At 41.0% G+C, this 72,089-nt stretch overlaps 1 protein-coding gene and 1 long non-coding RNA gene across 5 annotated transcripts; one reads left to right on the forward strand and one right to left on the reverse strand.

Annotated features, from left to right (window-relative positions):
- Positions 1-16,679: 16,679 nt before the first annotated feature.
- ARL14EP (ADP ribosylation factor like GTPase 14 effector protein) lies at positions 16,680-24,479 on the reverse strand. Of its 4 annotated transcripts, XM_030483529.1 has the most exons (5): positions 24,308-24,479; positions 21,829-22,027; positions 20,855-21,352; positions 19,728-19,858; positions 16,680-18,269 (listed from the first exon to the last, which is right to left on the reverse strand). In XM_030483529.1, the coding sequence occupies exons 3-5, from the start codon at positions 21,275-21,277 to the stop codon at positions 18,041-18,043; spliced, it is 783 nt and encodes a 260-aa protein (XP_030339389.1). In that variant the 5' UTR covers positions 21,278-21,352; positions 21,829-22,027; positions 24,308-24,479; the 3' UTR covers positions 16,680-18,040. The 4 variants fall into 4 exon arrangements, with proteins under 4 accessions (XP_030339389.1, XP_030339390.1, XP_030339391.1 ...); XM_030483530.1 differs by lacking the exon at positions 21,829-22,027 and having other exon boundaries at positions 24,392-24,472; XM_030483531.1 differs by lacking the exon at positions 21,829-22,027 and having other exon boundaries at positions 24,308-24,464.
- A 256-nt stretch (positions 24,480-24,735) lies between these two features.
- LOC115606905 lies at positions 24,736-28,933 on the forward strand. The gene is made up of 2 exons (XR_003991046.1): positions 24,736-24,961; positions 28,446-28,933. It is a non-coding gene; the product is annotated as an uncharacterized LOC115606905 (long non-coding RNA).
- The last annotated feature ends 43,156 nt before the right edge of the window (positions 28,934-72,089 follow it).

Here is a 72,089-nt window from a genome sequence, read left to right on the forward strand (position 1 = left end):
GCCCCCTGCTCTTTGCAGCAAGCTGGTATTTCTCAAGCATGTTTAAATGATAGGGATGAGTCTAGAGAGGTTTGCAGTATCACCTATTGTGATAGCTCAGCTGAGCCAATGCAGTCTGCTGAAAGAGGGCGAGACAAATTTCATTGGTCAGTATAGGAATGTACCTACTGCGTATGGCTTTTGGATTTACCCCTGGAGATTTTATTCCCTATTTTATTACATTGTTGTTGAGTCCACAGCTACGAATACTCATCTGCTGGCAGACCTGACTTAACAGATCTGTTCTGGCTTGAACATGCCACCAAAGTAGGTCTGGTTGTAGGTACAAAGACCTTATCCCTATGCTATGCTGATAAAGAAGAAAGCATTTTTGGGGTTTGGTTTTTTTTTTTTGGTGTTTTTAATAAAATGAGTGACTAATATAAAACCCACCCTCTAAGGCCAGAAGACCTCAAACCATTTACTAAACCAAAATCTATATTGGCAGTGGGTAAGTTAGCACAGCAGCCAGGGAACTCCAATAGCGATTTTTTGGTGGTTGTTTTAGAAGTTCTTAACAAACATTTCTAAACCAGACAAAGGATTATGCTAATGACCCTGCTGAGTTGTCACTGCTTTCCCACAGCAGAAGCTTTGGCGACAGTGGCCACATTTTCTTCTAAAAACAGCTCCTTCATTAAAATAAAGGCTTCCAGAACACACCGATTCTCACAGAGAAACAATTCGTCTAATTATGTTTTCTATTCTACTTAAAAGAGTATTTGGATAACACTGTCATTCCACAATATTATGCCATTGTTTCATATTCTTTCTTTTCACATCCTTTTCTACCCTTATAACGTATGAAACCTCTACTTACTATTGCACAGAACTGTTGGTTTGGGGTTTTTTTATGCACCCCTCATAACAGTGCTGATTGCCCAGGTTAGGTTACAGGATCTCTTAGGAGGTGAAATGGTCTTAGTAATGCTTTTGACTTTCATTACTCAGCCAGATTGTGGAGTCTATCAATTACACCTACATTGACAAGCTGGTGAATTAATTGGTGTGTTTGACAAGGACAGCTATTACCCCATGTTGTTCTGACAGCTGGGTTTGATATCAGAAATTTGTCAACTTTCCCCTTCATGTGAGCTGCTGGAGGAACAGTTCAGTAGATTACGTGAGGGCATTGGAAAGGGTTTTTTTCCATGTATAATCTCAACATCTGGCGTTAACCTAGCTAAACTCCAAATAAAATCACGGACATTCATAACATCAATAAGCAAAGAGCATGCCAGACCTTCACTATAAAACAATCTTCTGTTTGGGCTGACAAAGCAGTCAAAGAGCCAGAAAACTAATATGTTATCAGAAAAGTTAGCACCTTTCAGTGGTGACTTTCTATGTGTCCTTCAAGTGCCAGTTGTACTTATTGGGTGGAAGTATTTGAAGTTTATCTGAGTTTGGGGACTGGCAGTTACAAGACAGCTGATAACTTCACCTCGCCTAAGATGGGGGACAAGATGAGTTAAAGCTGATGTAAATGGTTCTGGCCACAGAGCACCTTGCGGGGGAGCCCTGCTGCTCATTAGCTACTGCTGCCTCACTCTGAGGCAGTTTCTGATAGTTTCTCATTTTCTTTCTTTTCTGTGGCTGCTCATGAGAGCTGTTTAAGACCAGAGTAGAGAATTGCCTAGTATTTTAACAAAGAAAACAACATGGGGGCATATTTTGCCCTGGAGCTGTCAGATACTCGCTGGTGTCACGGCCTTAGTCTTAGTGCTCCCTCCTCCAGAGGGAAAAGCCAAAGCAAAAAGCCAGATCTTGGCTTTATCCCCTCCACACCCCACTGACGGGCTTTGAAAGGGGCTAAATACATGGGGAGACTGGTCTTTCTAGTTGGTAGCACCTTGAAAGTAGAGTCCAAGCCTGAGAGCTGGCCTCTCCAGACTTCACTGATCCCATGTTTTGGAAGACAGCACACTCAATGGAGAGCTGCTTGGAGCTGCCTGAGCTCCTGAACTGGCCAGCAAAGGATGGCTGAGGCCCCACCTCCACACTTCCTTCCAAAGCAAGCCAAGTGTTTGTCTCCATGAATGATCCCTCTAAATCCTTTCTCCTACAACTGTGGTTCCCTTCCTTGAGAAAACACAGCGAAGAGGAGCTGCTCCCATCCCCCCATTAGCCAGTAATCCCTGGGTTAACTGTGGGCCTTGGTAGGGTTTCAACACAAGCTACTAGGTACTGAAGCGCACAGCACTCGGAAGATTTCAACAAACTCTGTCTATGCTAAGAGCATTTAGAAAGATTTATTGGGAGGCACTTAAACACCTAAGGAACTAAAGCACAGTGGCTGGGTGGCAACCGAGCAGGAGGATGGAGGTCTTGTTACTTGCTAAGCAGTTAAATGGTTAGGTAGGTGTTGCACTTTCTCACCCTCCCCACACTAACAGGCCTTTAAATCTCTGTTTCTTGATATGACACTTGCTGCTCAGAGGACCAAAAAGGATGTGATTTTTAAATATTGTCAACACTATTGCGTGGTGAAGCATTCCCATCTTGGATAGTGTTTGGCTAAAAGATTCAAAATGTTGAATGACCGTATTACCCTCAGATCTGGAAATAACCGGTCTTTTAAAAAGATGATAATGCAGCCAGGTTTTTATTTATACCTTACTAGTTTTGATAGTAAGTGGTATACAGTAAAGATTCAGTCATCCAAAGCTTGGTGAAAGATGCATAGGAATTGTTGTTATGGTGTTTATGACTCTGTTGAGGGGAAATAGTTGTAACCAGCTCATTTATTTTCCTTGATCAGGTCACATGTTGGTGGATGGCAAATTCATTCCATCTGATGCACAGACACGTGGTTAACACCAAACTTCTTCAGGAGCTGGTCCAAGAAAAGTAAAGTTTAATAAGTAAAGGTCTCATTGTAACACATTTGGAAACCCAGCAGAAGGCGATCTGGCAGGCTCAGTCCCACAGATTCTAGTAGGAAAAACTTGGCTCATGAAGGCCAGTTGTTCCACTTACCCGTGCAACGGTTTCCAAAGATCAACCGCAGGGCTGGTTGCTTTGCACTGCAATAAGCACTGTGATACCTGACTGCCTTGGCCTCATGCTGTAACAAATGGACTCCTGGGCTCTTGTCCTGCATTTCATCCCAGAAAAACTTGAGATGGGGGAAGAATGTAAGGGAAGCAGCTTGCTTATTCCTTATACATCTGGCTGCAAAGCTGGTAAGTGGTAAATTGTTTGCAAAGGGCTGGAAATGTGCAACGGCCAAAACCTGTTGCAATCTCTGCGAGTGTGGAGAAGCCATCTCTGAATTAAATCTGAAATAAAATTAAAATTCAATTTTTAAAGATGATTCAATCAGTGAGCAAAGTTGCAAAAATTAAATTCAGTTTAGTGGTGAAACATTTCCCTTTTTGAGGCACTATGTTAAATTATGCAGATGTACGTCAAACTAACTTTCAGAAAAGTCAAAGTGACCTTTGGTTAGGGTATATTGAAATAATCTTATTTTGTGAAATATTTGTTAGGGGAAAAAGGAACAACACATGACATACATAGATTTTGCCATTTCAGATACTTGTCTTACTAAATTAAAAGATACAGCCTTGTAAATGTTCATTAGCAGCAAAAGAAGCACAGTTACTGTGATCACACTGAGAGTTAAATTACCTGAGACAGAACTGCAGCAGTAGATTTCTTTTAGAAAAAGGATAGTCAAGTAGACATAGGCAGTAAGATTACCTTTAAAATGTTTTACTGTAGATCTAAAATAGCTACCCAGCTTTAAAAAAAAAGGGAGAGAAGGGAGGGGGGAAGAGAGAGAACATAATTTCCAAACCCTTAGCTTATTTTTAATTTATAGTCCTTGGAAAAAAAATAAGTGGATAGCCCAATCATTTATATGCCTGGGCAAAAGCAATACATCTATATAAAAGTACAGTGATATATTTCTGTTGCTAGTTTAATGTGCTGCTCTGTGCCCTGCGTGTTCTGATTCATTGGAGAGCAGCAATCATGTCGACAGGAGCTGTTCTTCAGTTCCCATCAGCGACAACTAAAGGCCAATTCAAGGTTGTGGCGGGGTCATGAATCTAACATAGTCACTGATAGAACAATTTCCCTTCTGCGTGACACCGTCGGTGGAACACAGAGGGAATATACTGCAAAGGCTGCTGCAGGTATGTCTTGTTATTCTCTTCTTTCTTCTCCTCCCCCCAGTCCTTTCTTATTTTTAATTTTTGGTGATGATCTGTGCTGTTAAAAAGGAGCCTCTGGGGAATAGAGAGTCAGTCAGTGGAAAATAAGGAGAGGGGAAACTTCTAAGCCTTTAAGAAACCAGCATACTCCTGGCCTCTGTGCAGGGCAACTCAGCAACATCAGCTCAGTTTGAAAGCTGGATCCACTCCAAGACAATACAAGCTGTACATCCCTGCCAGGCTTGTAAAAGAGAAAGGTGCTGGACCAGACTCCACGGTGATTTCATCTCCAGTCCAGCACCCTTTGAATTCAATAAAGAGGCATTTTTATCTGGATGTAACCCCACTAGAGTTGCTCTCTTTCTGTGGTATGAAAATCAGACCTGGGTTTTCCCTGACACAGCTGTTATTTTTGCACATTGAAGCACATAGATGATCCTTCCAGGGGACTTTGCACAAGCTTTGAACAAGTCACCAAAAAAAGAGCCAAGTCCCGCTCTTGTTTCTGCCATACATGTCCCAGAGAGACCATATTTTGGACTAGATAACTACTCGTTCATTCTCATGCCGCTATTAGTCATCATGAGACTGTACCAGTGTGGCTTAGCCCTGCAAACTCTCACCATCATCAGGCACGGGGCTTATGCTGAGGAGCAAATGCATTGCAGCTGATGGAAATGCTTAACACAGTAAGCTTTGCACTTTGAAAAATGACCTCGGGTACCTCAAGCCTGCAGACTGTACTGTTTTATGCCTTCCCTGTTAGTAGCAGCAGACCTGTCAAGTGTGGATTTTCAGATTTTGTTAGAAAGAGACCACATTGCAATTAATGTTTAAATAATGCTAGAAGGAGCTGCAGACCACCAGTTCGAAATAAAAACCAATCAGCTACAGCAAGGTGCGTGGTTTAAAATAAGGGGGTTTTCTCCTTGTTTTACACAGCTTCAAAGCTAGATGAGCCAGTCTGCCATTTCCATTCGATCCCCAAGATGATTTCAATGATTACATGGAAATGCCAACAAAATGCCAATGATTCTTCAACAACACATAAAGCAGTTTTTCCTTTGCCTGGATTAGGATGGGTCTGTGAAGTTCTGGACAACCTTCTTAGACCAAGATGGTCCTTCTCAGGCTGAGGCACATGGGCAAAGCAAGCCTGAAAAGCAATAGTGGGTCTGTGTGTATGCTGGGGTATAAACCTGAGGCTTCAGAGCTCAGAGCTATCTCACAGTTACCAGCCGCAAATACTAAAATCACAGTGTTTCTGGGAAACACTCAAACCAAATTCACAAAAAGTTCAAATCTAAAACTACAGCTGTAACTTACAATTCCCTTTCATACGATTTTATTCCTGCACTTTTTGTAATTGAAGTTATTTATAGATAGTGTAAAAAAGGGGACTGGAAATTTGTATTTATGAATAACAAGGAAGAACTGTAAATGGAAAGAAGAGAGGTTGTGCAACATCCCTGCCGAAATGCAGGCTTCCCCAACAACGCTCCATCACGGATGTTAACTCTTACCCACTAACTCTTGACTCTGGCTCAGCTGTATGCAGCTGTGTCTAAGTATGTGATTTATTTTATTACTCTTGTTTATGCTGTTGTAGTTACTCCTAATGAAACTTGCTGCAGATAAGATCTCAGCATGCATTCGAACTCCAAGGTGAAAGCACGCGCCTTTATCCTCTTGCTGAGCAACTTCCATGTATGCATGTGTCTGTCACACCACAGGTGAAGAAAATGGAGAGCACAGAATCTTTTGCCATTTTGATTTCACTTGCATAACAAATTCTTCTCTGGCAATGAAAGACTTGGATCTATCTCATTATTTTAGATCAGGCAACCGAGTTAATATTAAAATGCCATACACACGCAAATCACATTTCCTTCATTACAAATAAGTGGAGCAAAGCGAATATACCAGCATTAATAATTTACCTTATGAGCTTAGCTCCTTTTTCTGGAACTTCCACAAGCAGGTTGCAATTTCTTCCAATTTATTCATGATTCAAATTCAGTCAACAATTTAAAAGAAAATGTTTACCTACCAGATAGCTTGCATTTTGCTTCCATTTCCACTACTCGTATTTGTAACAAAGTGTTAGTCACAAACGTGTAATTAAATCACATCATATAATTTCTTTTCCTCAGCTAAATCAAAATGTACTACTTCTGGGGAAAAGTATTGTCTTTTATATGTGTCTATAAAAATCAAATTTCTGCAAATAGCCTTGGCTGTGTCTGAATTTCATCTACATTCATTCTGACTAACAATTCAACAGCTCAGATGTTTAGCAAGTGATCATTAAAAGAGGCAAAGAAGCTTTATTTCCTTGCTGCTCTGTAAAGAAAGAAAATGCATTTTCTTTCCTTTAGCAGTCTTTAACTTCTTCCGCTACCCAGTTCTTCCCCTTTTCTCTTGTTCTGCAGGTGCCATTAATAAAAGGCTATTTAGAGCAGATCTCTTTTCTCCAGCTTTTATTCGCTTCTTAGAAGCAGCCTTTGGGTTTCTGCAGATCCATGGGTCACAAGTGAAAACCAATACTAAATCAAACCTCAAGTATCGGGAGCAGAACAGTGAATCTTCTTTCACTCTTCCTCCAATTCTTGTTCTGTTTCTTACCCAGGACAATTTTTTTCATCACTTTGTAGTTATATTTATTGTTAATTTCTAACCATATTCCTTATTTATGGGGGGGATTAACAAGACATGAAACCTGCACATAGAAGCTTACAAAGCACCAAACAGACTTTTGCCACTTCTCTCCCGATTTTCAGCTAAGCATTCACGTGCTCCTTGCACTCAGGAATCTCTGCCATGGCAGTAGGATGCGATTTCTTTCTGTTACCCCTGGAAAGACAGTGGCCCACCAGCCGCAAGTCCTTACCACATACTGCAAATCCAAGCAGAAGACCAAATTTGATCAGACATAATCCACTTGTATGAACAGTGTTATTTCGTCAAGCTGTGTGGTTTCTGTGAGGTGAGCTGCCCTCACAGTAGGTAGCTGTGAGGTACCTGCCCAGGTAGCTCTTCGTTACTGGCCTGAATATATGTACCTTCAAATGAGAATAAATATAAATACATGAAGATGACAAAAATCTGTCCTAGGAGACAGCATTGCTAAAGCACACTTAGGAAAGGTTTCTCTCTGCTGGTCCTCTATAATGATAAATTTCAGCTGCCTGCCACAGCAATCACTGAACATGATCAAATTGTGCGTGAAACCTGCAGACTGCTCTGCTAGACAGCATGAGGATGAAACACGCATGCCACATGGGCAGCATTTCCAGCACCAGCACTGCACAGCCTACAATGGGAGATGGAGTTCTACCAAAAAGTAATTATTATCTATGGAATTAACACAGTGACTGTGCAATACCAGGTGCTCTATGTGAACTGCAGCTCTTCCATTGCTAAAGCATAAATGGTTGCTTTTCATTATAAGAGTTCTACCCTGCTCTGGTGAGACCCCCCTGCAGTCCTGCATCCAGCTCTGAGGCTCACAACACACAGGGAAATGGAGCTCTCGGAGCGAGGCCAGAGGAGGCCATGAAGATGCTCCAAGGGCTAGAGCAGCTCTGCCGTGAAGACAGGCTGAGAGCTGGGTTTGTTCAGGCTGGAGAAGAGAGGTCTCCAGGGAGACCTTAGAGCAGCTCCAGTGCCTAAAGGGGCTACGAGAAACCTGGAGAGAGGCTTTGGACAAGGACTTGTAGTGACAGGACAAGGGGGAATGGCTTTAAATTGGCAGAGGGGAGATTGAGATGAGACATTAGGAAGAAGTTCTTCCCTGTGAGGGAGGTGAGGTACTGGCACTGGTTGCCCAGAGAAGCTGAGGCTGTCCCATCCCTGGCAGTGTACAATAGGGTTTGTCCAGAGCAGACACCAGCTACCAGATTTGGCTGTTAGATACCTCCAGGGTCTGTCCCAAGTTTGGCTGGGCACTTAGAGCAGCTGCTAGATCAGCACCCATATATGTGACTCAGACATGCAAGATGACTTCATTCCATGGAGGATTTCTGCCAACCCAGAAACCGTTTTCCAATAACTGTTAGAAATGAGCAGAGGCTTTTCCAAAGAGAAGCTAAGTGGCAGCAGGAGCCGCGCTGCTGTTGGGAGGGCTGTGCAAAGGCAGGGGTGGCAGCAAGCAGGTCAGCTCTTGGAGGGCAAGGATCTCGTCATCTAAACCCATTCTGCCTTCCACATCGCAGTGCTCTTTCTGCATTTTCGGAGGAGACAGAATGGATTTAGAAAGTGGCTGCTTATTGATTTATAGTCTTTATGCTGGACATGGCTTTTTATTAAAGAAAGCAGATACTCAATACTGTTAACTAGTAATGGGAATTGACTTTTCACTAATTGCACAGAACCTGGCGTTAATACACTTTAATAGAAAATAGGCCTGTGCACTCTGGATCAATCCAAAACTTTTTCCTGACTATGCTACAGACAAAGGACTCCACCACCGCCACCACAGCTAAATAAGACATTTTATTTATTTATTTACTATTCCTCCAATTATCAAGATAAGGATATATCTCAAGGGAACGAGGGCAACACTTTAACTCAGCCACTCTTACGCTGTTTGTTCCATAGGGATCATTATTTCCTGGTCTGCTATTCTGCCCCATTCACCTGGTTTGTACACAGAGGAGCATCTTTGTCTGCCTCAGATACAGTGGGATGCAGGCATGATAAATGTCCTGGAAGCAAGGTTGACATTAGAAGTAAGCTGATTTATTATTTAATAAATATTAACAAATATTTATAAATGTTATTTTTATTTATGCTTATAGGCTTGTTTTAAATATTAATGTTGTGAAACAAATTCTCTGTGTGTTCAGCTTCATCTCCTGGTTTCTCATTAGAGGAACACAAGGGGATTCACAGCTGTGCCTTGCTGAGTACCATCTCTCTTGCCAGCCCTTCACCTCCAGCCAGCCCTCTCTTGAACTGCTCCTTCACTTGACCAGCTCCAGCTTCCACAAGAGCAGTCCCTGCCTGGCCATCTTACTGAGTTTCTCTTTTTGTCCAGAGAACATGCAGCCACTGATTTAATTCTCTGTGACAGAAGGTTGGCAGCAGTCAAAACCCTGCAGGGTTCTCTCAGGTGGGTGGCTGGCCAGGGCTCAGCAGCGGGTTGCTGAGAAGCCTTGAGTGTGTGGGGTCCAGCAGTAACTGAGCTGACATGCTCAGTTACAAACTCGTCATTTTTCATCCAAGTGGTGTCACTGATTTTGGACGTTTACTAAAAAAAGTCTTGCTCCCATTATGACTCAGTCACTGTGCCACTGGAACTCGTGGGAAAAATGAGAATATGTGCTCTCACAGCAAATAGGAGTTCCAAGTGGAGCAAATTGGAGTCCTGGCCCCTTTTAGGCTCTATTACCAGTCAAATAAAGCATCTAATAATAAAGGATTGCTGTTTTATTTCATACACTTAAATAAAACAGATTGGCAAAACCTTATTAATGGTTTGTGACACTCAAGCCTTATACCAGCCGGCTCCTGCAACAAGGCAGGTTTTCCCGCCAGATTCAGACTTTGAAAGGGTGGAAGACCATGACTATTTGAATAAAGTTTGAAGCACCCTCACCTTTATAACTAACCCTCCCACGGAGTTATCAGTTGCGTTTAGATTCCCCCTTTAGCATCCTTTGAGCCCAACTAGAATAAAAAGCCCCATTCCCCACGGCACCAGCAGCGACACAGGGGCTGACAAAGAGCAATGCTAATTAATGCTTCATGCTAGTTAGTGGTGTATGCTCGTGTCATGAGAAAATCATTTTAGCTCCCTGTAGTTCTCACAGCTTGACTTCTTCTGTTGCCAGCCTCCCATCGAATGGACCCTGCGATGAGCCGGGGTACAGCCACGCTGAATTTCTACCCATAGAGGCAAAAGCAGCTCTGAAAAAGGAATCCTAAACTTTTAACAACTTCTGGCTCACTGCAACACTCCGTGTATGACAGAGCAGAACTGTGGAGGGAAAATCCCCATGACTACTATGTAAAAGCATGTTATGATACTGCTTGTAAAACACTACTAATATATTGTTAATCAATATCCCATCCCGAAGTGAATTTATACCATCATTAATCAGTGATAAAGCCACCTATACTTGTCCCCTTTTCTAATACGGTAGTTTATACACAAAAAGCCACTTGTAGTGCCAGACATTCAGTTGCTTCTGGATACCTGCAGATATGCAGAAACTTGTCCCACAGGAATGTTTTATTTAGTAAGACAGCACATGGAAGTGAAAGGGTAACCATTTCTGATCATAACCTCGGCTTTGCACTTCTAGTAATTATCCTTTAATTGCATTACCCTATTTCAAATAAAGTTGTTACTGGAAAAAAAACCAACAATTTGATGTTCTCTAACGTGTATTCTGACATGCACTACTTGCTTTTTATTCAAATATAAATCTTCTCTAGAATACTATCAAAGAAAGGGGAAAACAAAAGCAAAACTGAAATGCCAGTAGCAATTTCTGACATTTCTGAGAAGCATCATCAGCTAGTGCTGGGTGGTAGGCAAGGGGTTTCAGCTCATTTTAGAAAGCATAAAGCTGTGAAATTGGCAGAGTCAGAGGAAGGGAGAGGTGTGAAGGGAGAAAGAGCTACAGGAGCTCTCTCTCTGTTGCATGTGGTAGTACCAAAATACAGCTACCAGCTGTAACTGAGTGATGAATGGGTCTTTCAGATTACATCGAAGCAGAAGATGCAGAAGGATAATTTCCAACCTTCCAGTTAACTACTGAATAATTGTTAGGACAAATAAAAGTCAATGAAAAGCAGGTCCCCTTTATTCATCATAGCCTTCAGGACAGAATGTGCACGTGAGCAGAAAAGTGGTTCCACATCTTCCTTCTCAGGCAGATTCAATCAAGATCAACTCTAATCAGTGGCAATTTATACCACGTCATTTGCACTTGTATTTCTGAGAGGTCAGCTCCAACTCATTTGCCTGACTCAACTGCTTGTACAGTACTGCAAGCACTTACACATACACGGAGCTTTACTGAGGTTTGGAAAAAGCAAAAACTACCCAACATGATTCAGGATCTGAACCAGCCTTAGACCATTTGGAGCACTATGTAGGTTAAAGTTAAATAAGTTACAGGTACAAAGATAGTGGGTTAGGTTCTGCCATCCTGGAGGAAAAATATTACTTAAAACTGAGGAATCAGTATGTGCTAAGGCAGTACACGAGGAAAACTGTGGTTCAGCTTGTTACCCCAGTTTGGGATGGGGATACCTGGTTGGGATGCTGTGCATGTAGAGCTGGATGCTACAGTTCATTCACACCAGAGGAGGAGAAACTGCAGACATCTTCTGCAGTGATTCCTATGATAGATGTCCTTTGTCAGTAGCCCTACATTCTCACTTGCACCAAACCTGATCTAGCCCAGTGTTTTACTTCAAAGACTCAGCAGTTCACAGACAAGAAATTAACACAGGGGACTCATAAAGTGGAGGTAGTTGGCACAGACTAGGCTGAATAAATTGTGCCTTTCTGGTTTTGGTTTTTTTTTTTTTTTTTTTGATAGAAGCAAAACCAAACCCACAACACAATAGGAAGATTACCTCCGCTTGAGAAGAATAAAACTCTGGGTTTGCTTAGCGATACAACCAATTCTCATTACTGTAAATTAATTACTCTGTGCTTTCTACCCAGCTAGGTTATTATGACCACATCCAACAGAAAGCATGTGAAAATCCTCTGTGTGTTTGCCTGCCTTGTCGCCATCTCCAAGCCTGAATCTGAACTCCAACAGGAAGCCCAAATATTTAAGATCAGATCCAGGCATTTGTCACCTAATATTTCATAGGAACTTTAGGCTTCTCAGGATCTGGTCTTTAGGGAACAGTCCTGTAAAGGTTACCCAAATATTGTATTTTGGGATCCCAACATCTGGGGTTCCCTCAGTGATGACAGAAGGAGCCTGTACAGCTTGGGGAGCCTGGCTGAAGCTTTAGGCATACTACACAAGTGCCTTTAACACAGTAATAACTGATCTTATTCTTTTCTTAGAGATTAAGCTGAAACTGCCAGGAAGCAGCACCAAGATAATAACTGACAACTAAGATGAAATATAATCACTCTAATTATGAAGAAAAACTGGTTATCAAGAGAAAGGTTTCAGGAACACTGAAGTCAGCTGGCAGGATCCAGCCCATCTGATTGGAAACTGTCAATGGAGCCACCTGTGAGAGCACTACCAGGTTATAAAACAGGAGGAAAGGAGCAGCTAGGGAGGTTGATTGTGGGGATTTATTTCTGGTTGTGGCTTTTTGTGCATCAAACTTGCAATAGAAAATGGATGAAGGGAGGCAAAACCTCATTCTCTTCAATAGATCCAGATTCTCCTGCACTCTTAGGAAGGATGATCTAGAACAAGAAATTTAGGAGACATTATGCTACTGAAAGTCTGTAAAATCTGATTTTCTACCTTTAAGCAAAGTAGTCGTGCTAATGGAATCCTTAGTTCCAGTTTCTTAAATGACTTATGAGGCCCTAAGAGCTGTGAATGGAGTAGGATCTTTGAATTCCCAGTGATTTATCTCTGAGAAGACCTTAAGTGCTGATGGCTCTGGTAAGCAGCTCACCTGGGATGGGTAGTTGGTTACTGCTGGTACTTTTTCCCTTTTTTTCAATATGAAAATCAATGTTGTTTACTTCACGGTAGTAATTCAGTGGCCAAAATGAATGCTTTAAAGTAGGTAGAGTTATCAGTTAAAATGCAAGAACAAAGGGATGACTAGTAAGGAGGAAATCAGATCACAGAATAGCTTTTAGTTTTAGGTGCAGTCTGGGGCTCTGTTTGGACATTAAATGACTGTTTACTCTCAGGAGTTATAGTAGACAGTGCTGTCCCCTGTGGGCGAGATGGAGAGCTGAGTTTATTGCACTCTAGTTGTTAATATTGCCCTAACTAGAGCCTAGAAGGGTAAGTAAGTCATTTAGTGTGCTCTAGAGATGCAATTTTCTGGTGAGTACATGTGCCAAAGGAAGCTGGGAGGAAAAGGGGAGAATTAGGGCGGCTTTTTCACCACTTAGTACTCTAAATAGTAGGAGATCCAGGGAACCTTTTCCCATCCCTGGCTGCCCCTCTTGTCCTTCCCCACTATAGCCTCCCACAGCTTATGTTAGGCTTCTCCTGGTTACTGCTGTAGCTAGTCAGGTAAAATAATGTCAGAGTATTTTACCTGATTGCCTGGGAAACAGGAGGTGGTTACTCAGCTGTAGCACCAGTGTGGATGTCAGAAAGTTTCCTGTTCTGCTAATGAGCGCAGGACCCTGCTGTGAGTGGGTTTCTTGGCTACCTGATACTGAATTTCTAAGGCAGCGTGCAGGCAGAAGCTCTAAACCAAAGTTTCATGGTAAACACTGTAAGCTGTGAATGTATCTATAAAAATAGTGTTGATATCTAATTAAAGAACTAACAATCAGCAAGGTTTTTGAGGGGCTGGGTGAGAAACAAATCTATTTCTCTCATTTTAAGTGTTAATCTTGTACCTGAGTTTGCTGTATTTCAACCTCACAGATGTGGGTGATGTCTCTCTTGTCCTGAACCTGCCGAATAATGAATCCCCCTCTGCCCAGACGGTGGGGATGCAGCAACTAAGAAGTGCACCAGAAGTTCATGGTCAGGTTTGCAGTAAGCTGATGCCCTCTGCTGGGTGTTAAAATGTAAAACTCCCACTTCAGAGCAGGTTAACGAGTGACTGGGCAGTTTAATTGCAACCATTCACACTTCCCTACGATATTTTTTAAAATGTGCTTGGAGGAGAGCTGTTAATTTGAAATCTAATTGTAGTGAATGAATATAATAGTTCTGGCTATGGCTTTCTCATTGGTAAATATTGGATGAAACTAAAGACCTTTTAATACAAATATAATCCTTCCAATAAGCTGGCCCTCTACTATTAGTAGGTTTTGAAAGCATGTTTAACTTAAAGTTGGAGAGAACTGTTTACCCTCTTTAAATAAAGTTGTCACTAGTATGATATTGACTGGTTCAAAGTCAGTATAAAGGCAAATAAAACTTGATAAGAATGTTTGCTAAAGAATTAGTGGGGAAAATTATCTGGATCGTAAGGGATAAGCTACAGCATGTCTGCACATCCCATTTTCCATTGAGACACAAATATGACCCAAAAAAAGTGACTCATTTTAGAGGAAAAAACCTGAAACTGGAAATGGTGTATTTATGCTTTTTCATGAGACTAGGAGAATTTGAAGGCTTTAATGCTCATTCAAGCAAGCTGTAGCTCTGTCACATAAGAAGTGACAGATGTCCACCTGAACGCTTACCCTCTGTGTAGCTATGTCACTATGGGATTTCAGTGTAAGCTCTTGTGCAGATGTCTGTTCATCCATTCTGGCTAACGTGTAACACCTATACAAAGAGGCTAAAAAGAACATTAAAACAGGTCTAAAATCAGGAAGAAAAAAAGGCACCTTATAGGCTTTAATTCTGATTTCTAGAATATAAAATCATGCCTTTTGTGTAGGTCTGTCCACTTCCTGCTGATTTCTTGAGTGGTCAGCCAAGAGAGTCAAAACTTAGCATCTCTTTATGTTAATTCCTAAGAGTTATGAACTTGATATTGAAAAAAACCCAAATTCATGCTGTGTCTAAGGATAAGGTTATAATGTATCTCCCAACCGCCTTTTAGCAGCATAGATGCCGAAAATGTTAATCTAACACCTTTTCTGACTTAACTACCTGACTGTACTACACCGTTATTTGGGTATGCACACTAATTATTTAATAGGGCATGTGTTATCAGTTTGAAACTTTCAGGTCCACTTATGGGGGATGGGAAAAGGTCCATTCTGTCTCAGACATTACCACAAGGTGGTGTGCAGTCTCCCACAAGTCCCACAGAACAATTGACTTTAGATGCTAAATTTGACCACGTTCTAAGCTTGGTATGATTTTTTTCTCTGTGTGAGAGAGAAACCAAAACAGTACTTAATATTGTACTTAAGAGTTAAAAAATCTGAAGCTTCTGTTCAATAAAATCAAATTGATCCATGGGGTATGTATTATTCATAAACTAGATTCTTTTCTTGACATTGATTTCTGTCTTTTGAATATGTAAACTTTGTCTAGGCATTAATTTTTGCAATTAACATCAAAGGGCAAGTTTTAACATGGTAACCGTTGGTCTTTCTCTTTAATGCATACAGATTTTGAAGTGGTTATTACACCTGGTTTATGAAGTTTGGCTTTTCTGGGAAGTAGTTGTTTCCTTTGGCTATATTAGGAGAACATACTGTTTAACAGGCTTAGTTGTAGAGCAATTCTGAAAGATGGGGAACCACATGTGCTATTTGGAACAGTATGCAATCACTTTTAGATGATGATAAAATAGCTTGTTGATAAATGCTGATGGGACAAGTTTGCGTGGTGTTTATAAAAACATACAGGGGGGGAAAAAAAGAGAAAGTCATAGCTGTAAGCTTTTTAAATCTAGTAAGATTATGTCTTTTTTTTATGTAAGTAAAGTTGCTGCAGCAATGTCTCTGAACAGAAAAACAGATGAAGGGGACACGGAAGTACATAAAAAAACCACTATTGGACTTAACCCACTACAACCTAGGCATGGTAAGGAGACCAGGTAAATGTATATGCCCTAAATACCTAAGTAGGACAACTGAACCACCAACACCGAAAAGTCCTGTTTCACTGGAGAAAACCCCAAGTCTCCTCTAGCTTCTATAGTGATCATCAGCACCCAGTACTTAGCCAGGCTTTTAGTCAAACAGCAATCCTATGCATTTTGTTAGTAAACAATGAGTGATTTATTTGGGAAAGTACTCATTGCTAGTGAATCTGTAAAATGAGGGACTGAATATACTATTTAGAGACTTAATGGAGATGGAGAAATACAGTTCTAATAATGGGATGCTTGAGGCAGTTTAAGCTACTGGTAGACTTGCATTTCATTTCAATGAAATGCTTTAACATTTACATGCTTTACACAATGCTTTAAGTCTGTGGAATTAAGTAAATTATATTCATCAAACAGTTGGAAGCCTGTTAAGTTGATTAACAATAGGTACTGCTGACTGGTCTATTTAAAAAATAATAAATACATACGAATTACAAGACTGGACCAGCTTTTTCCCCCTCACTTTCATAGAGGTATCCATTTATATTTTGGTTTAATTCTAAAAGTCTCTTGAGAGGTAGAACAGCTCCAGACATGTATCAAGCACACACGATTAACTGCTGTGTCAGGATAAGTACACTCTGTAGTTAACAGAGTCAAATGTATTAAATGCCACTTGCATGTAAGGGAAGCCCTGGCTATTACTCAGTTGTGGGGTTGCTATCTGGAAAAGTGTAAAGAGTATGCTGCTCTCCCTGAATAAACTCAAGATGGTTCTTGTGATGAATATGGCTGGAATCCAAGGCCAATGAGAGAGATATCCACTGAAAGAACAGCCAATGCTCTGTATCTGCTCCCCCCAAGAAAGTCTGTTTATTTTTGTAGCAGATTTAATAAAAATGTATTATAAATTGATGCTTATCCTGCACTAGGACCAGCAGATGTCAGTGCAACTCAAAGCATTACTTTGGATTTTAGTGATAAAACCTCCATGACACTTATCAGAAAAAACGCCACTTTAAACAAACAGCAAGATTATACAGCTTTACTCACTGGGGTACCTCCTAAGACTTACTAAGTCTTCAGAAGTCCATAGTTAACAGTATTCTTGAATAAATGTGACCTAATAAGCATGCATATCTTCCAAGTCTATCCCAGAAATAGGGAATTTATCCAAAACACAACAAAAATACCAAAGAATAATACTTAATGTTACTTAGATTTCAATTAGAAAATGTTTTCCATAAATCACGTTATACTATAAAACTTTCACGTTTTGCAGATAGATAATGCATCAACCAAACATAATTTAAATGTTTTGGGTTTTTTGTAGCAGTCTGGGTATTCTTGGTTTGGGAACAGACACTCAGATGCATTTCAGCTGCATGTAAACCTTTACCTTAAAAATAAGTACAAAGTAAAAGGGAAGAGGGCTGTTGAAGTACCAGTCAGCCCAGTCTAAATACAGACTGATAACAAATACAGCAAAATTATTTCAATTGTGTTGGAAACTAACAAATCAGTACTATAGTTAAATAAACTGTCAAGGCATTGAAAATATGTTAATTTAAACACTTCAACAATGAGGCCTGAATTATAAGGATAACTTTATCTCAAATCCCTGTAATTTGGATGGGATCTGAATGCCTAAATGCTTTTTGAATCCACTTAAGTGAATGGGATTGAGTTTATCAGCTGTAGCTGGGATGGAATTGTAGATACTCTATAGAAGCATTCACTATTAATACTGGAGAGACTTTTCATAATACCGCATGTAAATTGATTGAGAACTTTTAGAGTGTTTCACATAAAACAGGTTCAAGACCATGAGATCCTGAACTACAGAATGAAAAATGAGGGATACGTGAGAGATGGTACATTCTACAAAACAGTGTATGAAACAAATAAGTGGCTCAGGATATATCACATGAAAATTTAGCCCCTTATACCTAAATATAGTGAAAGACTGTTTGATAAGAGATTACTTGGATGACTAACAAGACTGAGTACAAGGTAGAATGAAGGGTAAAAAGACAGTAGTACAATTATCTCCATAATCATATCTCCATAATCAAAATAAATGTGGAAGTGAGCATATTAATCATGTGGATTGTGATAAATTCCAATGGCTTTCATTAAACCACTGACAAATGTGCTATGTTTAATCAAAGCATGGAATATATACTCAGGATAAATAATGTGCATATACTCTAACCAGCATGCTTATTTCTAATTATTTCTCCTCCTTCTATCTCGATTTGCTCATACAGCCACTTGCGGTCACAGCGACATTCAGCTCCACACTTGTTGGAGCCACACTTGGGGCAAGCATAGAAACATCCAAGGCAGTCTTCATCCAGGCAATCGCAGAGGTCCATCCCACTGTAAAGCAGTAGTCCCTGGCTGTCATAGACTTTACTCTTGGCTGGTATAACTTGCCTGTATAATGAAAAACAATGGTTATTTCCACCTATTTTTATGCCAAGCTGCTAGCAGTTGTGGACGGAAGTTTGCTTTCTTCAGGTGTTCATTTGAACACTTAATTTAAAAGATGTATGTTACTGTATTTGACAATATTTCTCAGTCCTTACTGTATCTCCACTATAGTGCTTTGGAAATAATTTCAAGAATGGGAAGGCTTTATTTCTTTAATAGCAAACTTACTCAGGCACTTATGAATATTCTTATTTATATGATGTAAACTTCAGATTATACCTCCATGTTGTGAAATGCTCCCTTAATTTACTTCTCTTTTGTAATGTGTAGCTGTAATTCAAAGGAGGTCAAGTAGAATTATTTAGGGTGCACATATCCTAATTTAAAAGTATTTTTATGTTTTGTCATTACCCAGCTCCAGAATCTCAGAAAAACTCTGTCTGGAAGAGACCTCTGGAAGTCACCTTGTCTGACGCTCTTTTCAAAGCCAGGTCAACTCAAACTAAGCTACTTAGGGCTGCATCTAGTTGAGTTCTGAATAGCTCTATTCAGAACTAGATGCCACAACATCTAGTGGCAGAGATGCCACAACGCTTGTGATCCAGCATTTTACCACATATATAGAAAAAGCTTTCTTAGTATCTCAACAAAACTTCCCTGGTTGCAACTTCTGTCCAAACTGAGTAGAGGAAACAAATGGAGGGCTGAAAGGATGTGTAGTTTGTAAGTAGCACATCTAGTGCCTGCTCCTATCTTGTAAGGTTAAACTTAGAGAGCAGGGGAAAGGCATGAATGTGATCGTTCTTGCATGTTTTAACAAACATTGTATGACTAAAACTGGGATTTTCATCGCTCTCCTATCAGGACAAGACTGAACTGGTCCAAACTCTCTAGTGGAAAATGCCAGACAAAATTCAGCTGCATATACCTTTCCCTTGTAGAAAGCGTGATAATCAGTCACATTAAAAGGTTGCTATTCATTACCTAGTGTTGTTCAACTTCAATGCTAACCTTTTTTTTTTTTTTAAGGAAGGAATGGTCCTACCTTGCACCCTTTTGTCTACAAAGTGTAACTACTGGTTTTATTGGAAGATGACAACTCCAACATTTTACATGTAGTCTACTTGATCTTACTGTATTCAAATTCAACCTATTATTAGAACTTTAGTTTGCATATAAACTAATCACTTCATCTATGATCGTAGTACTGTCACACCTTACCAAATACTTGTTTGTATTCTAACTGCCTGAAATATGGACTGTATTGTGATACCTGATCTTCGATTTTGTTTATCTCAGTAATGAGAGTGAGCTTTAACATCCTCAAAAACAAAAAAGCAATCTGTAAAGGTGCAAACATCTACATAGAGAATGTTACAGTGTTACAGGAACACTAATCATCAAGGCTATTTTATTTTGAAGTGAAAGTTAAAGATAGTGTTAGTATAGGAAACAGCTCACCTGTCTGAATTAAATGCCGCATTTTTTGTTTGCAGCCTTCTTTTTTCCCTCTTGCTGGTCTCAGGAGTGAATTCAGTCTGTCGGCCTGGATTAGCAAACTGTAGAGACTTTAAAGCCTTAGCTGTACGCCCCTGAACAAAGACAGAAAATTTCATTTGATTACAAATACAAACCTAAATTTGTAAGAAAATGTTCAGCCAAGCCAGGATATTGTAATAACATGGGTAAATTGTTGACCTCAACTCTAAGCACTGGATTTCCCTGGAGAAACAACTTAAGTCTTAAAATTCTTCCGGTCTCAAAACACAACACCACAAGCTTTACAGTAGCAGTTTTAATCAATGCTTTCAAATTTCACCCCATCTGTCTCATCCCACTGACATGCAATTGAAAAATACAGCTGGGCAACAGCTCCTGGGCTGAAAGGGACAACAGCTCTTGGAATGCAATTCTGCTTTGCTACAGGATACATATGGATGAGCTCTTGCCGATTTCATTGCCCACACTTCTACTGATTGCCTGCATACATCTGGAACACTGCATTCAACACTGTACAAGCTGTGTTCCAAACTTGGCACTTAAAGCATTATCCTCCCACAGTCCATTACTGCCCCTGAACAAACACCATGGCCTTCACAGCTCAGACACCACAACTAGTACACTTAACTCACCTCAATGCAGGGCCACTTGGTAATGAACTGCCTGAGATAGTGGATATTTTTATTTTCAAACTGAAGTGACTAAACCCGAAGTTTATCTCAAATCCTTTAGAGGAAACCTTTGCAGTGTTCAGTTTTAAGCACATGAGCTTGTTATCTGCAAGGCTTGAGTAACAGCTTAAAATACCAGCAACAGTCTGGTATTTACATAAACTTATGAGTTGTAAGCCACCTTAGTAGACACAATCATTCACATTTAAAAGGTCGCAGTAGTTAATTAGGGAAGCGGAATTTTTAAGGTACTCCAAGTAAAGGTTGAAGTATAGCGAACTCCCACACAACGAGCAGATTACACCCTTTCAAATTTCTATTAAAAACTTTATTTCTTTAGCTAGGGCTTGTATGAAGCCAAGTTCCAACAGCTTGCAGAACTTAAGAGGGAATGGGTAAACTGATCCATATACGTACGTCTGAATCAAGTTTTCTTCTTTGGCGATCTTCAGATTCAACATCCACGCTTCCGTTTATTATCTGCATACATTTGGGACAAAGCTTCCAACCAGGTACAAACTGCCTTCCAAACTTGGCACTTAGAAAAGTTGCATCATCCAAGTCAATTGCTCGCAAGTTTTTCTTTGATAGTTTTCTGTGTATATTGAAGGGATCGCAACATGATTTCTGCAAGTCTTCAAATCTTTCAATGTAAATTTTTGCATGATGGAAGCAGATTGTATTGTTCTCTGAAAGGGTTATTCCAGTCCTAAGCTGAAGTAACAGTAGATCAGATGATGACAGCTCTTGCTTAGTCTTGAAACCAGTGTGACGAGTGTAATAGGTCTTATGGCATTCATTGGTAGTCTGAAGCTGAACTCCAACTGAACAAGGATCCATTTTACTTTTTCAGAACAGCTTACTTTGCCTAACGTGAATCCTTTGAACTCTTTAGTAGTTTCTATGAAGATCGCCCTAGAGGAAGCATTAAAATCAATGAGATTTGTGCTGCAAACATTTACCTGCAAGCTCGACAGACTAGGTCTAAGTAATTTAAAATCCATGTAAAGAAATTACAGCTTTCTACTCTAGAGAAGACTAAAAATACATTAATTCTGGAATTAAACCATGCATCTTACTCCTTTTGGAGGCTTCCCTCCCTCCCCCCCCCCCCCCACTATAAGCATCAATTCAAAATGTTTAGTAATATTACTTTCTCAAAAGCAATCTGTGAGCCAAATATGAGGTGGATGAACTCTTCACACACCAGCCTGCTCTGGTCATTAGTTTCCAGGGGGGCCCTTTCTCTGCACAATCCTTGCTCGTCAAGACCAGTTGCAAAGGTGGCCCACAGGAAGAGACTGCTGATGGCTAAAGAATTCACCCATCCTGTTTCCAAGTAATTTCTAGGAAAAAAAAGTTCTGAAGGTAGGCTGCACGGGCTGCCTTACATCAGTTAGCAATTCACGTCCAACAGTGCTTCCCTAGGTTGTTCTTCCCATGTAGACCAGGGGCAAGCCAATATGTGCAGAATCAACCTGAGCCTTTTCAATAAGCAGCCCGGGGTATACACAGAAGCTGGTGGTTCTAGATGTCTGCAGTTGTCATGGTCATGTGGCTTCTGCAGTGCCCTCCAACTGAGTGCCGTGTCTGTTTGATGTAAATACTGGGCAGTTATTTGAAGTTAAACAATAATTCCATTACCAAATACAAAGCTAGCTACTGCAGCGTGGTCTCACACCCATGCCAAAGTTTGCTTCAAATCCAGTGCTGGCCCTGACATATCAGAGCCTGAGCTCATCTTGCCCTATTTTGTACTGCAACATAAAGGACAAATTTCTACCAAAAGAACTCATTTGCTTTCAAAATATTTGAGAACCTTAACTACAATGAATATAGCCTAACTGGGATGTTAATGTTCACCTACGCACTATGCAAAACCAGAATTCAGACAAAAAGCTCTGTGCTGGTTTTGGCTGAGATAAGAGATTTCTTCATAGCAGCTCATACAGGGCGATGCCCCAGATTTGTACTGAAAATGGTGTTGATAACACCCTGATGATTTAGCTAATCTTGAGCAGTGCTTATACAGTCCCAAGGCCTCCTCTACTCCTCACACCCCCCCCTAAGATTAGGTAGAGATGCACAAGGAGCTGGGAAGGGACACAGGCAGGACAGCTGACCCAACTGACCCAAGGGATGTCCCAGATCATATGGCATCACCGTCATCAATAAAACTGGGGGAGGAGGTTGGGGGCATGGTGCTCAGGGAATGGCTGCTGTTGGTTGGTGATGCGCAACTGTTTTCACTCGTATTGCTGCTGCTTCTTGGGATTTATTTTCCTCCTTTTTTCTTCTTTTTTGCCTATTTATGTACTTATTTTCCCATTAGGTCCATAAAGTTTGACTTTCCAACCCAGGTAACTGGAACTGTGTATGATCAAATCTCACTGCAGCAGAGTTAACATTTGATCAGCAATTTAGCTAACACCAAATTATTCAAAGTTGTCTGTTAAAGGCTATGCAAAAAGCTTGATGCTCTTGGCCGATTCCTGCTGTGGAAAGTGGGGCTTCTGTCTGTGGATGAGGAAGCACACTTAGTCAGCATGAAAGTGAATTTTCAGAATTTGCATGTGTATTATAAGTCAGAGCTCTTGAGAGATGGTCTAATTAAAAACAAACAATTAAAAAGCCCCTGACAAACACTTTGTCTTCTATAAAACAGAAAATAAACATTACAGTTCTATCCTTTGCATGCCCCTGTTTTGGCAGTTGACTACCCTACGTGAAATACAACTATGGCAAACACAGGCAAAGCACATCAAGTCTATCACCACAGTTTGTCCAAATGACAGTGTACTGCTAACAGAGGTTATCCCATACACTTGTTTTGTGTATTTCCAAGAATTCTTGGAAAAAGCTTCAGATTGCCTGATTGCAGCTGGGATAGAGTTAATTTTCTTCCTAGTAGCTGGTGCAGTGCTGTGTTTTGGCGTCAGTGTCAGAACAATGCTGATAACCCACCAATGTTTTAGTTGTTGCCCAGTAGCACTTAGCCCGATCAAGGGCTCTCATGCTCTGGCAGTGAGGAGGGGCACAAGAAGCTGGGAGGGAGCAGAGACAGGACACCTGACCCAAACTAGCCAAAGGGGTATAACATACCACAGCACGTCATGCCCAGTACAGAAACTGGGGGGAGTGACTCAGAAGGCCCAAACTGCTGCTCGGGTCAGGCTGGGTATCGGTCAGCAGGTGGTGAGCAATTGTACTGTGCATCACTTGTGTTTATAGGTTTTGTTTTCCTTTCCCCTTTTAGTTTTATATTCTCTCCCCTTATTATTTCCCTTATTATTGGTGTTAATAGTAGTAGCAGCGTTATATTATACTTCAGTTTGGGGATTTTTCTTATCTCAACCCGTAGGTTTCACATTCTTTCTGTTCTCCTCCACATCCCACCCGGAAAGAGATACGCGAGGGGGAGAGCGGCTCCGTGGTGCTGAGTTACCGCCTGGCTCAAAATCACGACACAGGTGCATTTCTTCCCTCCTCCCCTTGGCAGGAGCGCTCCGCGTTTCGCCTTTGGGTGTTCTCTGGTGGAAACAGGAAAGCTTCACACCCCAAACCCTGAACCGAAGCTGGTGTCCCGCAGTGCAGCGGGAAGCCGCCCGCTAGCTGCCCGTGCCGGAGGGCGCTGGCCCCGGGACCCGCTTGGGCAGCCGCAGGACGGGGGTCGAGGGGACCCGGGCGCCCCTGAAGCGCTCTCTGCAGCCAGGGGGCAGCCTCGGCCCACGGGCGGCTCTCTCCGGACGCGGCCCAGCCGCTCCGCGGGGCCTGGCCCGGCACCCCGCCGCGGCTGGACCGGACCCCTCCCCTCCATCGGCGCGGCCCGCCGCCTCGGCCCGCCCCTCCCGCTGCCGGCCGCCCCGGTACCTGGCCGCGGGCCGGGACGCCGGCAGCCGCCTCCCGCGATCCCGGAGCGGGCAGGACCGGCCCCGCGCCCGCCCTGCGGCTCACCGCGGAGCAGCGGGACCCGAGCGGCGCTTCCGGGGAGATGGGAACCGCCACGACCGGTCGCTGCGGGGCGGTCACGCGGAAGCCACGTGAGAGTGACGTAACAGTTACGTGGGTGTGTAAGGCAGCTCAGCGCACGGGACATTTCCTTATTTACTCACTTTAATGGACTGTGACCATTAACGTTTTGTGTCCTTTTCTTTTCTGTAATCGCTGTGTTTATGGTGGTTTATATTGCTTTCTTTTCCCTTCATTTGCAGCCTATGCATATTATGTTCATACAGCCTCTTGATGGTGCTGTATTGTAATGAGTGGAAGTCTCTATGTCTCTTACTCCAAATGCTAAATATACATTTGCTTACTTTTTAATGCTTTCTGTGGATTTTGAAATATTAGAAAGTCCTCAGAAAAGTCCTTCAATTGAAAGTCCGCAGCTTTTTGTAGGAGTGTCCTATTGAAAATGTTAAGTCACGTGCAAGTGCAGTTTGAATTTTGGCAGCCAGGAGCTGCATTGGTGTGCTACGACTTCTGCGTGTCAATTGCTGCATATATAAACAAGAGCGAACTCAAGAGGTTGGTTGTTCTTCTGTTGTTGCAAGCAAATGGGTATTAAGAACCTGTCCAGAAAACGCTGAGCAAATGGGTTATGCGTGGTATAGAGTTTGGCTGAAGAAATTTCTCCCTCAAACGGCTGTTTCGTATTGCTGATATTTCAGGGTGTCTTGGTGATTCTCTGCTTGAATTGTTCTAATATTGTTATGTACTGATCTGACTGGAGAGATGTTTTTAATCTGGATTTAATCTGAATCTTCTCAAAAGGTAGAGAGGCTTCAAAGACCCTTGTGCGCAGGCTCATCCTGTCTCAGACTAGTGGCTTCTCAAATGAGGGACATGCAATGGAACCAGTTTTCTGTCTTAGTGTAGTGGATGGGAACCTAGCTGAGAATTGATTCCCTCTCATGACTGTGAGCCATAACAAAGGATGTTGTCTGCCACAGTGTATTCGGTAGAGTATATATGTTTATATTCATCGTGACTGTCGGAAAGAGACAGGAAAACATAGGTGTGCAGCTGTTCTATGACCTTCATACTTGGCTGCACTGGGGTGCCTGGCCAATGCTCTCAAAGTGGACAACGGTGATACCATAGGAAACTGCACAGTCCCACGAGTAAACAATTAGAGATCTGGCATAAAGCCGGTTGTTTTGATAAGGATATAGAAGTGGGACCCTCTTGTGGCCATGAGAGAGAAGCCTCACCTATAGGAGGATGCACTGTGTAGGAATTTTCCCAATTACCTGAGACTTCTGGCATCAGCTGCAATGGGGCTTCCCAACTGGAAGCATGGGCCCAGATGATGATTCGGTGGTAAATGGTAATATATTTCCTCTTAATCTCTGTTCTTTCTATGCAGTAATGATTTAATGCATTGCCAACTTGCTTCGGTACTTATATACCAATATCTCTGATTTGCTTTATTGTACTATATATACACTCTATATAGAGAGATATTTACCTAATTCACATTAGTGTGCTTGCTTTAGTGTGCTTGTTTAATAAACCCTCTGCATATTATACAGCTAGTGTGTGGTCACTTTGTGGCATACCCTGTCTCTTAGCAAACAGTCAGAAGAATATCTTCTCATAAATTCATGTTTTATGAATTTATCAGATGTTTCCGAATGTGAGTGCTTTCTCTTATAGTAGCCGCAAACTCTTTGGAGCGGTGTAACGCAGTGAAGTACACAGAAGCATCTGCTTTGTTCTGTGCTTGTTCCCATGTGGTAACCTGTAGTCTGTAGAGTGCCACATTCTTTTGGTGGCTCTTTGCTGAAGGAGGGGGAAGTGAAATATGGTCACTGTGTACTGTGCTTGGATCAGGGTGAGATAACTAGCTTATGGAGACTGAGCTAAGAATAACCTTATGTTGCAAAACTGAGTGTATTTATACTGAGTGTAGTCCGTATTCTGTTTTCTTTCCTTTTTGAATTCCTTCAGTTAGGTCCTGTATCTTTTTGCTGTCATCTGTCCTATGCTGATAAACACCTTCTAGACAGGAGCCTAACGTAGAAATAATTCTTTTTCCTTTCCCATCCTTTTTATGGCCTCTGGCCACTATTAGTTGGGGTTTTTTTATAGCTTCCCAATTATGCCAATTATCATGAGTCCATAAAAGAACTTGATTATTGATTAAACACTTTATTATTGAAGCTAATGTACATGCACTTACAGTTAAGTGTGTAAACTAACACAACACACCAAGATGGAGATTTATGGATATATAGATGTATATACATATATATACATAAAAGTATGTTAAAGATTTCCCTCGGGTGCAGTGAAAAGTAATATCACTAATAATAGACTCACATCAGCTTTCTCAGCACTCCTCAAGGGTTGAGTGTCAGTGAGCAACAGTAACGGCCCAGGCAGATAATCCCTCCATTTCATAAACTTTGAGGACTTCTGGGCTCTGAGAGGTGTCCCACTCAGACGGAGACAGCTGGGTTGCAGCCTGCTGTGGTCCAGGAGAGCTCAGAGGGGTTCTCTCTTTGGATCGCTGTTCATAGGGTGGTAAGATGATTGGCTTGAGTCAGTGTAAATTTTCATCCTGGTATCTTGTATTTGTCGGGAATGATTTACCATTTCAAAAGAACTCCTGATGTGATACGAGAGTATGCAGGCATTCCTGTTACCTGTGTGGTCCTTCCTGCCTTTGTTAAGGGATTAGAGTCAGGGGGTGCCCAGCCATCGAATGCCATGCATTTATGCAAAGGCTAACAGGAATTCTTGGGGAAGCAGATGGGTCCAGGAGAGAATGGGGGGATGCACCACCACAGTGACCTCCTGCCATCACTTGAGCTTCTGCAAGTCTCCTGTTCCAGTGCAAGGTGATTGAGTAGTATGTCTGATAATGACCCGGGATGCTGATTCCCAGTGATCTTCCTCAGCATAAGGAGAGAAGAGCACAGACATGGTAGGTCCCAGCTATATCAGTTACTGCACATCTGAAATGTGTCCAGATACTAGAATAATTTCTGTAAAATAGCATAAAATACATAAAATACAAAAAATACAAGTCATTCGGCACATTTGGGGAGCTCTGTCCTACTATTCTTTCTCCTTCTGCTTCTCTTGTTGCTAATGAAACAGCTACTCTTTGGTTTCAGGCTTTAACCTATTTTTAGATTCCTTTTATGCTGTTGGCCCTTTGAAGTGCATGAACTGCTGTGAAAGAAAGGCAATGTCATTGCTGGGAGGCAAGAGGAAGGCCTGTTAGGTGAAGTCATGCCTGCTAGCGAGACTGTCTCACCTATTCATCTCCCTTTATTTCTCCAAAGCTCTGTTCCCTTGGGCACATGGTTGCACCTTTCCTGCTTTAATTTAAGCATTAAAATGATACCAGCCCCAGCCCTTCATTAGCAAGCAGCAGACAGGGGTTATTTGTTGCATTCTAATTGGGGTGTCAGGCTTTGCCTTTGTGCAGTAGGGTTTCACGTAAAGGGATGGTGGGGGAAGGGGAGGGCAAGGGGAGTATCATCATCTAAATAGTCAAGTTGTCCCAGTGATTGTGGATGCCAACAGATCCCAAATCCAGACCCACTGAATCTGTGCACACTCTGATCTGTGCACACTCTGGTCTGACCACTATGACCAGAGGTGCTGGGATTGTTATGGTTTGAAATGGGATGTAAATCACTGCATTACTTCACTGGTTATTTACCACCTACAACAAATTAGTTCAGCACCAAGCTCACTTCAGCAGTGGTTCCTCACAGGATTTACAGTTTGTAGGCTGAAGGCCCAGCTGTGTCTCAGTGACACTAATGAACATGCTGTGGTTAGTGGTAGTGGGGAGAACCAGACCTGGTGTCTGGGTTGCAGTGCTGAGCTGACTCAGTATTGACAACTTACTCATTGCTTTAACACCCCAAGCCAGGCTCAGCACATTTGGGCTGATTAAAAGCAAATGAAGTATTTTTTGCTCCCCAGCTTCTGAGTTTTAGGCTCCTGACAAAAATGTTTCTGAACTGATGGAATAATTTCATCCTTCCAGACAGACCTTTATCCTTATTGCTGCAGCCATCACTGCCTTGAGGCAGTAGAAGAGGACTTCTGCTTGCTCTGCATCTCGGCACTGCCACACGTCTTTGCCACAGCGGAGTCACCTCCAGAGTGTACCTGCTGAATCCAGCTGAAGACAAGGAGATCTCGGCACAGCAGGGTTTTGTTTTCTTTTCATGGGTGAAAACGTGGCTTGGATTCTGTGCTACAGAGTAGATCCAGCACCATAGTGCGTGTCTGTGAGCTCTGATGGCAGCTGCCACTTCACACAACTTGGTGACATACGGGGAGTGTTGTATTCAGAGGAATTATCCATAGTCTGTACCATTCCTGATGTTCTGTTGGCTTTGTGTAGGTTCCTACAGTGTTGAAAGTGCATTTTAAATTTACTTTTTCAGGGCCTGCGTATGTAGTGTTACACAGACTTCAAACACCTACCATGATTTCCCCTGTTTAGAATAAAAACATCTATGACATCTGCATGAGTATTTGTGTTCTTATTTGCACAGCAGACCATGAAGTTGAGAAAGCCTGAGTTAGTTAAACAGAGCATAGCTCAGTAGTTAGATGGTTGGGGAAAAATCATCCTTTCTAAGGTTATTAGTGCTAATTCCTGTCTGCTTTTCCTGCCCTCACTCCCAACATTTGAAGAAAATATCAGGCATTTTTGCACAAAGCAGTTGGAAATACACACCTAGTGTTAAATAGTGTTGGATGAAGGGAAGGCCTAACACAAATCATGGATGGGAGCAGCTGGGGTAAGAGTGAACAAGCCTGTGATTGTTGACATAAATAACAATGGAATAAAAGAATTTTTGTGATTTTATAATCAGGTGTTTGACCCTGTCCCCGGCATTGAGTCTGCTTTATGTCTGTGCCTAACGCTCAGCAGAGACTAGTTTTATAAATGAATCCAGGGTTTGCACCTTGTGTTCCTGCAGATGACATGGATGCGTGAGGAGAAAGCTCACTGCAGCAGCAGGGTCTTCACTGTCCTTTTGCCAGTGAGACCAGTTTCTTAAACTTCTTTAATCTCCTGTTTTGGGTAAGTCAACTCCTCTTGGGCATCTTTCCAGGCCATGAGTTGCCTGTTGGTGTCCAAGCAGGGCTGTGGGATCTAACCCCAACTGCAGATGTAACCCCAACTACAGCCCCATTGCCCCTTGCATGCCTCAAACCATGACCAAGGCACAAAAGGAGGGTGCGGAGGGCCTGGCACTGGGACAACACACAGAGGAGATGGTGGAGCAGCGTGTGGCAGGGAGATGGTCCAAGTAGTGACTCTGGAGTGCCTGTGCAGGACTCACCAGCTTCAACGTGATGGCAAAGGAGCCCAAGTCAAATGGGTGACCGCAACACAGGCTGATGGTGCTCGAGCAAAGTTACCCACAAGGTTTAGTAGAGAACTTGGATAAGACTGAGGCAAAAGTGGGGAAGAGGGGGAGTAAAGTTGACCTCAAATAACCCTGAAAGCTAATTGGTGACCTCAAATGACCCTGGAGCCAAGATTTGGGGTAAAATTGACCTCTAGTAACCCCATATGCTAATAGATGACCTCAAGTAACCCAGAATGCTAATTGCTGACCTCAAGTAACCTCTGGAGCAGAGATTTTGGGTAAAATTGACCTCTAGTAACCCCAAATGCTAATTGGTGACCTCAATAACCTTGAGGTCATGGTGTTACTTGAGGTCAAATTTACCCAAAATCTCAGCTCTGAGGTCATCCGAGGTCACCAATTAGCATTCAGGGTTACTAGAGGTCAACTTTTACAGCCAGTTTTGGGTGAAGTTGTCTTCAAGCCCATATGCTGTTTTTGGGGTAGAGTTCCCCACAGTAACCCCATATGTTCAGTGAGGGCCCAGGATGCGCCCGCACTCTTAAGTGCTGACCTCATGCCCCAGCCCTCACCCTCTGTGTATGTGATTTTTTTTCTCCATATTTGCTCCTTGAGATCCTCTCCAGTCACCCGGACACAAACTCCTCTACAAGGCAGGTCAGGGTCAGCCCTTCCCACCCTTGGTGCTCAGAGGGCCCCTGACCTGTCCCAGTGAGCCCACAGGGTCCCTTGGGCACCAAAAGTGCTTCAGGGCCTTTACTTAGGTCATCTTAGTTCCCAAAATGACACCTGGGGGGGCTCATCCAAGGCTCAGGAATTAGGCGTTACAGTCCTCTGGCATCTTCACGTCTCACTGTGATCATCTGAGGTCACCAAGATCCTCATTGTGTCCCCTGGGGGAACCTGAGGTCAATTTCTGCTGAAGTGGAACCTCAGCCACTCTCCAGCTCCGGTGTCAGTTGAAAGGATTTGGCCTGGAATGAAACCACTCAATGATCTGGGTTCCACGCTCTCCCTGAGTGCAGCTTTCAGGCAAGACCTTTGGAGAGCACAGGAGGAGAAAGAAGGGAGACCCCATGGACCTTCCGCTCTCCTTCCCCCAACACAAAACACAGTTTAACACAAGGGTAGTGTCACAAATAGAGAACAGGCATCAGCCCCTCTTTATTTCAGCAGAAAGGAGAGGAGGCTTGTTAGGAAGCACAGGAAGCACCTTCCATCTGCATGACCTCATCAAGTCATAGAGTCTGTAAAGCTTTTGCAGGGTGTTGGTCCCCAAAGGACTCTGATTTCATCCAGTCCATTATCTCTCCTCTTGGCACCCTTTTTCTTGGGCCTCTTGTGCAGCATTGCTTGAGTCTGTTCGAACTTACGGAACAGCTGGAAATTCAATCCAAGACAGAAAAAATAAAGTCATCGAAGAGGTGCATGCCGTTTTTAACTTCTGTTAGTGCTGGGTGCTGTGGGACTACGAGTTCTGAGCAAGCTGTAATTAGAAAGCAACACAAGCCTCAGAAGTTCTGCCTATTTCAGCTATTTCTAAGGGCACTTTTAACTGGCATTATTCAAGTGCAAATGCCCCCAAATATGAGGAATGACAGAGTCTTCAACTCTCTCCTAAATTATTCCAAGTTTCTCAGAGAGAGATTATTTTAGTATGAGTTATTTATCTCCTGCTGGCCATTTAAAATAGTAAGAGAGCAACTTTGGTAGATTCTGAGCTAAACCTTCTGGAAAGTAGTTTGCAGTGAAAAAGAAAGAATTATCTCAGGAAGGGAATCAGCAACAGAGAGACTACTAGAAGGGAAAGCTTCAATGTGTTCAGAAGGCTCTGAGCATTGAGATGACAGAGGTATGTATGTGTATATATTCTTTTTCCATAAACACCTCTGAAGAGAATGAAGAACCAAAGAATGCAAAGACGGGTTGCAGCCATGAGCAGAGAGCTGCTGTTTTGCTGTCTGTATCCCTCTCACATTCGAAATGGCACACTGTCGTGACTGAACACAATTCATCCAGGATGTCTGACTCTAACACTACTTTCCACACTTAATCAAAATTCACCATTCTTTCATTAGCCATTTGCATCAGAAGGATAATAATTCTTAAAACAAATTCCCTGTTTTCCAGAGAGCTCACTATTAGACAATTCTTAATATGACTACTCAGGAGGCAGTGATATTGAGCAATGATTTTCTCTTATATGTTTGTGAAGCAAAATTGTTTCCTGATGTAAATCAACAGCAGTGGCTTGTAGGAAGCACAAAACCTGTGCATGTATGTTACCAGGGAACATGCTAGCAAAGCATTTACTTTATTAAGCTACAAAAGACCCTGCAAGATGCACAGAATGGCTAAGAGCAAGGTAAGGAGCGGGGGAAAGAAAACCAACCAGTCTCCTATATCCTTGAAACAGAATAATCTCCGCTCATGAAGTTTAACACCACTGAAATTTGGCAGACTCCTGGCATGTACCATCTCACAGAGAGCTGCTGCAGAGGAAACAGCAATGTGTGAGGCAGGTAAGGCTGTGTTCTGACTCACACCTCATTGGAGTCTAACAGATTGGTTGATGTTTTCTAATGACCTGAAAACAGACACATACTGGATAGCAGCAGTGTGCCTGGTACAAGCCCTAAACAGCGTGCACCATGGAAGGACATACACCTGTTTGTGTTTTCCAGAGAGATCCAAACCTCTCACAGCTTGAAATAAAGGCCCCTTTCTGGCTTTAGTGGTGGCAGAGAAAGTTCTTGCACTTTCAAAGCAGGCTAGGAAGTTTCTGACAGAGAGGAATGGACCTTGTCAGACCTGCTGGAGCCATCAAGGAAAGCTGAAGCCACACTTCTGCTGTGGGCATTTGCCAACACTACAAGGTCACAAGGACCAAAATGCAGTTCTTTTCCCTTAATTTGTTTTAACTTTCACCATGGGATAAGGCCCATTCTGACACTGTTTGTTCTAAAAAGGATCTCTCAAGCAAACCGAAACCAGGCCAGTCACCTGCAACACCTTCATGCTATCTTAGCATAGTACTTATAGTATTTGGAGTAGAGGTGATAGATCCTTCTAAAGGTTGAAAAAACAAATATAATTTATTTGAAAAAATGTACAGCCCTTGCATTAGGCTTTATCACCATTTTTTAGGAAATCTCTGAATTTCTACATAAAACCCCCTAATGGTTTAAATATTCAGTTCTTATGGACTTCCAACTCTTTGAGCCCATGGTAATTCAGAACCCATCTCTACGTACGGGCAGGTAGGAGCTGTGTCTATCATCTGTAGGAGCCACATCCTCCAGGACTGAGGTGCCTCTGCCTCTCACGGGAAGGCTTCAGCACTCCAGGAAACACAGGCTGGGTCTCTCCCATTTTCCCTTCCCCAGAGACAGTGCTTTGCTCTCCCTTGATACCTGCCAGAACTGGCTCCTGCAGAAAGAATGAGAATTTGATTACCAGGCATCACACAGGCCAAGAACATGAATCAGCATCGTTCATCCCACTGCAGCACTCACCTCACAGTGAAAACTGCAAGAGGAATCTGAAAAGGAACGGCTTTGGCTCCAGGTTAAAAGAATTCCTGAAATTTCAAGGAAATTAAGCCTGAAATTTAGGTTTAATTAATCAGTGAGGCAATTATTACGCACAAATACTGTTTTCAGCTCCAGACCTAAGTGTCTCCAAGTGTTATTTTGGTTAAGGTATACTTCTAATAGTAACTTATGCATTGTAAACATAAAGGACTACAGAATAATACGAGAAATAAGCACTGGTAAAATAGGTGTTTATTCTCAGTATTCCTCTCACTGTAATGAAGTGCAATATTCTGATATCAAGGTCAGTACTTTGACTTAGCAAAGTGCCTTAGAAATGCTGCTAACTAGGCACATCATTTATCAATAAAAATCAGCCATTTCTATCAAGCCCTTTTTACAGTACATAGCTCTGTCAGCATGCAAAGTGAGGTCAAAGTTAGCGGGGTGGCAATGATGCCTTATCCATGTCCTCCACTCATTTAAAAGATCACCACATTTCCACTTCACCACATTTAAAAGACAAATGAATTTCACAAATTAGATGATTGAAATCCACAAGCAATTAAAAGAAATGTAAGTCAAACACTGTTATCACTGTATTAGAAAACTGGACTGGAGTAACATTGCTTTGGTAACATGGCAAGAAATGGTCCATATTTGACATAGGACAAAGAACTGGAAAAGAAAATAATGAAGTAGCCCAGAGTGAATTTGAAGCAATGAAGTCTTTTAACTAAAGACAAAATAATTGGGAAGTTTTACCTAAGAAATAACGGGAAAATGAACAGAACACAACCATAGAAATGGCTTGTGTAGGCTTATATAAAAAATAGAGCAATTGAGACTTGAAGACAACCTTGGCAGTGATTAGAAAAGTAAAGACAAAAAATTAGAGACTTTCAAGTCATCATTTTCTATGCAGTTGTTCAGAAAGCAAGGCACAAGGGGGTGAAGAAATGAGATCTCGCCACTGCAGAGGCAATCTAACAAAGAGCAAATGGTCTCTTGATTAATGTTTTCCTGTGGTGCTGGGAGGCACAAAGCCTTATCTGCACTGTTCTGTTCCTTCATCCGTCAGAACCTGGACAGCAGCAGCACAGGCAACACACGGCTGTGTGCCTGAGACCTGTGCATGAACATCGCCAATGCTTCACGCATCCCCAGGCACTGCACTCTGCACCAATGCAGAGCAATTCCAGCTGGCAACAAACTGGCAAGTGAACCACATGCTGATTTTGCAGCCAAAATCTGATGACTGCATGGGTGCAGCTCAGTGGAACAGCTGATCTGAATATAGGCCATGGTATTTCTCTGCAATCCTCAGGTGAAACCATTGTCTCAAGTGAGTTACCTAACACAGAAGAAATGGGTAAATCACTAGATTTTTTTTTTTTTTTTTTTTCCTGGCATATTTGTGAGAAAGTAAGAGCCCACCTCTGGCACAGGATCGCTAAGCTTGATGGTGGGATCTGTGGGTTTCATTTGCCACTTTAACATCACCACTATTTTGCTTATCACATCTCAATGTTTCAGCCAGCTAATACTTGAAAGAAGCCGCATAAAAGAAACTGAATCCCCCCTGAACATAAGCACTCGAGAGTGAATGCGTGTGTTCCAATGCCTCATATTCTTTCCTCATATTCCTATGCTCCAGGCCACTTCATTCCTTACTCAGGAATAAATCATCTTCTACTGTGAGAGAAAACAACTTCAAAGATTCCCTGTTCTTTGCTTCCTAAGGTGCTGCTCAGCTTGGTCGGAAGATACTCCAGGTGCCCCTGTTTGTGGGTAGAGTTCAACAGTAAGACTGAAGTGGCCTGGAGCAGTAGAAATACAAGGAAGGAATACAAGGCACTGGCACACACTCACTCTTGACTGCTTATGTTCAAGGAGGATTTAGTCCTCACCAAATCATCTGTAAATAGCCAGCATGCAGAAAACTGACATCCCAATCTCTGCTCTTGAAAGTAACATGAGAAAACATATGAATGGAATGAAAATGCAGAACCGTAAAAACTACAATTTTTCTTTTAGAAAACACCAAGTACTCCCTTTATAGATGATATTTTATAGAGAAACAAACTGCATGTGAGCAATCTATGGGTTACTACAGGCTGTCACTGCAGAACCAGTTCAAGTCCATCCTGAGCACTGATGCTCACTCAGTTCCTACCAAACGCAATTCTCTAGCTGAAGCAATGTTTTTCACTCAAGCTGACTGGCTCACAAGGGCTGCAGGTGGACATTCAAGTGTTGTAAAAATCAGCAAAGCACTGTGCTGTAAACGGGGACCCAGCCTCTCTGTGCAATTAATAAAAGTATCAAGTTAGCTACAGAAAAAAACTGCAGTGTAATTTGGTGTTCTCCTGAGAGCCAAATAAATTCCTCTTCAACTACTGCCAGTGCAGACGATGCAGACTACCTCTGCAGTAAACCCACAGCACAGTGAGATCTCAGGGGCCTGTTGCAGATGAGCCAGCAGCACACCAGGATTAACACAGGAGCTTCTCAGAGGCCTTGGCACGAAAACAGTCTTGAGGGATGCAGCAACAGGCTGAAGCAGAATTCTACCCTGTGCACTCGAACAGAGGCTGAGCAAGATAATCTAGGCAGCTAGAACTATTCCAGGTCTCTAATTCTACCTGCACTCCTTCCAGATAAAATAGATTTGTATCAAAGCTGGCACTTGTTTAGTCATTGTCCTGTTCAATAGTACACAAAGTGCACTAACCTCTCAGTGCCAAGAAAGTCTCACATCCACCTCCCCCAAAACAAACAAAAAAGAACCCCAAAAACCTAAACCTCCCTAATGTAGTGTACCAGAGATGAAGCAATGGGAGAATCTATGAAAACAAATACCCATGGCAGCTTCTGCTTTATTGTTGGTTTTGTCTGAAACACTGCAGGCCAGATCTAATTCAATGCCACCTGCTGACTTCAAGGGACTCCGGATCAAGCCTTACCTGAGGAAGACTTTTCAGTTCTCACTTTCACAAGGCACTCAGTTCATTAGCAGCCCTCCCACCTGCTACTCTAATGGGGATGCTCTTATTTTCATGCTTGTCAGGGCACCAGATACGCTTTTACCATCATCAGCAAGACAACTTTAAAGAAAACCTGTGTAACTACAGCATCTGCCAGTGTATTTACACCGCTCAGGTGTTACAGAAGATCCCAGGGACTTCACTGAGGGCAAATCCTCATTTTGGGATCCAGCTACCATCGTAGCAATGGAAACGCTGGTGCTAACAGAGTTGCTGATCTTATAGAGTGGGGCTTTCTCTGAGTATCAGAAAAATACTAATGTTAAAGAAAAAACAACATCGGAGACAATAGCATGACAAAGCAATAGCTCTGAAAACTCTGAACTGAACAGAGGCAAGGGAATCTTAATAAAGAGATCAGAGGATTTCCACCAACTGCAAGGTACAAAACAAACTCACTGTTCCAAAGGTATTTGCTGATGGAAAAACACTGAGAAGGATACTGTAGGGGGCAACTGGTTAGGAAGAAGTAGAAATTTGTGAAAAGGACAAACTAAGTCTAAATACAGCAGCACTATATTCCCACCAGGAAGATAACAGTTACTCTGTAAGGGGAAAGGAATGGTCCGAGGCCATTATGAGTAATTACAGAGCAAGCAGCCCCAGTTGTTCACTCCAGTCTGGCCCTTATCTCATGCTGTGCTTCAAAGAAAACTAAGTGCACAACATCTTTCTTTCCAACTGCAGTGGGAAATGATGAAATGAACCTCGATACAAAGGCGGGACACATGCAGTGGGTCTTGCCTTCAGAGGACCAAGCTTCGATTCTGATGGCCATATTAACATCACTTTTTTCAGCTGAAATGCCATTCAGCATCATTTATGTTGCTACGAATCTAGAATAACTAAGCCTGAAAAATATCTCAAATTGCATCTGACCACTGCAATTCTTCCCTGGGCTGCAGTGGCTTTGCCAGCCCTTAATAAAATTGATGCATAAACTGAAAAGAACATTAAAAATCTACGATGACAAGATGCTCAAACTACTAAAGACAACGTATGCATAAAAAGCTTGCAAATTTTTTTCTGTTCGATAACATGGAGAGCTATAACTGTCTCTTTAGATTTCATCCAAGTTTTGTTTCACTTACGTTACAAAGAATCAATGAAAAGTGCCAACAATCCAAAAACTGAACTGTAGGTTAGCATTCAGGGCTAGCATCCACACATGTGGGAAACAGACTTTTAAATTACAGTTTTACCCTGATCCTTCTTTTTTATGCCCCCATTCAACTCCGTGATTTCCGATTCTCTTTTTCTTTATCACAGAACACTGAAATACACTTATTTCATAAAGACTGCAGTAGTGCAGACTAATTTATACCTAAAGTGCAACAATAGTCAGAATTGATGAGGCAGATCCTGTTTCTCAAATTTTAAACATACTCAGTTTAAAATCTAGCATCACCTCCTACAGAACTAAGCATCCAACTTCAGAAATCTACTACACAAGTATCTGCTCATGCTTTGGTTTTGCAATGAGACACTGCATGGCATTTTAGAGCATCACTGACAAGAACTGAATGGGAAGAGATTTGCCAAACGTGCACAGCAAAGAGGTAACAGTGGTGATTTATCAGCTCAGAGCCAAGACTAAGTGTGGTGTCTGGAAGACCACAGAGTAACACCAGACACCGATGGAACATCAACATGTGACCGCTGACACACCTCTAATTTGTTCCTTAGGACAAAGTTAGCCTACAAGCAACAGGTCAAGACAGTGCTTCCATCACTTTCATCCCTGTAATGGGTCTTGTATAACGCGTTTCAAGAGCTGCCTTCTCGTGTATCCTTGGCCCTCTCCCTTTGTGAACATCAGTGACATTTCTGAAGACCAGAAGAGAGGGCAGAAGGAAAAGTTTGGCATTCGGAACCAGAATTCAGTGCAAATAAACACACTTGCTACCAAAGATTCCTGCACGTAGAGGAATTACTCTTCTATACTAACTGCTGCCAACAATACCTTTTCACTGCTGCAAAAGGCTACTGTGTTCTACTCAAGAGCAAACAGATCCTTGTAGGGACACATATTCAAAAGCACAATTTGGACGATATTTTGAAACCATTAGAGATGTAGCTGTTAGAACAGTGAAGAGTTACAGTATGGTCAGAAAATTTCATCTGTTTGAATTACCATGTTTTAGTAGCACATGCCACCTTCTTGAGTCTTCTCAGCTTTATTTGTTCTTAGCCAAAATGTCAAATTTGGGGAGAAATTGAGCGGATTAAGAGTCTTTAAATTTAATTTCCTAGTTTATGCTTGCGTAACATATCAATATGGATACAGTATCGTGTAGTTCTATTTGCAAATTTCATACAGAACTGCAAAAAGCTCAGTAAAGGCCACAGCCTCATCCTCTGTTCTCTCCAATACAATAGTAGCGTGATTCCCCCACAGAAGTTCTGTGCATGCATTATCATTACATGCCAATTTTAACTTGTTTCCTTCAGTATGTGAGCCAGGCTAGGGTTGGTAAGCTTACTCTTAGCCCAGTCTCCATAAGCCAGTTACCTCCAAACTGGTTCCCACCTGCTGCCTTGGCTTTTCTCTTCTTCTTTCCTGCTATTTTCCCCATTTATAAAAAGCAATGTACCTTGACTGCCAGAGGGACAGAAGCCAGATTTCTCAGACATTACAACTTTATCAAACCAAATTAACTGGAGACCAAAAAAATGGCACTAGCTTCAGAGGTCTGGTCTCTTCCGTTACCACCATTTATTTTGCTTCTGCCTTTTCTGCTGTTGACATCTTTCTCCTGCCAGCCTTTCTTCCCCAATCCTTGAGTCCTACTATCTTGCATTCTCAGTTCTTATCAAGCTTTGCTTCTCAGACAGTCCTCATTTTCCCCCATTTATTCTGTCCCAGTCCAGCCTAGTCTCTCGTTTTGTGTTTTCTTCCATTACCTTTTCCCCTGCTGTTCATCTTACGAACTTCTGGCATAAATTCTTTCTGCTCTAACATCTGCTTTAGCTTCTCAGTGCTAAACCACCTGCAAAGCTCAAAGAGTTTTCCCACAGGGCTGCATCAGGCTGCTTGTGCTTCTGCTTAAACAAAATGTGGTTCAGACATCATTTGGCACTTGGGGAGAAAAGAGCTTGAAAAGGACTGGACAGGATACACAGTTTTCCTACGCAAATGGCTATACCATGGCACATTACCCTTTTTCTGTTAGTCATGGTGCTATATGGAGAGTAAAGACAAGTAAAATAATTAACAACATCCTACTTGGTGGCATAAATGATTGGTTCCACACAAACACACAATCTTTCTTCTACCTTTTTTTATATATTTACAATTACTTTCTTACCCTTTTGACTACTAGAAAAAAAAATATAAAAAAATCAGTGCTAAGACGCAAACCCACACTGAACACAAACTGTTAAATACAAGTCTGACCTAACTCCAGAATACTCACCCTGATCTAAGCACAGTACACAGTGACCATATTTCACTTGACAAAATTCACTTCCCCCTTCTTCAGCAAAGAGCCACCAAAAGAATGTGACACTCTACAGAGTGTAAGTTACCTCATGGGAACAAGCATAGGAAAAAGCAGACGCTTCTGTGTACTTCACTGCATTGCACCACTCCAAAGAGTTTGTGGTTACTAAATAAAAAAGCGCTTGCATACAGAGACATCTGATAAACACACAAAACATTAATTTATGAGACAGAAAACTGGTTCCATTGCATGTCCCTCATTTGAGAAGCCACTAGTCTGAGACAGGATGAGCCTGCGCACAAGGGTCTTTGAAGCCTCTCTACCTTTTGAGAAGATTCAGATTAAATCCAGATTAAAAACATCTCTCCAGTCAGATCAGTACATAACAATATTAGAACAATTCAAGCAGAGAATCACCAAGACACCCTGAAATATCAGCAATACGAAACAGCCGTTTGAGGGAGAAATTTCTTCAGCCAAACTCTATACCACGCATAACCCATTTGCTCAGCGTGTTCTGGACAGGTTCTTAATATCCATTTGCTTGCAACAACAGAAGAACAACCAACCTCTTGAGTTCGCTCTTGTTTATATATGCAGCAATTGACACGCAGAAGTCGTAGCACACCAATGCAGCTCCTGGCTGCCAAAATTCAAACTGCACTTGCACGTGACTTAACATTTTCAATAGGACACTCCTACAAAAAGCTGCGGACTTTCAATTGAAGGACTTTTCTGAGGACTTTCTAATATTTCAAAATCCACAGAAAGCATTAAAAAGTAAGCAAATGTATATTTAGCATTTGGAGTAAGAGACATAGAGACTTCCACTCATTACAATACAGCACCATCAAGAGGCTGTATGAACATAATAAGCATAGGCTGCAAATGAAGGGAAAAGAAAGCAATATAAACCACCATAAACACAGCGATTACAGAAAAGAAAAGGAAATTACACAAAAGGAGAACAACATTTTGGTCACAGTCCATTAAAGTGAATAAATAAGAAAATGTTCCAGTTGAATGTTTATGTACTTAAAATGACATGAATTCAGGATGACAACTGGCCCAAATATTTGCCTCCTATAGCTGGAGGACTATAGGAAGAACAGGAAATCAGAACAAAACAAAGCAATGCATGTACAGAAAGGAGAACATACATTTCAAATATCTGCAATATCAGCCTTTTAACTCCCCACTTCACAAGCCTGAGCTGTCTTCTCATTGGCATCCTTCACAGTCAGTGTCACTACACAATTACGAGTATTTTGTGACTAGGTAGGAATGTAGCTAACTCAGTCCTACCCAAAGTTCTGTAAGCAGCACTGTGGGCTCTGCAAGCTCTTACCAACTTCAAGATCCTGACTGCATACGTGGCCACCATCCCCATTCTTCTCTTCCAAACCACCTCACGTGGTAAGAGCTGTCACACATTCCAGCAGGTCACTCAGTCTGGACAACCAGAGACCACGCCAAGCACACTGGAGAACGCTCTCACTCTGCACTGGGATGAGCTGCCTGACCAAGCCATTTGACCACACTCTATGAGAAAGTGTTCAGACACTGGGAAAAAAACAAACCCTGCATCTCAAAGCAACTCACTACTAAGCCTGCACAAGGGGCATAAAGTAGACTCAGGCTGATCCCAGGAATCAGGGGTTAGATACACACAGAGAGTCTTCCCTCAGGACTCTGTGGGCACGTCATGATTCACTTCGAGTCCCTAAAGACCACGATCTTCCTCTTCCCCCTCCTACAATGTTGGAATGGCACTGGAATGACACTAAAAAACCTAGAGAAACAGGAAGTCTCAACAAAGCATATCATGCCATTCCCTCCTCCCTCCATGAAGTAACTTCAAGTGCATGTTGCATGTTACCACCATCTTTCTTGTTCTCTACCTTTCAATAAAGGCATACGATGAAAATTCCTAATTTGAAAAATAGAAGCTTAGAGCTACTGCCAAAACTAAGACACTTCTTCTAGGTTGCCCTTAGGATTAGTTACACCTTTTCAGTTTGGTAATAGCTTTCTTTTGCTAAGACAGCTGCTGGTATTAACTCATATTCATTACCTCAGGAAGCTGAGGTGTCCTCTTTTAAGTATGTTATTTTAATTCAATCAAAGCTATAAAGAAAATTGTTGCTATAACTTATAAACTACCGTGCTACACTCTCGATGAACGGTAGATTGACTGACTCACGAATTGCTTTGGTCCAGCATAGTAAGTAATAGCATTGGTTTGGCTTTGACACTTCAAAGTATATCAACAAAGTCTTCACTTGAACATGTCTGAATGTGGTTTCTTGAGGGCGGATGGGAAACACTTCAAGTTCTCCCATCATTTATCAGAGGCTTTCCTGGTTTACCTATCAAAATGACAAAAACAGGCAGAGGATAAAACAGCCAAAATCTGATTGCTTGGACCTTTTTAAATAACACAGCCTAGTACAACGGGGGTGTGTTAGTTTTTGGAAGTTAAAACCCACTACGTTTAGACTCTGACTATTTGCAGTGTTTGATGGTACCTGCTAACAGACCTATCAGTGGCACATAAATACACCACTTCTCTCCAAAAACATAGTGATGCATGAAATCCAGGGGCAAACAGTGGGGTTTTAGGTCACTGATTTGACGCATGGCTATAAAACTGCTGGACAACGGAACTGTCACCCATGCTTTATGGACAAAAAAAAACTATCATCACTCTCTAATGTAAGACCAGAAAATTTGAGTTTGGTAAAGACTTCATGGAATAACCATCTCATTTCTGTAAAGATTTCCAGGAACCATGGCATAGCTAGAGCCGATAGAAAAGTTTGATGCACAGGGAGTCACGGAGCAGAACGCTGTAGAACTGAAGAATACCGGTACAGAATTTTGAGCAGAAACCAACCCCTCTAACAGAAGAGGACTGAAAAAAATCTAAGCTCACGGATACATTTCTTTTTGGTTTATGTATATACCCAGCTGCACTGACCATTTTAATACCAAGACTCTATGTTTGTTAAGAAGTTGTGCAACACACTTGACAGTCAAACATAGGACTCAGTTACTCACATTCCTCGTCACACGCATTTCAGGGTTCACTGTTCCATGAACGCAACTGAACAAGTGTGTAGAACTCAAGTGCTGGGCACAGCCACTGAGCAAGCAAAGGTATTCTTACAGCAGGGCCTCACTAAAGCAACAGGCTATACTAAAATCTGTTTCCCACTTGAATTATACTTCTGCAACTGCACCAGTAATACCTTGCACAGGTGCCTTCAGGCATGTTAAGTCTACACTAACTACACTAACTAAAAAGAAGGTGTTCTTCTTACTTGGCTACTGAACTGGGTCAGGACTTCAGCAAGTCATTCAGCTTCTCTAAGTGATATTGTTTGTTGTATAACTATATCATATAAGATATATATATAACATATATGATATAATATAAATATATCATATACATATGAAACAAACTGAGGACTGTTACAATAGATGTGATTTGCCCTGCAAAACATCCTTTCAAATATAGTGTCTACCAGCTACCCTGGTAGATACATTTTTCCTACATTTCCGCTACATAATAGCGGAAACACTTTTATGCCAAGTAGTACCATGTCAACAGAGGAAATCTTTTCCTTGAATAAAAATGCCGCAGGGAAACCTCTCCCTTTACAGACAGTATCATACACAAGAGCTTCCAGGATACAGATGGATATAAGAATCACTACTTGCTATTTGTGCTGGATAGGTTTTCCCAAACTACAACTTAACTACAGTCCTTGTCAACAGCTCGTGGCAGTTATACAACCAACACTCCCAATTCTGAACGTTCTCACGTCCATTTCTTCTCCTCAACTTTGGTGTTCAACAAAGACAGCCTCACACCTTGTTCTCTGTGGCAGACAGCAGAAAGGAAATGCAGAATGATCGCGAAGAAAGCCCTATTACTTAATAGGAAACTATCACACCCGGCTTCCTAGAATGATGTTTGACCCTTAAACCCACGCTCACATTCCCACACAATGCCCATTCATGGGGACGTATTCAGTCTCTGCGCTCTGTGCTGTTTGCTTCCTTGGACATAAGGGTGCATTGGGAAGAGGTAATGGATAACCAGACAAATCACTGAGCACGCACCAATGTGAAAGCAGTAGTTTTCCCTATCAGATTTGCCAACTGTCAGATTAACAACCTTCATTTTCCATCAAACCAAGCAGGGAGAGGACGTTTTTCTTAGCAAAGCACAAATCCTAAATTCCTTGGACACCCTAACCCGTTACCAGTGAGTTAGCATTAACTGGTCTTAGGTCTGCGCAAAGACTCGTTGCTGTCTATGAGATGAAAGAGAGGCTAAATGATGTTGCTTTTAGTAACAGCAAGAACTAATGTCCCTGCTTTGTGAATCAGAAATAAATTGAATACCCACTTTACAGATAGGTAAAGAAAACTCCCCCAAATCAGCACTATCTGAGACACAAATGTTAGCCTAAAATGCTCGCTACTGGGGCTTTCTAATGAGATATGAACCTGGCAAAGAGACAATGCACCAATGCCAAAGGACAGCAGACATTCATGTTTCTAAGCACGCTCTCTCTAGCCCCGAGGCAAAGAACACAGTATAGCAACAGGGTGATGCTACATCAGCTGTGAAGTTGCTCTAGCAAGGCAAGCAGATTGGAAGTAGCAGCCAAAACCTATGCAAAAGCAAATTAAAAAAAAAAAAAAAAAAAAAAGTCAAAAGAAGCACTTCATCTATGATTGTGTAGTATTGTCATGCTTTACCAAATACTTGTTTGTATTCTAATGGCCTGAAATATGGATTGTATGTAATACTTTATCTTCTATTTTGTTTATCTCAATAATGAGAGTGAGCCTTGTACTGGTTGTGGCTGAGAGTTTTAATTTCTTCGTAGCAGCTGGTACAGGGCGATGTCCTGGATTTTTACTGAAAATGGTGTTTATAACACCCTGATTAGCTAATGTTGAGCAGTGCTTACACGGTTGAGGACTCCTCTGCTCCTCAGGCTGCCCTGCCAGCAAGTACTTTGGAGATGCACAAGGAGCTGGGAGGGGACAGAAGCAGGACAGCTGACCCCAACTGACCCAAGCGATGTCCCAGGCCATATGGCATCACACTCATCAATAAAACTTCATTTTATTGATAGAAGTAGGGGAAGGAGGTTGGGGGCACAGTGCTCAGGGAATGGCTGGCTGTTGGTTGGTGATGAGCAACTGTTTTCACTTGTATTGCTGCTGCTTCTTAGGGTATATTTATTTTTTTTTTCCTTCTAATTTTTTTTTTTTTCTGAATTCTTCTAATATTACACTGTTTTTAGCTCACCCCACAAGTCTCTTTCTCACTTTTACCCTTCTGACCCTCCCTCCCATCCCACTGCAGGGGAGTGAGCTGCTGTATGTGTATGGTGCTTAGTTGCCAGCTGGGGTCAAACCATGACACACAGTTCTTTGAGTAACCACTGAACAGGGTAATACTGCTTTTTAATCAATAGACTCATCAACCAGTTGTATAATGGGAAGAGTCTGGGATGCTACTTTAATAAAATAAAAGCAAATACTATCATGTGCAACCTAATGATACGAAATGTGCAAGTTTATTCAATATACAGAAACATGAACACAGCAGTGCAAAAGTTTAACAGAGAATAATGAGAAGCTAATAGGCTTCTTAATATCACTCTGAAAAGCCACTGCCTGGAGCATTTTTGCAGCAGGAATTGTCTTGATTGTAATACTTAAGATTTTCTGAAATGTGTATACCTGAAACAATTACACAACACATTTCCATATATTAAGCTGTATGTAATTTAAAGGTCTTGCATAGGATATGCTATTGTCTAGTGATGGAACTGATCCAAGCACAAATGAGGTGCTGGGCTATACTCAGGCCAGTAAACTTGTTTTAAAGTATAATTTTATATCTGATTCAAGACAGAACTGAGTACAACTGAACACTTAAGTAAGTTTTCTCAGCCTATCATTAAGAATGCTCCAGCTTTAGCATTTAAATTAAAGCAAGAATAATAGAGGCACAGAGAGTCCTGAAAGTAGAGGCATGATGTTATAAACACCTGAGTTTGCAACAAAAGTGAAAGGTGTGTATTTCATTCTGAAAATAAACCAAACTTGGTTCTGTTGGAATTTTTTTTTTTTGCATATTATTTGAAAATAGATAAGTATTCTAAGAGTTAACACTGATGTCTCAAGTCAAAAGCTAAATCCTATATTTTAAGGACTAGAACTAGTCCAGTGTGAAGTTGCTAGGCTATGTGAACTCTTGTCTCCTGGAGCTTTGACCCTGCACAGCTCTTCAGATCTGCACTGAATAATACAAGCAAGGAGTAAAGTATAGATGTCAGTGAAGCTTTGAAAACTCTTATTCTCAGTGCCAGCTCAGCACTGAGTGTTAAGTTTTACTACAGAAAAGTTCCTTTGCCTATTTATGTACTTTTACTGTACTTTGGAATGACACTTTTTTAAAGATCTCTTCTTTTAAAAGACCATGTGTCAAACTTTACCATGTTAATGAACCAGCTGTACTCAGAACTAACCTTTTTTTTCCATTAGGTCCACAAAGTTTGTCTTTCCAACCTAGGTAACTGGAACTGTGTATGATCAAATCTCACTGCAGCAGAGTTAACATCTGATCAGCAATTTAGCTAGCATCAAATTATTCAAAGTTGTCTGTTAAAGGCTATGCACCAAGTTTGATGCTCTTGGCAGATTCCCGCTGTGGAAGGTGGGGCTTGTGTGTGTGGATGAGGAATCCCACTAAGTCAGTATGGAAGTGATGATGTGAATTTTCAGAATTTCATAGAAACGGACAAGGAGTTAGAAGGAGCCTTCAAAGGCATCTAGTCCAACCCTCCTGCAATGAGCAGGGACATCTTCAACTAGGTCAGGTTGCTCAGAACCACATCCAGCCTGGCCTTGAATGTCTCCAGGGATGGTGTATCCACGACCTCTCTGGGCAACCTGCGTCAGCATTTTACCAGCCTCATTGTAAAGAATTTTTTCCTCACATCCAGCCTGAATCTCCCCTCTTTTAATTTAAAACCATCACTCACCTCTCATCCTATCACAACAGGCCTTGCTAAAAAGTTTCTCCCCATCTTTCTTATAGACCCCTTTTAAGAACTGAAAGGCCGTAGTAAGGTCTCTCCACAGTCTTCTCCAGGCTGAAAAACCCCAACTGTCTAGCCATTCCTTGGGTATATTAGAAGTCAGAGCTCCTGGAAGATGATCTAATTAAAAACAAACAAACAAAAAGCCCCCAACAAACAATCTGTCTTCTGTAAAACAGAAAATAATTAATTATTACAGTTCTATCCTTGGCATGCCTCTGTTTTGGCAGCTGACTACCCTACCTGAAATAACACTATCCTAAACACAGGGAAAGCACATCAAGTCTATCACCACAGTCTGTCCAGAAACTAGTGTGGTATGGAATACCCCTTGGCTAGTTTGGGTCAGGTGTCCTGTCTCTGCTCCTTCCTGGCTTCTTGTGCTCCTCCTCAGTGGCAGAGCACGAGACTGAAAAGTCCTTGATCAGGCTAAGTGCTACTGAGCAACAATTAAAACATCGGTGTGTTATCAGCATTGTTCTCAGGCTGAAGCCAAAGCACAGCACCGCGCCAGCTACTAGGAAGAAAACTCTTACAGCTGAAACCGGGACAAAGCTTCAGGTGCATTTCTTCCCTCCTCCCCTTGGCAGGAGCGCTCCGCGTTTCGCCTTTGGGTGTTCTCTGGTGGAAACAGGAAAGCTTCACACCCCAAACCCTGAACCGAAGCTGGTGTCCCGCAGTGCAGCGGGAAGCCGCCCGCTCGCTGCCCGTGCCGGAAGGCGCTGGCCCCAGGACCCGCTTGGGCAGCCGCAGGACGGGGGTCGAGGGGACCCGGGCGCCCCTGAAGCGCTCTCTGCAGCCAGGGGGCAGCCTCGGCCCACGGGCGGCTCTCTCCGGACGCGGCCCAGCCGCTCCGCGGGGCCTGGCCCGGTACCTCGCCGCGGGCCGGGACGCCGGCAGCCGCCTCCCGCGATCCCGGAGCGGGCAGGACCGGCGCCGCGCCCTCCCTGCGGCTCACCGCGGAGCAGCGGGACCCGAGCGGCGCTTCCGGGGAGACGGGAACGGCCACGACCGGTCGCTGCGGGGCGGTCACGCGGCAGCCACGTGGGCTTGCGCGGTTGTTTCCGTGCGCGGCGTGCGGCGCCGCCTGGTCGGGCCATGAGGTGCTCGGGCGTGGCCCCGGGTCCTGCTCTTGGGCAATCCCAGGCACAGCGACAAGTTGTGAGAGGAGAGACTCAGAGCAGCCCTGCGGAGAAGGACTTGGGGATATTGGTCGATGAGAAAGTGAACGTGAGCCGGCTTCAGTGTGCGCTCGCAGCCCTTGTAGGGGTCCTACAATAATTCTGGAGAGGGGCTGTTCATCAGGAACTGTAGTAATACGATAAAGGGTACAAATTTAAACAGATTTAGATGATATATTAGAAGAAGTTCTTCCCTGTGAGGGTGGTGAGGCACTGGCACAGGTGTCCCAGAGAAGCTGTGGCTGCCCCATCCCTAGCGGTGTCCAAGGCCAGGTTGGACGGGGCTTGGAGCAACCTGGTCTAGTGGAAGGTGTCCCTGCCCATGGCAGGGGCTTGGATCTGGATGAGCTTTAAAGTCCTTTCCAACCCAAACCGTTCTAAGATTCTATGGCCTTGCCTGGCTGGGATAGCTCGTTCTTGGGCACCAATAGGGCTGGGAAGGCAGCAGGGAGATGAGAGAAGCGCAGCTGTCGCTTGGTCTAATGGCAGTCCATTACCCCCTCTTCCCCCTTCCCTCTGGTTCCAGAAATCAGTGCTGACGAAGCTGTCATCTATTGCTTCATTTAGGAGTAAAACAAAACAAGACAACAGCTTATTGGTCACTCTGTCGCTCCGGTTTCTCAGAATTTGAAGCAGTGACTTCAAAAGTGAAGATTTCTTACTGACCTGCAAAAAAACACTGGGATGGGCTCAGAAGAAAGATGCTATTAGCACTGTGTTCAGTACAGTACAGATTGCAGGTAGCTCAGCTCAATTTCAAAGGTAATAAAGCAGAAATTTTTACAGGAGAGGAGTAGCTGAGAAAACACAAAAAAGTAAGTCTTTTGGTTATTTTTCCTCCAGGAGCACTGCCTGGGTTTTAAGTTTTTCCTAACTTTATCTATCATGTGAACAGCATTGTTTTAAGAGTTTAGAGCTTATCCATAGAAAACTTACAGAAATTCAGTTTATCTACAGAATATCCAGGTAGACTGGCCTAGAAACCAGCAAAATGCTGGTAAGGCTCAGAGATCTGATTTGATTTCTTGCTCAATCTAAGCAAGTTTGAGGATGTTGTTAAATTTTTTTTTATTAAAGTGAAACAGATTAAGATACTCCACTAATACAGAACCTTCTGTATTGCATGAAGTGTCTCTCTTAAATGTTAAATGACAATAAAATTTGCATATTGTATTTGATTAGGAAAAAACCTTCTCATTTAGGTTTTATATTTCTGTTACAACCAGAGATCCTATTTCTTCAGAGTTTTTAGGCAAACTTCTCTCTGTGTCTAGCTTCTACCAAATGTGCTGGAACACAAAGGAGGCATAGATGTTTGAGTTTTTCTGCGATTTTCTTATGAAGCATTGCCATATGCTCTTTCAAAGACATGAAGTCAGAGATAGAGTGATTGTAGTGGGGAAAGAGGAAGAAAAAAACTGTCAGTGTTGGTAGGGAGAATTTAGGCATCAATGGAAAAAAGAAAACCTTTACTATCGGGGAATATCCTAGTAAATTCAGTGTGATGGGGCAATGCTGTGTGAGGTACAGTTCAGAAACTTTGAAGCCGCATAAGAAGTAGGAAGACTTGAGGCAGAAAGAGGGCTGTATCAGTTGAAAGGGTTACTGTGAATTACTGGGCTTGTGATAATAAAAAATGAAGATTTAATGGGAGAAAACTGGTGACAAATTTGGATTAAATCCTGAAATGTGTTTGGGAGCTGCCATTCTCCTTAAAGCTTTTATGTTCCCTTATGGTATGTGGAACCCCAGCTCGGGGGACTTCTTTCTTTTGTGACCAAACATTACAACCTGGGAGTAAGTATTAGCCTGTTTAAATATTGCTTGTGTAACACAAACACTAGTTTGTGGAAGGATGAAAGAAAAGGACCTTAGAGAATTTATTTATGCCAGTAAATTTCTGTTGTCCAACTGATTATTTTTGTTTTTCTTTTGTGTTGCCATTTGTTAAGTTGTCTTTACCTATTACAAGGACCTACAGTTTCATTTGAATAACATGTAAATAAATACGTTGTATTACAAGTAGGGGTAGGTGCTGATTCCAGGCTTTTGCCCACACAAACTCAAATACAAGGGTAAAGACATTCACTAAACCATAAAGGAAGTTGTAAATAGTAGCTCACATGAGTTTTTCATTGTAAATAATGTGATGCCAAATGCTGCATTTGATCTAAGAGTCATGAACTAATGTCTTGTCACCAACACAATGGTTTCTTTCTCACCAAATCAAGTTGCCTGAAGTCTGGATATTACCATAAAGCTAATTTTAATTTTATTTCCTTTTTTAAAAACAAATTTAAAAATATTTGGGATATTTTGTAACGTAATAATAACTTATTTTGTAAGATACAGGTATAAAAGTATGCATATACTGGCTTAAATCACTTTCTGACCTGGTTGTTTTGGTTTGTTGTTTTTTGGGGTTTTTTTTTGGGGGGGTGAGTGTTTTAATTTGTCGATATTATAAAGGTTATAGATGATTTTAAAAATTTTCATTTAAATTTTTACCCACAAATGTTGAATATTTGGATTCAGATCATGCTGCTTTTTAATGAGAAATTAATATAGAAATTCTTATAGAAATAATAAAAATTGTCAGGCTGAAAAGAAAAATAAAATCCCCTCAAGGCTTTGATTCTCACTGTGTCCCAATGAGAATCATCTGCTTTACTGGCAGGTCACATTGGAATGCCTCCTTGGGAATCTTTTGCCCTTTCCAGGCTGATTTCTTGATAGTCTTTGTAAATTTATGGCCTAGAGCATTCTGTCTGTCTGCTCAGTAAGATCTTTGTCCTTTTTGTGATAAGCAGGATTTAGGCTGCTACTTCCAATCTGCTTGCCTTGCTAGAGCAACTTCACAGCTGATGTAGCATCACCCTGTTGCTATACTGTGTTCTTTGCCTCGGGGCTAGAGAGAGCGTGCTTAGAAACATGAATGTCTGCTGTCCTTTGGCATTGGTGCATTGTCTCTTTGCCAGGTTCATATCTCATTAGAAAGCCCCAGTAGCGAGCATTTTAGGCTAACATTTGTGTCTCAGATAGTGCTGATTTGGGGGAGTTTTCTTTACCTATCTGTAAAGTGGGTATTCAATTTATTTCTGATTCACAAAGCAGGGACATTAGTTCTTGCTGTTACTAAAAGCAACATCATTTAGCCTCTCTTTCATCTCATAGACAGCAACGAGTCTTTGCGCAGACCTAAGACCAGTTAATGCTAACTCACTGGTAACGGGTTAGGGTGTCCAAGGAATTTAGGATTTGTGCTTTGCTAAGAAAAACGTCCTCTCCCTGCTTGGTTTGATGGAAAATGAAGGTTGTTAATCTGACAGTTGGCAAATCTGATAGGGAAAACTACTGCTTTCACATTGGTGCGTGCTCAGTGATTTGTCTGGTTATCCATTACCTCTTCCCAATGCACCCTTATGTCCAAGGAAGCAAACAGCACAGAGCGCAGAGACTGAATACGTCCCCATGAATGGGCATTGTGTGGGAATGTGAGCGTGGGTTTAAGGGTCAAACATCATTCTAGGAAGCCGGGTGTGATAGTTTCCTATTAAGTAATAGGGCTTTCTTCGCGATCATTCTGCATTTCCTTTCTGCTGTCTGCCACAGAGAACAAGGTGTGAGGCTGTCTTTGTTGAACACCAAAGTTGAGGAGAAGAAATGGACGTGAGAACGTTCAGAATTGGGAGTGTTGGTTGTATAACTGCCACGAGCTGTTGACAAGGACTGTAGTTAAGTTGTAGTTTGGGAAAACCTATCCAGCACAAATAGCAAGTAGTGATTCTTATATCCATCTGTATCCTGGAAGCTCTTGTGTATGATACTGTCTGTAAAGGGAGAGGTTTCCCTGCGGCATTTTTATTCAAGGAAAAGATTTCCTCTGTTGACATGGTACTACTTGGCATAAAAGTGTTTCCGCTATTATGTAGCGGAAATGTAGGAAAAATGTATCTACCAGGGTAGCTGGTAGACACTATATTTGAAAGGATGTTTTGCAGGGCAAATCACATCTATTGTAACAGTCCTCAGTTTGTTTCATATGTATATGATATATTTATATTATATCATATATGTTATATATATATCTTATATGATATAGTTATACAACAAACAATATCACTTAGAGAAGCTGAATGACTTGCTGAAGTCCTGACCCAGTTCAGTAGCCAAGTAAGAAGAACACCTTCTTTTTAGTTAGTGTAGTTAGTGTAGACTTAACATGCCTGAAGGCACCTGTGCAAGGTATTACTGGTGCAGTTGCAGAAGTATAATTCAAGTGGGAAACAGATTTTAGTATAGCCTGTTGCTTTAGTGAGGCCCTGCTGTAAGAATACCTTTGCTTGCTCAGTGGCTGTGCCCAGCACTTGAGTTCTACACACTTGTTCAGTTGCGTTCATGGAACAGTGAACCCTGAAATGCGTGTGACGAGGAATGTGAGTAACTGAGTCCTATGTTTGACTGTCAAGTGTGTTGCACAACTTCTTAACAAACATAGAGTCTTGGTATTAAAATGGTCAGTGCAGCTGGGTATATACATAAACCAAAAAGAAATGTATCCGTGAGCTTAGATTTTTTTCAGTCCTCTTCTGTTAGAGGGGTTGGTTTCTGCTCAAAATTCTGTACCGGTATTCTTCAGTTCTACAGCGTTCTGCTCCGTGACTCCCTGTGCATCAAACTTTTCTATCGGCTCTAGCTATGCCATGGTTCCTGGAAATCTTTACAGAAATGAGATGGTTATTCCATGAAGTCTTTACCAAACTCAAATTTTCTGGTCTTACATTAGAGAGTGATGATAGTTTTTTTTTGTCCATAAAGCATGGGTGACAGTTCCGTTGTCCAGCAGTTTTATAGCCATGCGTCAAATCAGTGACCTAAAACCCCACTGTTTGCCCCTGGATTTCATGCATCACTATGTTTTTGGAGAGAAGTGGTGTATTTATGTGCCACTGATAGGTCTGTTAGCAGGTACCATCAAACACTGCAAATAGTCAGAGTCTAAACGTAGTGGGTTTTAACTTCCAAAAACTAACACACCCCCGTTGTACTAGGCTGTGTTATTTAAAAAGGTCCAAGCAATCAGATTTTGGCTGTTTTATCCTCTGCCTGTTTTTGTCATTTTGATAGGTAAACCAGGAAAGCCTCTGATAAATGATGGGAGAACTTGAAGTGTTTCCCATCCGCCCTCAAGAAACCACATTCAGACATGTTCAAGTGAAGACTTTGTTGATATACTTTGAAGTGTCAAAGCCAAACCAATGCTATTACTTACTATGCTGGACCAAAGCAATTCGTGAGTCAGTCAATCTACCGTTCATCGAGAGTGTAGCACGGTAGTTTATAAGTTATAGCAACAATTTTCTTTATAGCTTTGATTGAATTAAAATAACATACTTAAAAGAGGACACCTCAGCTTCCTGAGGTAATGAATATGAGTTAATACCAGCAGCTGTCTTAGCAAAAGAAAGCTATTACCAAACTGAAAAGGTGTAACTAATCCTAAGGGCAACCTAGAAGAAGTGTCTTAGTTTTGGCAGTAGCTCTAAGCTTCTATTTTTCAAATTAGGAATTTTCATCGTATGCCTTTATTGAAAGGTAGAGAACAAGAAAGATGGTGGTAACATGCAACATGCACTTGAAGTTACTTCATGGAGGGAGGAGGGAATGGCATGATATGCTTTGTTGAGACTTCCTGTTTCTCTAGGTTTTTTAGTGTCATTCCAGTGCCATTCCAACATTGTAGGAGGGGGAAGAGGAAGATCGTGGTCTTTAGGGACTCGAAGTGAATCATGACGTGCCCACAGAGTCCTGAGGGAAGACTCTCTGTGTGTATCTAACCCCTGATTCCTGGGATCAGCCTGAGTCTACTTTATGCCCCTTGTGCAGGCTTAGTAGTGAGTTGCTTTGAGATGCAGGGTTTGTTTTTTTCCCAGTGTCTGAACACTTTCTCATAGAGTGTGGTCAAATGGCTTGGTCAGGCAGCTCATCCCAGTGCAGAGTGAGAGCGTTCTCCAGTGTGCTTGGCGTGGTCTCTGGTTGTCCAGACTGAGTGACCTGCTGGAATGTGTGACAGCTCTTACCACGTGAGGTGGTTTGGAAGAGAAGAATGGGGATGGTGGCCACGTATGCAGTCAGGATCTTGAAGTTGGTAAGAGCTTGCAGAGCCCACAGTGCTGCTTACAGAACTTTGGGTAGGACTGAGTTAGCTACATTCCTACCTAGTCACAAAATACTCGTAATTGTGTAGTGACACTGACTGTGAAGGATGCCAATGAGAAGACAGCTCAGGCTTGTGAAGTGGGGAGTTAAAAGGCTGATATTGCAGATATTTGAAATGTATGTTCTCCTTTCTGTACATGCATTGCTTTGTTTTGTTCTGATTTCCTGTTCTTCCTATAGTCCTCCAGCTATAGGAGGCAAATATTTGGGCCAGTTGTCATCCTGAATTCATGTCATTTTAAGTACATAAACATTCAACTGGAACATTTTCTTATTTATTCACTTTAATGGACTGTGACCAAAATGTTGTTCTCCTTTTGTGTAATTTCCTTTTCTTTTCTGTAATCGCTGTGTTTATGGTGGTTTATATTGCTTTCTTTTCCCTTCATTTGCAGCCTATGCTTATTATGTTCATACAGCCTCTTGATGGTGCTGTATTGTAATGAGTGGAAGTCTCTATGTCTCTTACTCCAAATGCTAAATATACATTTGCTTACTTTTTAATGCTTTCTGTGGATTTTGAAATATTAGAAAGTCCTCAGAAAAGTCCTTCAATTGAAAGTCCGCAGCTTTTTGTAGGAGTGTCCTATTGAAAATGTTAAGTCACGTGCAAGTGCAGTTTGAATTTTGGCAGCCAGGAGCTGCATTGGTGTGCTACGACTTCTGCGTGTCAATTGCTGCATATATAAACAAGAGCGAACTCAAGAGGTTGGTTGTTCTTCTGTTGTTGCAAGCAAATGGATATTAAGAACCTGTCCAGAACACGCTGAGCAAATGGGTTATGCGTGGTATAGAGTTCGGCTGAAGAAATTTCTCCCTCAAACGGCTGTTTCGTATTGCTGATATTTCAGGGTGTCTTGGTGATTCTCTGCTTGAATTGTTCTAATATTGTTATGTACTGATCTGACTGGAGAGATGTTTTTAATCTGGATTTAATCTGAATCTTCTCAAAAGGTAGAGAGGCTTCAAAGACCCTTGTGCGCAGGCTCATCCTGTCTCAGACTAGTGGCTTCTCAAATGAGGGACATGCAATGGAACCAGTTTTCTGTCTCATAAATTAATGTTTTGTGTGTTTATCAGATGTCTCTGTATGCAAGCGCTTTTTTATTTAGTAACCACAAACTCTTTGGAGTGGTGCAATGCAGTGAAGTACACAGAAGCGTCTGCTTTTTCCTATGCTTGTTCCCATGAGGTAACTTACACTCTGTAGAGTGTCACATTCTTTTGGTGGCTCTTTGCTGAAGAAGGGGGAAGTGAATTTTGTCAAGTGAAATATGGTCACTGTGTACTGTGCTTAGATCAGGGTGAGTATTCTGGAGTTAGGTCAGACTTGTATTTAACAGTTTGTGTTCAGTGTGGGTTTGCGTCTTAGCACTGATTTTTTTATATTTTTTTTTCTAGTAGTCAAAAGGGTAAGAAAGTAATTGTAAATATATAAAAAAAGGTAGAAGAAAGATTGTGTGTTTGTGTGGAACCAATCATTTATGCCACCAAGTAGGATGTTGTTAATTATTTTACTTGTCTTTACTCTCCATATAGCACCATGACTAACAGAAAAAGGGTAATGTGCCATGGTATAGCCATTTGCGTAGGAAAACTGTGTATCCTGTCCAGTCCTTTTCAAGCTCTTTTCTCCCCAAGTGCCAAATGATGTCTGAACCACATTTTGTTTAAGCAGAAGCACAAGCAGCCTGATGCAGCCCTGTGGGAAAACTCTTTGAGCTTTGCAGGTGGTTTAGCACTGAGAAGCTAAAGCAGATGTTAGAGCAGAAAGAATTTATGCCAGAAGTTCGTAAGATGAACAGCAGGGGAAAAGGTAATGGAAGAAAACACAAAACGAGAGACTAGGCTGGACTGGGACAGAATAAATGGGGGAAAATGAGGACTGTCTGAGAAGCAAAGCTTGATAAGAACTGAGAATGCAAGATAGTAGGACTCAAGGATTGGGGAAGAAAGGCTGGCAGGAGAAAGATGTCAACAGCAGAAAAGGCAGAAGCAAAATAAATGGTGGTAACGGAAGAGACCAGACCTCTGAAGCTAGTGCCATTTTTTTGGTCTCCAGTTAATTTGGTTTGATAAAGTTGTAATGTCTGAGAAATCTGGCTTCTGTCCCTCTGGCAGTCAAGGTACATTGCTTTTTATAAATGGGGAAAATAGCAGGAAAGAAGAAGAGAAAAGCCAAGGCAGCAGGTGGGAACCAGTTTGGAGGTAACTGGCTTATGGAGACTGGGCTAAGAGTAAGCTTACCAACCCTAGCCTGGCTCACATACTGAAGGAAACAAGTTAAAATTGGCATGTAATGATAATGCATGCACAGAACTTCTGTGGGGGAATCACGCTACTATTGTATTGGAGAGAACAGAGGATGAGGCTGTGGCCTTTACTGAGCTTTTTGCAGTTCTGTATGAAATTTGCAAATAGAACTACACGATACTGTATCCATATTGATATGTTACGCAAGCATAAACTAGGAAATTAAATTTAAAGACTCTTAATCCGCTCAATTTCTCCCCAAATTTGACATTTTGGCTAAGAACAAATAAAGCTGAGAAGACTCAAGAAGGTGGCATGTGCTACTAAAACATGGTAATTCAAACAGATGAAATTTTCTGACCATACTGTAACTCTTCACTGTTCTAACAGCTACATCTCTAATGGTTTCAAAATATCGTCCAAATTGTGCTTTTGAATATGTGTCCCTACAAGGATCTGTTTGCTCTTGAGTAGAACACAGTAGCCTTTTGCAGCAGTGAAAAGGTATTGTTGGCAGCAGTTAGTATAGAAGAGTAATTCCTCTACGTGCAGGAATCTTTGGTAGCAAGTGTGTTTATTTGCACTGAATTCTGGTTCCGAATGCCAAACTTTTCCTTCTGCCCTCTCTTCTGGTCTTCAGAAATGTCACTGATGTTCACAAAGGGAGAGGGCCAAGGATACACGAGAAGGCAGCTCTTGAAACGCGTTATACAAGACCCATTACAGGGATGAAAGTGATGGAAGCACTGTCTTGACCTGTTGCTTGTAGGCTAACTTTGTCCTAAGGAACAAATTAGAGGTGTGTCAGCGGTCACATGTTGATGTTCCATCGGTGTCTGGTGTTACTCTGTGGTCTTCCAGACACCACACTTAGTCTTGGCTCTGAGCTGATAAATCACCACTGTTACCTCTTTGCTGTGCACGTTTGGCAAATCTCTTCCCATTCAGTTCTTGTCAGTGATGCTCTAAAATGCCATGCAGTGTCTCATTGCAAAACCAAAGCATGAGCAGATACTTGTGTAGTAGATTTCTGAAGTTGGATGCTTAGTTCTGTAGGAGGTGATGCTAGATTTTAAACTGAGTATGTTTAAAATTTGAGAAACAGGATCTGCCTCATCAATTCTGACTATTGTTGCACTTTAGGTATAAATTAGTCTGCACTACTGCAGTCTTTATGAAATAAGTGTATTTCAGTGTTCTGTGATAAAGAAAAAGAGAATCGGAAATCACGGAGTTGAATGGGGGCATAAAAAAGAAGGATCAGGGTAAAACTGTAATTTAAAAGTCTGTTTCCCACATGTGTGGATGCTAGCCCTGAATGCTAACCTACAGTTCAGTTTTTGGATTGTTGGCACTTTTCATTGATTCTTTGTAACGTAAGTGAAACAAAACTTGGATGAAATCTAAAGAGACAGTTATAGCTCTCCATGTTATCGAACAGAAAAAAATTTGCAAGCTTTTTATGCATACGTTGTCTTTAGTAGTTTGAGCATCTTGTCATCGTAGATTTTTAATGTTCTTTTCAGTTTATGCATCAATTTTATTAAGGGCTGGCAAAGCCACTGCAGCCCAGGGAAGAATTGCAGTGGTCAGATGCAATTTGAGATATTTTTCAGGCTTAGTTATTCTAGATTCGTAGCAACATAAATGATGCTGAATGGCATTTCAGCTGAAAAAAGTGATGTTAATATGGCCATCAGAATCGAAGCTTGGTCCTCTGAAGGCAAGACCCACTGCATGTGTCCCGCCTTTGTATCGAGGTTCATTTCATCATTTCCCACTGCAGTTGGAAAGAAAGATGTTGTGCACTTAGTTTTCTTTGAAGCACAGCATGAGATAAGGGCCAGACTGGAGTGAACAACTGGGGCTGCTTGCTCTGTAATTACTCATAATGGCCTCGGACCATTCCTTTCCCCTTACAGAGTAACTGTTATCTTCCTGGTGGGAATATAGTGCTGCTGTATTTAGACTTAGTTTGTCCTTTTCACAAATTTCTACTTCTTCCTAACCAGTTGCCCCCTACAGTATCCTTCTCAGTGTTTTTCCATCAGCAAATACCTTTGGAACAGTGAGTTTGTTTTGTACCTTGCAGTTGGTGGAAATCCTCTGATCTCTTTATTAAGATTCCCTTGCCTCTGTTCAGTTCAGAGTTTTCAGAGCTATTGCTTTGTCATGCTATTGTCTCCGATGTTGTTTTTTCTTTAACATTAGTATTTTTCTGATACTCAGAGAAAGCCCCACTCTATAAGATCAGCAACTCTGTTAGCACCAGCGTTTCCATTGCTACGATGGTAGCTGGATCCCAAAATGAGGATTTGCCCTCAGTGAAGTCCCTGGGATCTTCTGTAACACCTGAGCGGTGTAAATACACTGGCAGATGCTGTAGTTACACAGGTTTTCTTTAAAGTTGTCTTGCTGATGATGGTAAAAGCGTATCTGGTGCCCTGACAAGCATGAAAATAAGAGCATCCCCATTAGAGTAGCAGGTGGGAGGGCTGCTAATGAACTGAGTGCCTTGTGAAAGTGAGAACTGAAAAGTCTTCCTCAGGTAAGGCTTGATCCGGAGTCCCTTGAAGTCAGCAGGTGGCATTGAATTAGATCTGGCCTGCAGTGTTTCAGACAAAACCAACAATAAAGCAGAAGCTGCCATGGGTATTTGTTTTCATAGATTCTCCCATTGCTTCATCTCTGGTACACTACATTAGGGAGGTTTAGGTTTTTGGGGTTCTTTTTTGTTTGTTTTGGGGGAGGTGGATGTGAGACTTTCTTGGCACTGAGAGGTTAGTGCACTTTGTGTACTATTGAACAGGACAATGACTAAACAAGTGCCAGCTTTGATACAAATCTATTTTATCTGGAAGGAGTGCAGGTAGAATTAGAGACCTGGAATAGTTCTAGCTGCCTAGATTATCTTGCTCAGCCTCTGTTCGAGTGCACAGGGTAGAATTCTGCTTCAGCCTGTTGCTGCATCCCTCAAGACTGTTTTCGTGCCAAGGCCTCTGAGAAGCTCCTGTGTTAATCCTGGTGTGCTGCTGGCTCATCTGCAACAGGCCCCTGAGATCTCACTGTGCTGTGGGTTTACTGCAGAGGTAGTCTGCATCGTCTGCACTGGCAGTAGTTGAAGAGGAATTTATTTGGCTCTCAGGAGAACACCAAATTACACTGCAGTTTTTTTCTGTAGCTAACTTGATACTTTTATTAATTGCACAGAGAGGCTGGGTCCCCGTTTACAGCACAGTGCTTTGCTGATTTTTACAACACTTGAATGTCCACCTGCAGCCCTTGTGAGCCAGTCAGCTTGAGTGAAAAACATTGCTTCAGCTAGAGAATTGCGTTTGGTAGGAACTGAGTGAGCATCAGTGCTCAGGATGGACTTGAACTGGTTCTGCAGTGACAGCCTGTAGTAACCCATAGATTGCTCACATGCAGTTTGTTTCTCTATAAAATATCATCTATAAAGGGAGTACTTGGTGTTTTCTAAAAGAAAAATTGTAGTTTTTACGGTTCTGCATTTTCATTCCATTCATATGTTTTCTCATGTTACTTTCAAGAGCAGAGATTGGGATGTCAGTTTTCTGCATGCTGGCTATTTACAGATGATTTGGTGAGGACTAAATCCTCCTTGAACATAAGCAGTCAAGAGTGGGTGCGTGCCACTTATTCCTTCACCTGGTTGTGGTGTAATGCCATCTTGTGGAGTTGTTGTTATATTGTTCTAGTTTAAATTGAGTCTCAAAGTCTATGGGTTTGGCAGGTGCTTTCCCTTTATCTCAGAGGGACATGTGCACATTTATCTTGTCATAAGAGATGGAATAAACCACCAAGCTCTAAATAATTTTTAATAGGAATAAATAATTCATGGCTTTAAAATAACACAAAGGTACTTATATATAGGTGTCAAGGAAACAATTTATTACTGTTTATCAACGTGTTAAGTATCTATTTTCATATACCACAGTATTCTTACTGGCATTACAACAAAGGAGAATTTAATGGAAGATGTGAAGGAGAACCAGAAAATGCCTTTTTGCATCTGTTAGCTCTTGACAGAAAGTATAGAGATGCTTGTCCGAAAAATTAACAACTAGGTGATGGAAGCTTTCACTACAGCTTGATTGGAGGCTTCTAAATACTTGATTAGAAGTGATGGGTAGGAATGATCAATCATAAAGAGCCTTGAAAGTGGTGGCAAATAGTTTATGGTTAATGCAACACAGAAGGGGCACTCAGTAGAAGGTTGTAAAGAGCATTGATAGAGTTAGATTGGCAGGCAAGGCTGATGATTGGTGCAGCAGCATTCTCCATAATGTTAACTATAAAAACTGCAACAGATTATTTCTTTTCCAGAATTTTACTATTTGATGTAACATAATCACTGGCAAAGTATGTTACATAGTTCCTTCTGTCAAATATGTCACTGTTGACAATATGACACAGGGTGAGGCATATTCTTGGGAAGTTCCACAGCTAAAACATACACAATGAAACATCTATATGACATAGATGTTTGCAAAAGATATCTATTTATAGTGTAGATCAAACAGCAATGTTTAATTCTCCATTGACTTTCTGTTGCATTCTCAGCACACAAGAATTGTATCACTCGAGTGAAAGTAGGTAAACAGGTAAATATTGTTTCTATGGATATGAAATCCCCTCTCAACTGGGGTGGTATGGTATGCCTGGTTCTGGGAATGCTACTCTGCCATTATGTGACACAATCAAAGAGGACAGTGTTTAAGAATCAAGTTCTGTGTGTGTATTTGATTTGATTTAGTTTAGCCTCTTTTAAAATGAGTTTAAGTAATTGAATATTACTTCTGGCAGTTCAAAGAGTCTGAATTTCTAGTTTGTGGGAGTGATCATACATGGGAAACTTCGTATTTATACCTGTGCTTAATGGTACCAAAGAGAGTCTTTGTATGACTTGACATTCTTCAGCTGATAAAGAATTATGCTACTTCATTTCTGTGACCCATCACAGCTGCTAAGGCTGATAGGACTCAAAATATCAAGTCTTTACGACTTTCCTTGGAAATAGTCTCAAGTAGTCTGTGGGGTATAATCGCCAGATACCTCAGTCTAGTTTGCTTGTTAGCATTCTGTGAGCTGAGAAAGAGGTTATGAGTTTATTAATATCCGAGTTATTTGTACTGTTCTAGACACTTCTATAAGGTTATTTTCTGAATACTGTTATCTGTAAGAGTTGATTAAGAGCATAGTAAGACTCCTAGAGATGACCTATGGGAATTAAAAGGAAAAAATCCTTTCTCTCCAGAATCACATGAACTTTCAGTCATTATGAGGGTAAAAAAGATCAGTGCAAGATTCTTAGGGTAATATCCCTATCCATTGAAATAAAAGGAAACTAACTCCTTATGACCAGTGCTGGGGTACATGTTCAAGTCAGAATACTATCGTAGTATCATTTTAAAGGAGGATCTTGCCATCCCCACTTAAAGAGTATTTCCCTGGAAACTGAAGAGTAATTTGCTTTGGGTTTTTTTGGAAATCAGAGTATCTGGTACTACAGCAGTTTCAGAATGTTATGGTTATTGAAGCTTTCTATTTTGGTAGGAGTAAAAAAAGAGATTATGGCCAAATTTTTAAAAACAGCTTTGGTCTTTGCTCCAGTCCTTGTTTTACAGACTTATTAGTCAGGAAAATGGAATACTTTTGCTTCAGTACTGCTTCTGCTTTCAAAGTCTTTTATATATATTTCACTTTTAAATAATTACTAATAAATAATCAAGCTATGAAAAAATGAGCACTAGATCAAAAGGTAGACCTCAACACTATTAAATGAGATGAGATTGCTATTTGATGGCTCAGGTTAGGCCTGGGCCTGGACCTGAGGAAAAATATGTTTCCGTTTTTGAAGTTTGAGATACACTCGATTAAAAAAAAAATAAAAAAATGTTTTTTCACACATACCAGGAAAGCAAAGATAGTCCTCAAGGTGTAATTTGCATTTAATACAGTACAAGAACCATGTAGAAAAGCACTGTTTAAAAGTTTTTTCTTCTATGTTCTTTCTCTACCCTCACTTTTTGGAGTATGCCCTCTCTTGATTTTAAATAAGGGAAGAGTATGCAGTGGATTGTCAGTACTGGTGTACGCGCATTGTGTTTGGGCATTTGCTGCTGAATATATAGAATCATAGAATAGTTAGGGTTGGAAAGGACCTTAAGATCATCTAGTTCCAACCCCCCTTCCATGGGCTTTTCTTTGCTCTGTTGAATGCAAAATCAATCTTTGTTAAGTTTTTAATTATGTAGCTTTAATTTCTGAGAAACCTTATAATCGGATTCAGAGCAGCCCTGCAGAAAAGGACTTGGGGGTGTTGGTTGACGAGAAGCTTAACATGAGCCGGCAGTGTGCGCTTGCAGCCCAGAAAGCCAACCGTATCCTGGGCTGCATCAAAAGAAGTGTGACCAGCAGGTCGAAGGAGGTGATCCTGCCCCTCTACTCTGCTCTTGTGAGACCTCACTTGGAGTACTGCGTACAGTTCTGGTGTCCTCAACATAAAAAGGACATGGAGCTGTTGGAGCGAGTCCAGAGGAGGGCCACGAGGATGATAAAAGGGCTGGAGCACCTCCCGTATGAAGACAGGCTGAGAGAGTTGGGGCATTTCAGCCTGGAGAAGAGAAGGCTGCGTGGAGACCTCAGAGCAGCCTTCCAGTATCTGAAGGGGGTCTACAAGGATGCTGGGAAGGGACTCTTCCTTAGGGACTGTAGTGGTAGGACAAGGGGTAATGGGTTCAAACTTAAACAGGGGAAGTTTAGATTAGATATAAGGAAAAAGTTCTTTACTGTGAGGGTGGTGAAGCACTGGGGTGGGTTGCCCAGGGAGGTTGTGGATGCTCCATCCCTGGCAGTGTTCAAGGCCAGGTTGGACAGAGCCTTGGACCACGTGGTTTAGGGCAAGGTGTCCCTGCCCATGGCAGGGGGGTTGGAACTAGATGATCTTAAGGTCCTTTCCAACCCTTATGATTCTATGATTCTATGAATTGAGAAACCCTCAGACTGGGCATGCTCTTTAAACTGAAAACTTACCAGTGTTGATGGAATGAGAAAAAAAACCCTCTTCCTCTGTTCAATACCTTGTTTTAGCACCCTATTACATGTCTACAGTAATATATGGTTGAGTCATAATTTGTTTGTTAATCACTAGAACTCAGAGATTCTCTTTCTGCGGTACTGCTGCTTGGTGATTTTTTCTCCTTTTTAAATGTATCTGTTTTATCTTTCTTAAGAGTTACACTGAACAGTTTTGTGGTTTTGTGTATCTATGTTTTGCATTTTCAGGAAAGGACATACAATATCACTCGTGGAAAGCTACATATCCTTTTCACGTCCCAGGGCAACTGAAATATCTAAATATATGTCTGTGGTAGAAATTCAACAGCACTTACATGACCTGGAAAAATATACACAGTCCTGTTGATGAGGCTTCAGAGGTAAGTCCTGACTTGGTTGTTCTGAAGTCTTGTGCTTTATTTTCAAACATTTGAAGATATTTGGTATCAAGACATGATAAGCTTATCTTTTCTCAACTTTCTGGAAGGGACACAGCCCAAAGATGTTCTTAAATTATTCTGGAGTTGAATAGACTTCAAGGTACTTATAAAGATAACGAGGAGCCACCCACAAGTGAATTTCGAACCTAAGCACAAGACCTTTGATTTGCATGATTTTGTTGCTACAGTTAATGCTATGTAGGCAAAAGAGAAGGGTTCTTATGTTGGAAAGCCTGTTTGTGATTTAGAATTTGTGTCTTTCATGAAAGAATTATGCATTTAGGAAAGACTGTTCAAATGCAGGAAGTCTTATAAGTTAGGTGGAATTTCAGAACCTAAATTCAGGCAATTGTTACATAGGCTCGTCACTCATTCTGGTGAGCTACCTGAGGGGACACTAGTGTGCTAAAGAGTAAATTAGATTTAGGAAACCTGACTTGTGGAGATTTTAATTTAGATAACCAAAGCAGCGTTCCTGAAAGTATCGCTTATAAAGAATTACAACATCATTTGTTTTGGAAACTCAAGTGTTCACCAGGAAAATCTGCCTGGCCTCTGTTTCCCAAGGAATTTTGTTTTAGTGCAGGTGCCACACAAAGGTCATTCACATCCAGGCAAAGGAGAACATTACTTGAAATCAAAACATTGAGCCCAATAAATGCCAAAGGCCGTCTGAGCTGAAGGAGTGAAAGGGGAAATTATCTTTTTTTCTCCTTTGAAAGCAGACTTTGTGAGTTTCATTACTCATATGTGCATTTATTTTTGTCACAATATCAATTTCATTCTCTTATTTTTTGAGCTTCTTGCTCAAACAGCAGTAAAATAGACTCAGTGTTGTGCTCAGCAGAGGTGGAAAGCCAGCTAAAGAAACATTTGAAAATACCAGTGATAGCTTATTTTAGACTTTTATTGTCCCTTTTTGTGATCTGGACGGACTTACTCATCTAACTTTTTTTTTTTTTTTCCAAAGAGAACTAGAGTTGTAAGTGCTTCAGAAGTTTCTTATTCTATCTTCTTCACTGCAGGATATGATCATTCCGTAGTTATGCACTGCACTAACTGGCTTTTGCCATGTGTACTTCAGCTGAGGACTTTTTAAAGAGACACATGCTGTTGTGCATTAAAATCAAAGGCAGTATTGAGAACATCCACTTACCATCTTAAGCAGAAGGTGACTGATGCTGGTTCGTGGTACCTAATGTCACTGCCATTTATCAATTACTGAAAATCTTATTTTCAAACTTGTGTGTGCCATTATGTGTGCCCCAAAGTGAGAACGTGTCCAGTTAGTATAGAGCAAAACTACTGACTAACTGGATAGATGCATATTGGAACACTTAATCTGCAAACTTGAATAAGGTGGGCATAACACTATACACACAATTTGGAAATGTAGGTATGATTTTAGGTGCTTATCATATGAAAAAAATGAGAACATGTTTTACTGACATGAAAAACTGACAAGAATTATTCTTCAAAAGATTTTCTGTGGTGTAAATGTGAATTGTTAGCAATGTCATGATTGAAAATGTGCAAGAATGCCTCTTTCTTTCTGGTTCTGTCAGTAATCAGAACATGTGGTAGGGAAAGGAAGGGGAAACCAGCTGTTTTATTAAAACTTCCAAACACAAATGTAAAATACCCAAATAAGTAGGTGATGATGGTGGTGGGGGTGTTTGTTGTTGTTCTTTTTATTTGTGGGGGCTTTTTTAATACCTTAAAAAGCCTTAAAAAGAGATGCACGTCCTGAAATCCTGAGCATCAATTATGAGAGTAAAAGGGCAGTAAAATAGAAAAGAGGTCTCTTATTGTGTCCCTTCATTCATATGAGGAAGAAGTGTGATTAAGGCAGCTTGCTTTGTCATGCTGCTGGGTTGCATTATGCATTGCAAACAAAATAGTTATTAACATGTACATGGAAATAATTCAGAAATTGAAAGAACAACAAAATTGCATGGATTCTCACATCAGCAAAGGTAAGCAGGAAATCCATAGCCTAGCACAGACATGTTCACTGGGAGAATGTGACATATTTCAAGCAGGAGAATGTGATTATGACACAAAGTTCCTGATGTGTGAAAGATTTGTTTCAGTGCTTTTTGCACAGCTGCTTGCATAATGTTTTTGGAGCCATATAACATAATAAGATTTTATGTAGTGATGTCAGACCAAGACTGAAGGGGTTTCCCAGTTCAATTGTCTGTTTTCAAAACGTGGCAGGTCTACATTAGGCTCTTTTAATCTAATAGTAGAGTTACAGTGACACTTATTCCTTGTTCTTCCTTTTGTCATGGGCAGTAAGCTTTTATTTTATTTTCAGATCAAGTACAAGGATACATTTTTAATAAACTGGTGTAGTATAGTAATATTACCAGTTGTATAATGCTTCAAACTGTGGTTTTATGTAGCTTTGCTAGAATGAAAGATCAGGAGGTCCTGAAGTCTCTCTTATCAATTCCATCAAAAGTGATGGGCACATCACTTTTCCCATTTTGAAGTCAATGGGGCTGTGTATGTCAAAAGCAGAAGCTTGTTTCTTTCATATGGCATCTGAGTTATTAAGAGAGAGAAGATCCCTTTTTGTGCTATTAATATTTCCTAGTTTGAGATGTGGCGAATAACCTGAAATGATATGACAGAAATTAAGTCGAGTGACATTAAAAGGAAATTTTCTAATTCGAGATCTGACACTATTCCAGTTGTCAAAGTGTTAGTGAATATGTAATGGATCAGACATCTACTGAAAGGACATAGACTGAATTATTTAAGGGCACCACAAACCCTTGAGTATTTAATCCCTGAATCATTGAAAGTCATAACTGAGGCTTAGTTATTCTGATGTAATGTTGTTCATTCTAGGCTTGCTCTCATGCTATCTTATTTTTGATTACTAAAGCAATATTGGTCTACACAGTACAAGCAAAACTAAACAGTTATTCTTCAGTTGCTCTATCAGAATACTCTGGTATTATTGAATAGTGATACCCACTAGCTATCCTAATATTCTTAAAATAAATATTCTAAAATACTGTAGTGTTAAATAGATGAAAATAGAGTGGTTCTTATTAATCTATAAGACCATTCCAGACAACACGCTTTCTGTTAACTACAGTGCTGCTTCTTAGAGGTGATATTTGGAGCTTGTATTGGGGTGAACTGAATTTTGGTCAAACTGCTGCACTTTCATTACCTCTAGTGGATTTATTACCTGGAATAAATTTGACAAGGAATTTGACAAGGTAGTTTCTACGCTCTGCTTATAGAAATGCTTAAAATGGCAGTCCTCCATGTGTTGTATGTGCTGAATAACAAATGCTAAATAAGTAGATTGCGCAGAGACAGGAATTGATTTGGTTATGCTTTTATATTGTCCCTGAACTAAGCATCACACTGAGAAGTGGTTTCAAGTTCCAGACATGATAATCCAAGAATATAAAAATACCCACATACGTGTAGTTCAGGATCTACTTGTCTTAAGGCTAGATTGTGTAGACAAAGCCTGTGTGGTAGAGTTTGTACCTATTCACACTGATGGCGTAAATCAATCTCCTATCTAAAGCTTTACCTCACGTGTGATTTAGAATTCTCCTGAAGAGTCAGATATTTATTCTAAAAGGAGGAATTGTATAGGAAAGAAATTTAACTGATTTGGCAGAGCTGTCTTTGGTGCTATTTAGAAGTGGGAACAGAATTAATTTTAAGCTGTCTTTATTATTTCTCGATCATTGGTCTAGCTGGAGTGCATACCCTGCTTTTGTGTTCCATAGTTGTTGATGACTCTAAATGCCTGTTTGAAAAGACAAGTATTACCGGGGCATAGACCCAATCCATAGCCCTTTGCCTCAGTGTGACATAAATTTGACAGTGTTTGAACCAAAAGCTTTCTTTCTAACGTCTTAAGATTTTTCTCCATTATCACGTTACTTTGACTGGAAATTCCCACAGTGTTCACAAAAGCATCAAGACTTGCCAATACTGTATAATGAGAGAAGGAGATAATAAAGCTAAGTTTTGAATGAAACTTTAAACACATAAAGCAAGCAAAAAATTGAATTCCTTAAGCTGTTCAAAGGTTTGTCCACAAGCCATTGGATAATACTAGATTACCTTATGTGTCTTGAATGTTGGTATCTTAAAGGCATATTTAGGGGTTAGACTCATTCTGACTAAATAATATCTCTGTCTTATAGCATTATTCAGTGTATAAAACTATAGCCAAATGTAATCCGAAGATATTAGGTCCAGAATTTACCTTCCTTTCTCATACAGAATAAAGTCAAATTATACAAGTAATACATCTGACACCCCCCATATTTTTTCATTGAATTAAGAGGTCATCAGTGTGAAGTAAGACTTTACCTCTTGCCTCTTAGAGTTGCTACATGAAAGAAAACTAATGGTTAATGACTGCGAAGCATAGCTGGTTAATTCTTTCTCTTCCCCACCTACACATGATGAAACACTGACATTTGATTTCTTGAAAGTATGTCCTTTCTCTAACCCTGCTCCTATCTCGTTTTCTGTATTTCCCAGCCTTGTGAGCTGCTGTAATATCTGTCAGTATAAGTCACACTGAAAGACCAAGGCTTTGATAGCTAATGTTTATAACATAAATTGAAGAGAAACATGAGATACACAGAAGAATTTTATAGATCACACTGCCTGAGTGGAGAGGAACCACTAATCTCAAGGCTGCCATCTCCAAATGAATTTTTCAGATTAGCTGTTTAGCTCTTTTTTTTTTTTTTGGTACAAGCCAGAATCCTAACATTCCTGTTTTCCACCTCTGTCTTGGGTTAGATTTGTTTAAGGATTTGTGGATGACTAATAAATTCTTATTCATCAGTTGGATTGATACAAGGAGAGGACGTGAATATTTCTTATGCTAAAAAATACTATGAGCCCCGTTGTATGCCATAAAGGCAAGTGTAAACCTGTTTTAAGCTAAAAAGAATGATTTACAGACTTTAGGCAGGGAGTGATATCTGAGCTATTATGCATCACCAATAATTAGCTGATGCTAATATGTTGATGCTTTATTAATGGCTTCAAGGTGAGGAACGTGTATTTCGTTGCCTGTCAGTAAAATCAAGGTGTGCTTTCTACTGAAAAACGGCAGTTGGGATTAAATAGTCATTTCATTTAGTAGGACTATGAATACTGCTGCTGCACTTCATGTTCCCATCTTGATGTCTGGAGGGCTTCAAGTACAACTGGCACAGACACTCATAAGTTCAAGGTCAAACTGTCTGCATAATAAATGATAGAAAGTATTAATTCACCCACAGATGTGGTGGCGGAAATGAATAATCTTCATGCAGTTTATCTATACATATGGGCATTTGAAAGACTTAATGAATTACAACACAGTGAATCCTGTGTTAAGTGTTCCTCTCGAAGGTCTTTAAGGGACAGTTCAACACTATATATCAGCTCTATGCTCTATGCCTTCACCAGAGGGTTATAAATTACAGTTTTCCAGGTTTGATGCTTTCAGGGTGATGCAAGAAAAGAGATAATTTTACTTAAATGTGAGTAAAAGAATAGATAGTTCATTCCATTTTAGTTTTTACTACCTCTAAAATTAGTTTCTGTATTCTGGTGGCTGAAGTCTGACATATTTTAAGGTCTTTTTGCAGACCCTGCCTTAAAAAATAGAATTAATATGCAGTTTTTGAAAAGTTCACTGTTGGCAGAATAGTTCTGTTGAAGTTGAAAAGCATTTTACCTATTCATTTCAGTGGAAAGGGTTAGGCCCATGGTAGGCCTCTGGCTCTATTAGGTAAGTTTCTAAAAGCTTACCCACCAATTTAGTATGTAGTGTGTCACACTGAGACTTTCACCTTTTGACACAGTTCTCATTTATTCATCATGACAGAGCTAGGCAAAGAGCATACAGATTACTTCAATATGTTTCCTAAATCGTAATTCAAAGCAGGTTTAGACCTCAGACTACACTGATATTCACAGCTTGCATGTACCTTCACTAAATGTTTAGAGAAACATTGATGTAAAAGTGAGTTTCATGAAATGATTATTGGGCATTGAATAGAAAGTGTACTTTGAGAAAATATAGTCAATACACATTCTCAAAGGTAGTTCAAGATATCTCCAAGTCAGGCCTGCCTTCCGTAAGGATTTCTGTCAGTGAAACTACTGATAATGAAATATTTGCCATCAGTCTGTAGCATGATTTGGAATGGATTTTACTTCAGAGTAAGTATCAACACTAGTTTCATATAAATGGCAGCATACATTCAAAGCTGACTGATGTTAACAGGAAGACTTGATGTGGGAGTTACATATTTCCTGAGTTTTTTGTGTGGTCACTTACAGTTAGGAAAAGAAGATAAAATCCATAAATTATTTGTTTGCTGTTCCCCATTGATCTGTTGAAATCCAGACAGCTTTTTATGCAAGATATGCCCATTTTTCAAAAAGCCAGCTTTGTAGAAATTATTCAGATACTAGGTACTGGACAGGGCTTAAGAAAATGTACAAAAGAGGTATTCACAAAGGCTGTTGTTTGCTTGGCATGGGTTAGTGCTTACATGGAGGGCACCTTTTCCTTTGCATCTTTAAGTATTTAGAACTTGGTATTTACCTCAGCCTTGGTACCTAAGATGTGCAAGAGACACGAAGTGAGAGTCTGGAAGCTTGTAGTGATGCATGATTAGGATATTTTTTTTTGTGCTAGCATTCTGATATTAACCTCAGTACTCTTTGACTGCATTAGTTACAGTGTTAGATTTGAGGTGATCAATAGATTTGTTTGCAAAATGAAATGAGTGGTGCATTTGTTTGGATTAAACGAGGTGTGTGATTTTTGTTTTCACATGCAAGCTAACTTGTGACAGATGTGGACACAGCTCTGGAGAAGTTCTATTCCCTATAGTTTAAATAAAATATTGGTGATTATCTTTATTCACATCCACAGTTCTGTTGTGTTACAACTATGTAATATTTCATCATCACATTCCTGGATCAGGATAAAATATACCAGTCTTTTGTTTGATGTGATTTGGCCATATAATGCAAATATGGCTTAGGTGGGTGTATTAGTTACATGAAAAAAATATGAGAAGGGAAGAAAATGTGTGATTTAAAGCATAGTAAAGTGGGCAGGTGTACTCTTAAGATTTTTAACTGACTTATTAAAACATACATAGCAGAAGTGCAGCAAAATTATTTTTATTATTCCAAAATGCACAACACACAATACAGGTGTTTACAGATCTATTTTGAATAGAATATTTTTTCCATACTTTTTTACTACAGGCCACTCTGTTTTGCAATTTAATTTCAAAATTCTCTCATTAAGAATGGAATAATTCCTGACATGAATAATACACTTAGTTTTAATTCAAGTTTAAACTGTTTAAAACTGAAATGAGAGGCAATTTGATTTACTGATTACTTTACCACTTTTAAAACTTCACTATATCAAATAAAATGTTCATGCAGATTAATCTTATAAATAAAACCAATAGAATCTTTCAGTAAAAAAGCTAAAAATTAAATAAGTTAAAATATCTATTATGTGAGATATAATTCCCTTTAAATAAACATGTCTGTAAGGGTCTCAAAAGCACACACGCCAGGTGACCTCAAGAGGTCATCTACTTCATTCCTTTGCCTCATGGCAAATTAACTTTATCTCTGTCATTCCTAACAGGTTCCGTGTGTTGTTGAAGACCTGTAGTGGTCACTACTTTACAGACCCCTCTCCCTTCCTTCCTTCCCCAAACCCCGACGATTTATTTCAGTGTCTAGCTGTCGGTACCTTTTGGAAGATTTGTTAGTGACAACTCTGAATCTTTCATTAGTTGTTCTGTTCATTATGAACATGGAGGACTGAGTGTTCCTTTTCTCTTTGTAACAGTCTTCAAGCATAACAAGGTTCCCCTAATTTCCCCCTCTGTTACCTCCCATAAGCAAAACAATAACATTTTTTTAAATCTTTTTCTCCT

This window comes from Strigops habroptila, chromosome 4 (assembly GCF_004027225.2).
Source record: "Strigops habroptila isolate Jane chromosome 4, bStrHab1.2.pri, whole genome shotgun sequence".
Taxonomy (NCBI): Eukaryota; Metazoa; Chordata; class Aves; order Psittaciformes; family Psittacidae; genus Strigops; species Strigops habroptila.

What these genes read in the sequence shown, in the direction of transcription:
- ARL14EP (XM_030483529.1), bottom strand. Translation starts at nt 21,277, where the DNA reads ATGGATCCTTGTTCAGTTGGAGTTCAGCTTCAGACTACCAATGAATGC. An exon ending in GAAGAAAACTTGATTCAGAC is followed by an intron (nt 19,859 to 20,854) that starts GTACGTATATGG and finishes GTCTTTGTTCAG; the next exon opens with GGGCGTACAGCTAAGGCTTT. An exon ending in GCGGCATTTAATTCAGACAG is followed by an intron (nt 18,270 to 19,727) that starts GTGAGCTGTTTC and finishes TTCATTATACAG; the next exon opens with GCAAGTTATACCAGCCAAGA.